This window comes from Myotis lucifugus, unplaced genomic scaffold (genome assembly GCF_000147115.1).
Source record: "Myotis lucifugus unplaced genomic scaffold, Myoluc2.0 scaffold_18, whole genome shotgun sequence".
Taxonomy (NCBI): Eukaryota; Metazoa; Chordata; class Mammalia; order Chiroptera; family Vespertilionidae; genus Myotis; species Myotis lucifugus.
In genome coordinates, this window is record NW_005871066.1 from 2,795,488 (window position 1) to 2,867,291 (window position 71,804).

At 45.1% G+C, this 71,804-nt stretch overlaps 1 protein-coding gene and 1 long non-coding RNA gene across 2 annotated transcripts; both read left to right on the forward strand.

The window, feature by feature from the left end:
* The first annotated feature begins 3,187 nt into the window (after positions 1-3,187).
* On the forward strand, positions 3,188-5,148 carry LOC106696501. The gene is made up of 2 exons (XR_001347454.2): positions 3,188-4,119; positions 4,875-5,148. It is a non-coding gene; the product is annotated as an uncharacterized LOC106696501 (long non-coding RNA).
* Positions 5,149-11,963: 6,815 nt separating this feature from the next.
* On the forward strand, positions 11,964-52,457 carry DPY19L1 (dpy-19 like C-mannosyltransferase 1; the record flags this gene model as incomplete). The annotated part of the gene is made up of 21 exons (XM_023751005.1): positions 11,964-11,992; positions 12,569-12,656; positions 14,762-14,899; positions 17,799-17,919; positions 18,523-18,616; positions 22,621-22,678; positions 25,988-26,079; positions 27,523-27,622; positions 29,098-29,175; positions 29,667-29,753; positions 31,764-31,823; positions 32,351-32,431; positions 36,382-36,483; positions 38,091-38,162; positions 39,965-40,014; positions 43,272-43,296; positions 44,150-44,269; positions 44,427-44,601; positions 45,769-45,868; positions 46,822-46,947; positions 51,995-52,457. Coding segments are annotated over 21 exons (1,953 nt in total), but the record flags the coding sequence as incomplete, so codon positions are not given.
* Between the last annotated feature and the right edge of the window lie 19,347 nt (positions 52,458-71,804).

Consider the following 71,804-nt stretch of genomic DNA (forward strand, 5'->3'; position numbering starts at 1 on the left):
TGTTTAACTACCGGTGATGTATCTCTTATTAACCTTTCCAGTTCCCTTAGGGAAGCAAAAGGATTTGGAGCTCAATATAGGCCGGGAAATGGAACCCAGCAAATCAACTTCCCCTGAGAGCACAGCCGCCACTAGAAGCCACTCAAATCCTAAGAACCCAGACTCATCACTGTGTGTGTGTGTGTGTGTGTGTGTGTGTGTGTGTCCGCGCGCACGCTAGTGATGGCTCAGAAAGATTGTTACAGTTTCGGGGTACTTTGTTTCCTGTTGTGGAGTCAAGCCTAGAAAACCCAGACTCTCAGTACTGTTCAGTCCCCGTCTTGTCAGTAGGCAGGCTGGAGAAAGCTTGGGGTGTGCAGCCGGGGTGAGTTCACCTGGGGGAGGCAGCATGGTACAGCGGATGAGGCCGCCTCCAGGTTCCGTGCCCAGTGGTGAAGTTTGGTTTGAGTTTCAAGTCATCTCCTTTGTGAACCTTTCCTTCTCTCTTCTCCATCCCCTCCCTACTTCACGGGAATGTCCCGAGGAGCAGAACTGAAGGGTGTCCCCAAAAACGTACAGTATACACATTTTCGCAGCTGCTAGCTCAATTTTGAAAATGAAATATATTTTAATAAACGCTGCCTTTAAAATGATTCCAAGTGTGTGTATACATTTTGGGGACACCCTATCGATGGAAAGGCACTTTGGGTCTAAACCATTTCACAAGTTTTAGTCGCTGTTATGAAGGCAGGTGGGTGCTGCCTGCCTTCTGGTGGCAGAATGAAGTTGCATTTTTCGTGAATGGCCAGTGTACACATTCACAACTTTATACTGGAGTAGGGGATGGCGGTGCTTCTTCAAGGAGGTGCAGTAACAAGTCAGAAAGAATACCCATTGCCATTTTCTCTGGTGCCTGTTTTCTTGTCATTGCATTTTCTTGGAATCTTGTTATGTTGGGTAGCTGTGTTTGGATTTAGCGATGCCCATACCTAAATACAGTGTTGTGTTAATATAGCAGTGGGCCATTCTATCTGACTCACCCCTTTGGCGATTGGAAGGAGGCCCAGTGAAGGAACTGTCTCATGTTCCTGGGTTTCCGTTGGCCACTGACCTCCAGATGTATGGACTTGGGTGACTAGACTAAGGTCTAGAGACTTCTGTCCTTGCTAACCATCTGCAAAGGCCACAGGACACCTTGAGAGATGGTTCTGGAGAATGATAGGACCTGGATGTTCGTTTCTTTCTCTGGCCCTTTACTCTCGATCGTGCACAGACGAGCAGCGTACAGACATTTTGAAAACGGCCTCATTTCCTCTCTTCTGTCCCCCTGCAGAGTGAGTGAGAGTTGGGCTGACCCTGCACAGTCTTTAGTGTGGGACTGTGATATGACAAAAATGGCTTCATTTATGTTTAGGAAGAAATTTTAAAACTTGAGTTTCCTTGATAAAACTACGAATTTTTAAGAGTTAGACTTGGGGGTCCCTAAGTCAGTTTCTCTCATCTCCTTCGTAAGTGTAAGTGCTAGCTACCAAGGGGACCTTTCCACAGTAGGGCAGTGTTAAACATTGTTTAAAAATTCGTTGTAATAAACACGTCTTCCGCATTTGGGGCCATGACTTAGGATTTATTTAACACTAACAGTTGCAAAGAAGGTTCTTGAAATGTTCTTTAGGCGTCTCAACCCAGTAGCTTCCTGTATCAGCCAGGGAGGCCGTGCTGCAGTCAGGAAAACCATGGCAGTGTTCCTCAGACTTCTCTGACCACAACCCACAGTGAGCAATAGGGTTACGTTAAAATCTGCTCACATCCTGAAAGTGCAACCCAATGCTGTATGCTTCTCTGTCTCCTCCTGTATGTCCTGGCAGGACATCTGATACAGGACTGTTTTCAGAAGCCTGAGCAGGCGTGAGGAGTCCACAAAGGGCCTGAAGCCCCGGGCACTGTGCACAGTGGGAAGGTGCTGCCCCTTCTGGGCTTGAAGGGAAGGGGCGCTGTCAGCAGCTGCACCCCAGGAGGCCTGTGCCGGGAGCAGGACCCCCCGGAGAAGAGTGGCTCCGGACGCTCTGCTGGTGCCTCTCACTGCTGACCCCCTGGAAACCCTGACAAGGGGCCCAGTGAGGGGTGTGTGGTCAGCCTCCTGGGGCTGGAGCGAGGCAGAGGAGAGGAGAACTCGCATGTGGAGAGGCACATGAGACGAAGCACACGTGCATGTATTCAGTGTCATGTAAGAACACGTGCCCACGTGTGGAGCACACTCTGATTTCCTACCTGCCCTTTTGGAAATGCTGTTTATAGGCCATTAAGCTGTTTCCTGTCTTGCTGTGCTGACCTGTAGTTTGCAGACACTGCCTTCGAAGAGCTGCGTTCTGCCTCTACCTGTTTCAAACCAGGTAGGGGCCTGGGCGCAGCGTCCAGCTTCTCTGAGTCTCAGTTTGTCCACGTGAAGGTGGAGCTCTGGACGGGACTAGGGTCCTCAGCCTTAGCTGTCCCCTGGAACTTCAAAGCCCAGGGGCCTTGGCCCGTGCAGTCAGCACCTGGGGCCGGGGTGGAGGGGGGAGCATCGGTGGCTTTAAAGTCTGCTGTCCCATTTCTCTTAGAAGCAGGCTGCCTGGCCTCCTGAGCTGACTTCCTAGCAGGAATCCACTGGAACGGAGTGAACCTCCTCCCGCTTCTCAATGGGGACGCAGTCCAGGTTCTGGAAGTTTCTCCCAGTCTCAGTTGTTTTCCTGACACGGGCTCTGAGTTGCCATTTATCATCTGATATGGCTTATCTGAATTAGGGTTCGAAGAAGAGTGACAAAGTTCTTGTCCCCACACCCCTTATCACAGCGGGAAGACAAGAGGCCAACCGAGAGGGCTCTGTGCTCCAGGAAATAGGGGAGGGTGCTTTCCTTTGCGGAAATGAAGAGTGTGCCTGTTAAATGTGAAACAAAGCTTGTCTGTGGTGAAAGACCAAAATGTAAGATGCCATTTACTAATCAAACATCATAAAAAACGTAACCTACCCGGCCAGCGTGGCTCAGTGGTTGAGCATCGATTCCCTGTCAGGGCACGTGCCCGGGTTGCGGGCTCGATCCCCAGGGTGGGGCGTGCAGGAGGCAGCCGATCACTGATTCTCTGTCATCATTGATGTTTCTCTCTCTCTCCCTCATCCTTCCTCTCTGAAATCAATAAAAATACATATTTTAAAAAAGTAACCTGAGTGTGGGAAAGATAGCCGGTGGTGAAACTGCTGTTTCATCGCCTTCTGTGTGTCCTCCTCGCCTCTGTCCTATCCCCAGTGGAAGAGAAGGTGCAAGGCGGGCAGAGGAAGAGAGAGTGGGGTGCAGCGGGCAGCATGCGCCACTGTGGGCAGCTTAGCATGTGGGAGAGGAGAGGGTGGTGGGCACCAACATGAGATGGGCACAAACCAGATCTCCCTCAGGAACCTGGGTTTTTATTCCTAGGGTGCTGGAAGCCATGGGGTGGGGGTTGGCGAGGGCCGGGTTGGATAGAAAAGATCCAGCATTCTGTCTTCTCTTGGGCGTGTTACCCTGGAGGCGTTGGTGCATCCGAGTGGGAATGTCACGCAGGCGATGGGACGTCAGAGAAGAGGTCGGAGTGGAGACAGCCACAGGGTCATTGGCGGTGGGTGGGATTCAGCGCATGGAGCCATCACAGCACCTTTCCTGACACGGGCTGCTGTGTGCCAGCATCGTTCTGCGGGTCTGAGAGAACTCACTTCACTGCTCCCTCAGCCCTCACCGTGACACTGTGGCTGATCTACCAGGTGGGGGATTGAGGCCCACAGGTGTTAAGGTGCCCAAGATCACCCCTAGAACGTGGGAGGGCAGTGATTTGAACCCAGGTGATGTGCCTCCAGGCTTCATGCTCTAACCACGAGGCTGTGTTTCACCCTTTGCAGGCGAGTATAGTGAGGGAAGAGAGGTAGCCCAACACTTAGTGCTCGATAGCGTTACTTTTCTTGTTTCTCCCTTCTTCAGGGAAAGAGGACTCCACATAGAGAAGCGGAGTAAGACGTGGGGAGAGCATATCGGGCGGCATGGGGCCCAGAAGAACTGAGGGACTGAGGCTCAGGAGCCACCGCTGAACTGGGGGGCTCGCCTTCGAAGGCGGAGGCGTGGCTGAGCGCGGTGCTGAGTGTGTGTTAATAAGGAGATGTCGGACCTGTATATTTCCCAGTGAAAGCGTGGGAATTCAGGATTTAAAGAGTTTTTTTTCAATGCTTAAAGCCATTGTTTTTTTCTTTATAAAATAGACTTCTGGTTAACTCTAAAGAATGTTCACACTCCCTTAAACATATTAAGAGATACAATTAGAAGGGTTCTGAACCTGACATTCATGAGTACTCAAATAAATAGCATATGTGATGAGTTTAGTGTAAATCTGATGCTATGTTACCAATTTGTGATTGATTTGTGGTCGTGCTGTGGCATCAATAGTAAGAGCAGGTACAATTTTATTGTACACATATGCATATTTGGATGTTGCTAAAATTTAAACAGTAGCCGTTTTTGTAAGTTCTACACACTGAGCTGTTTGGCTGTATTAATTTCTCTTAAAGGTTATGTAAATGTGCTCTAGCCAGTTTGGCTCAGTGGATAGAGCATCAGCCTGCGGGCTGAAGGATTTTGGGTTTGATTCCCAAGGTGGTCAAGGGCACATACCTCGGTTGCAGGCTCCCTCGATATTTCTCTCTGTGTTAACCTCTCTCTTCCACTCTCTCTAAAAACCAATAGAAAAATATCCTTGGGTGAGGATTAAAAAAAAAAGAAGTTTATGTAAATGAGATGCATTATCATAGGGACCACAGCCTGTGTGTTGCTGGTTTTCTTTCCTTACCATTCTAATGATTACCAGTCATCAAAGTTAGTGAAAATTCCATCTATTTCTAGGTCAAGACCATTATGTGGATGTTTAATTCCAGAAAAGGCGGTCTCGTTTCATAGGAAAGATCCATTCTGCGTGGATGACCTTTCGTAACTCGAGAATCATTGAATAGGAATAAATGTAAAAAGTGGAAGAAATAATGTTCAGAGTGCATAGATCTACAACTATTGGAACTGTTTTTTGTGTTTGTTTTTTTTGCTTTAATATACTTTATTTTCTCAGCATTTTCACTGTGTTTTTTTTGAATGCATATAAATTAATAGTTCACATGTCTTCATGTTTGTCTGTCATGTGTTCTCTTGTTCAATTTTCTTGCCAAAGTTACCGATGGTCAGGTGTGTTCTTCAGCACTGTCACTACACATAATCCGTGTTCAGATGGCATTTTGTCATTTTAATTTATAGCAGCAAATGTTAACTTAGCGTAGTCACCAGGATCCAGCGCGGGAGCTCCAGGGTGACTCACTGTACTGAGCAAGGACGCAGGTGGCTTCATCAGTCGCACCCGCTGTATCTGAAACACAGGTATAAGTCACTTGACTAATTACTTTTGAAAACTTGCCATCATGACAATGTTTCTAATTTGAGAAGATTGTTATAATTGAGAAGAGTGAGGCTTTTTTCATATTCTTATAGCAACTCAGGTTTGCCTTCATGTCACTGCCCTGCGCTGTTTTCTCCTGTTGACTTCCTGGCACTCACACCGCTTTTCGTAAGGCCACCGTCCAGTGCGGAATCGGGAAACCTCGGGTGTGTCCCTACATTTAATACTGATCATGAAGTACTTACGGAACTGGCATAGTGCTCCTGTTTTCCACCGTGTCTAACATTTTTTAAGACCTTCTTCTCATTCTTTTCTCATCTTTGATCTCCGTGGAGATTTCATAAAGGTTACCTCCTGCGGTCTCCCAGGGGAGGAACTGATGTCGGCCAGGGAGCGGCCGGCATCGCTAGTGAGCTGGCTGGTGAGGCTGGGGTGAAGTCCAAGGCTCGGCACATCTGTCAGGTTGTAGGTGTCAGATCTGCAGTCTGAGGACCGTCATCAATACGTGAATGGGAAGATGACCTCACGTGTTCCAAACCTGACAACTCTTTTAGGAAGAGCACTGCTTTGCTGGCTGCTGCTCATATGAATATTTAAAAAATGTGAAAACGTACTTTATGTCTGTCTTTGTTTACATGCCTAGCTATATTGTCTTAGGTGTGGTGACACGCGCTTCCTATGCTCCCAGTTAAACCTTCGTCCTGATTCTTCAGTTCCTTCTAAGGACTTTGCTCCTGCACATCAGTGCATCCTTTGGCGACTGGACTCGGGCACTCCCGGCCGGGGCGCTCCAGGCCCCTCCGGTTGAGGAGCTCTGCCGAACCCCCTCCTGGTGCTCATGGCTGTCTGAGAGCTGGACACATTGTGTGTAGAGTGGGCAAAGGTAGGCTCACAGTCGTAAACAAATAAATAATACAATAATACACAATCCCATAAGAATAAACTCTCGCTTATGTGCAACTGTAAACCTACTTTTGCCTACCCCTGCATATAGTGAGTGGGACTCAATAAATATCCTCTCATTATTGTCATTGCCATTTATGTTCTGTCCCATCACTGTCAGTGATGGGAATTCTTTTGTCATGTTGGACAGCTTTTTTATAGCTGTCTTCTTTTCTGCCTACTCGCCATAAATCCCACCTACGTTGTAATCATATCATGAGAGCTACCCCCAGTCCCACTTTGTAAACCTGCCCTGACAAGGTCATTACTGACCTGCCTGCTCCGATCCCGCACAGTTCACGGGCTGCGCCATTTCCCCGAGTGCCTGTTGTGTTCTCTCGTTATTTATGTGCCCAAACCTTATCTCGGAGATTGGATCTCTCAGGGCGCAGGTATTGGCTGGTGTTTCTTTAATGGTCTTCTCGGTTCCTGGGAAGATGTGCTGTGCAACTAGTCGTCATTTAGATATTTGCTGACTTTAAAACCCACACACATCTCGGTGCTGGAGAGGAGGAGGGAGCTGAGCGTGTGGTGTGCGTGATGGCTTCCTCTTTCCCAGCCCGGGGCCTAGAGAATGTCTCCACTTGATAGTTTACTGCACAGAAACTGGGCTTTGTTTCGTCTAGACACTATACTAGTAGATAGAGATATTTATTTCCGTACACTCTATGGTTTTATAACACACTGTTCTTTCTGTAATGGGCATGCTCCGGGCAGTTTAGAAAGCTTAGATATTGTCTTTAGGTGTTCAGGTTCTTAATGAATTGAGCACATGCTATAATTTCTCTTACATGGTGACAGTCACTTAACATTCTAAGCCAGTGAGGTGCCAGGCACCGTGCCAGGAGATGGAGATAGTAAGGTGAATTCACCGGGAGCTCAGCCTCAAGGCGTTGCTTCCAGCAGAGGAAGCTGCTGGGGGTGACTAGCTACCAGGGCTGTGGAAGGTACAGCTGGGGCGGAGGGCAGGCTCCCCCAAATGCCATTTAGCTTTGGAGGATGGAGGAGGCGTTTTCAGGCGGGAGCAAAGGCATAGCGTCCTGAAAGCACTTGGTATTTTAGGGGGTTGTTGCCCAGTGCCCCGGCGGGAAGGCTGCGGGGAGGGATTAAGTGGAAATCGGCCAGTCAGGTGGGCTCCGGTGTGAGCTATGGAGGTCCTGGGGCTTTTCTAACAAGGGATGAGTTGCTAGGTCTGTACACATAGAACTTGACTGTGTTCTCCATGAGTTGACCTGGGACAGGGATGCTCTTTACTGGTGACTCAGCTTCTGGAAATAAACATTTATTTTATTTATTGTTGACATTACAGATGTCCCCCATCCCCCCCCCCCCCCCACCGCGAATGGATGCTTGAGAACAATCAGAAGTTGTTAGTCATAGCAGGAAGGGTTTGTGTGTGGAATTGTCAAGGCTGACTTGAAAACCTTGTCTAATAGATTAAAGGGACGTCCTTAACTTCTTTTTGTCATTTGAGGGTTAGGGAGGCTAAAATTCTTTAGAGTATTTTAAGCATGGATTAACCTCAATTTAGGAATAAGTTGTATTTTTAAAATTCACAAGTCTTTTGGACTTAGAATGCATTTCTTCATATAACATTGTCACTAGGTGAGGTCCTCCTATGCCCACAGATGGGAAAGGAGGCAGCTCTGTCCGGCTTGGAGTCAGAAGTCCTGGGTCCCCTAGTGCTTGCCCCTGCCAGCTGTGTGCCTCGGAGAAACCCCCTTGTGCCCGTTGTCCTTCCTCTCCAGGTTGCTGTGAGAATCAGGAGAGCCGGGGAAGGTGCTGTGTCGCTTAAAGCACATGCTAGTTACAGAGTCACGTGTCGGGGAGAATGACTGTCCCGGGTGGAAATGTGTGGGTCAGGAAGGCATGTCACTGGCTGCAGGTGAGCACAGGGCCCCGGAGACGCAGCCCACCCTGGCTCCAAATGTTGCTCTCACTCCTTGAGGAGGAGGAGGAGAGAACGGACTTCAGCTGCAGAGGACTCGGCTGAGGAATCTTAAAAAGGCAGATCGTGCCCGGCCAGCATGGCTCAGTGGTCGAGCATTGACCTGTGAACCGGGAGGTCACAGTTCAATTCCTGGTCAGGGCACATGCCCAGGTCGCAGGCTCGATCCCTAGTGTGGGATGTGCCTATGCAGGAGGCAGCTGATCAGTGATTCCCTCTCATCATTGACGTTTCTATCTCCCTCTCCTCTTTCAAATCAGTAAAATATATTTTTTGAAATGCAGATTGCAGGGCTCTACTTCCTGGTCACCTGGTTGGGGTGGGGTGCCTGGAGAGGACCCAGGAGAGGTGAGAGCTAGGGAGCATGGTGGGCAGAGCTCTTGAGGATGGTCAGAATGCAGGGAAGAACCCCGCCCCATTTCTTCCTGGGTTCCTGCCCTCCTTACCGCTGTTAATGTTGTGGCCAGGCAGTGGGGCGGGGCAGGCACTGGACTTGCCTGTGTGGAGCCATCAGAGGGCAAGAACAAAGGCCTGAACTGCCTTGGGGGCGGCGGCGGGCTGGAAGGAGGGGCATCAGGGGGAGCAAGAGCTGCTTTAGGACTACAGGAGCCCCGTCCGACGAGCACAGGCCTGGTCCCTGCTCCTGGTACCCCAGCTCCATTCCTGGTACCCCAACTCCGGGCTGCCAAAGCACAGGAAAGCAGGGGGCACCATTTATGGGCTGGGCTGAGCTGTGAGCCTCATTTTGCGCCATGCAGTCTCGGCAATGTTGGCTGTGATTCTGCGATTTGGTGGGCTGTCTCTCTGGGGTGGTGGCGGGGCCTGTGTCCCACTTGGGGGAAGCTGAGTGTTGCTTTGTGAGCACCAGGCCCTCGGTGCCATTTCTCTATAAATGACCAGTGCGTGTCATGGCAGCTCCTGTGTCGAGCATCTCCCCCCTGGTGGTCAGTGCACATCATAACAACTGGTGGGACTGTTGGACACTTAGCATATTAGCCTTTTATATATATAGATAGCTTCTATAAAACATACTGCCTATATCTACAGATGAACTGCAGCTTTTCCCTTTTATCTTTAATATTTAAAAAAAGATGGGGGGAATAAGATACTTGAGAGTAAGGAGGCCTTGGCCTTTGTCTCTCCCACACTCTAGTCCCCTCAGGGCATGGCTATGAGGTCACAGTCCCTGCCTGCAACTTCCCTTTCTCTGTTTACTTGCTTTCTTTCCTTGGGCAAGTTACTCAAGTTTTCTGGGCCTCAATTTTTCATCTGTAAACTGGGGCAACATTTGTCCCTACCACATAGGATAGCTGTGAGGATTTATTGAGGTAGTTCGAGTAAAGCACTAAAAGTTTCTGGCCTGTAATAAGAATTCAAATATTAGCTACTTTATCATGCTTACTACTACCTGAAAATGGACAAAGGAATTCACAATGTTGAGCACATTATTAATTGACCCAGAGACTGTGAAAGAGTGCCATTCAGATGCCAAGAACTCCAAGAATTGTTTACTCCAGTGCTGTAGGAATTGAAGGAAAGGTATTACAGAAGGTACCAAAGGCCACTTTGTACCTTCCACCCTTCTCCTGAGAAAGTAGAGGGATGATGGCCTTGAGAAATCCTGTTCATCACCCGGGAATTGTGGAGGTCAAGGCCAACTTAAAGGTATAGCGTGAAATCAATGCTGTTAGTCAGCAAAACACAGGATGCCCTCTTTTAGAGAATCGCTTAGTATTCTACAAGTTTATTATTGTCAAATGGGAAGAAGAAACTAACAGTCAAAATATAAAATAGGAGCACCGTTATTATTTTCAAATAATATTGTTTAAAATGGAGAATTGAAGATGACAAACCAAAAAGTCTCTACGAATTAATTGTTTAGTAAAAAATCCACAAATACATGTATTACAAAATACACTTGAAAAATAAATACATTAACAATATCTAGTATATATAATGAAAACATAATTTTGTGAATATTAGCAGAAAAAAACGTTAAATTCCCAGGCAGACTTAATAAGAAATATGAATTGACTGTATTAAATATGTATTAACTCCACTGATAGGATTTTTGTCAAGGGCACTTGAAAAGCAAGATGAATAATGGAGGGCATATATCATGTGTATGGATGTGAACATATGGAATTATAATGTAAACGTGTGGATTCTTCCCAAATTAATTTATAAATGGAATCCCAATTATACTCTCAAAGGGATTATCAAAGTATGACAAGTCTTCAGTACGATAAAGGTGGCTTTACATTCTGTGAGAGAAGAGTGATTTATTCAGAACATTATGGTTAGATCATTGAGAACGTAAAGCCCACATTGTATTATGGTGGGGTGAAGTCTTGAATGAAAAGGAAGCGGATGGTGTTTGTCCACAAGAAAAAAAATCAAAATTTCCAAAGGTCAAAGTATCATATACAAACAAATGTCAAGTGACAAGCCTCATTCAATATTTGCAGGTTCATTGATCTAGAGAGTAACCCTTCGCCTATCTCCTAGGCAAAGTGTATTATTTTAAAGATATAAACACTTCTTTAAGAATAAGGCAAAGACCTGAGCTATTTTCATTGTCCGGCTCCTTAGTAATTATTTAATCAGAAGCCTGCAGTAAGGTGAACCTTGAGATATAAAAGAACTGAATGGTATTTTCTAGATTCATCTTAATAGGTTCTTTGTACTTGGACAGAAAGCAAACTATTGATTCTGTTAAACAACAACAATTCAAATGGGTAAATTTTGAAGATCTAATCGGCTTTATTGAATGATTCATGAATTGGGCAGCCTCCCATCCAGCAAGTAGAAAGGAGCTCGGCTGGGCCGTGGAAAGGAAAGGTTTTTAAAGGCAGGGGTGGGATGTGGGGGTGTGGGGTGGGATGCGGGGTGGTGGCGTTATTAGCCAAGAGTGCATTGTTTCAGCCAGGGTTGCCCTCCTGAGGGGTCGGGGAAGGGCCTTCCTGCAGCGAGTGACTCCAGGTTGACTGGTTCCAGGCTGCGTTCCTGCACAAGCCGACACTGCAGCTACGTTTGGCATTAAGTCATGGTTTGCTGCTGCGGGCTCAGCTCCACTTTGGTCTGTTTGTTCACAATTCTCATATACTGATTTTATTATTGGCCTGTGTTCTCGCTCTTACCTTTTCTTTACTCCCTTTCCCTCTCCATCTCTCCTTTCTTTATTTCATTTTAAGTTTGTTTAAAAATAGTAACATGTATCATAAAAATTCAGGTATTACAGCAATATGTAAAAGTTCCAGCTCCCTGTTTTTATCCGCCGCCCGCCCCCTTCCTGAAGTCAGCATCTTTCTTCCAGGTCACCCCTCGCCATTGGCTGTTCCTCTCACGGTGCTGTTTGTGGATGTTTCCCTCAGAGGCCACCTTGTACAGTTTTGGGCAAATAATAGGCCTTCATATATTTTGTCGAAAGAGCGAGTGAAAATTGTAGACATATGCTTAATTTGCTTTAATTCCTTTGCAATTCAACCAACTGGTATTTTAAGCAGAGTCCTGGGGCTTCTTTTGAAGAGACAATATTCTTCTCCCAGCCCCTCCAATTCCAACACTTATGCATCCCTACCCGTGCATATCTTTGTAATGGTTTCCGTTAAGTTGAAAACATTTCTTTATGTTAACATAATAATCTAATATTTTTTCCCTTCCAGCTGCCGTTGCCGCCGTACTGCACTGGTAAGATTGTTTTTCTCCTGTGGTCCTCTGTATGCAGACCGTTATAACTTACCTTCGCTATCTTCCTTCGCTGTAAGGGGATCATTTCAGTATGACCAGGGTGAATATATATAATCACATGCAACACAGGAATCTGAAAAAGTAGTTTAATTGATAAATCAGGTCAGAGTAATAGAATTTTTTAATAGATTCATTATTGAAGAGGTTATATTTGAGACTCTATTTCGCTTAACAGTATAGTGTTCATGTTGTGAAGATTAATTTTTTTAATCTGGATAGAGAGAAATATGAATTTCATTAATCAGACATTTCTGAAATGGTAATTCAATGACATTTATAGTCTACAAATTTTATTGAACTTGGCTTAAAGTATTTTCTGTTTCATTTTAACTTTAAAATCTAACTTGAATGTGTTTTCTTATAGAGAGAAATTTTAGTACAGACGTAAGACATACTGAGCAGAAAAACAAATATGGGTCCCATTGTATTTGCATGTTGTTATGAAATTATCTGCAGATTATTAGATAATTATTAGTAAGTTTCAGCATTGTTGCTCTGTCGCTCTTGTTTTTGCAGGAGCCACATAACACACCTCTTTGAAAATGATCGTCATTTTTCTCACCTCTCAACGTTGGAAAGGGAGATGGCTTTTCGCACTGAAATGGTTAGTTTTCATGTGGTATTTGATTGTAGTATTTTAGAAATCTAAAAATGTTAAGCTTTTTCTTACGGAGATCTTCAACGATGTTCCAGAGTAGAAAAAGTGGACATCTTCCATCTCATCCCCCAGGTTAACACCCAGGACACAGCCATTTCTCGTTTCATCCACACCTCACACACCCCCTCTCCTCAAAGCAGACGTCAGTCTTACATCATTTCACCTGTAAACACTCTCATGTATCTTCTGGAAAGGACTTTTTTGTTGATGACAGTCCCTTTATCACACTTGAAAACAGTGAACAGCAATTTTTAATAACATCGAGTGTCAATCCCTGTGTAAGTGTCTCGATTGACTTTTTTTTTTACAGTTAGTGTGTTGGTATGTTTGAATCAGGATCCAAACATTGCATTTAGTTGATGTATCTCTTATTTCTCTCTTAAGCCTTTCAATCTATAAGTTCCTCTTTCATTTTTGTTTTCCTTGCTATTTATGTTTTGAAGAAGCCTGGCCATTTGTCCTATAGAATTACCCTCAGTAATTCATGTATTTAATATGTTCCACTGTCCCAGATGTCCTGGAAATTGATAGATAAGAGTCTCAATAGCTGAAGGTTTGATTTTTGGGGGGAGGGGCAGGGATACTTCAGAAGTGGGGCTATGCACTGACTGTACCATGTGAAGAGACATGTGTAACTGGTTGTCTCACTTTCTGTGATGTTGAGATGGATCAATGGCTTTAGGTATTGTCATAGCTGGCCCTCACCCTAGATCAGTTATTTCATTAGGATTTCCAGATGATGACTATCTATTCTATTACCTTTTCTGCATTATTGACTGTAACTCTTCTATAAAGGACTTTCCCATAATACTTATTTGGTTTCTCTGGGGTGTACCTCATACAGGTAAGGCGGGGTCCTTCTTGATTCTTTCTAGATACCACTTTTCAGAAAAATTAGTAGGTTCTCTTGCATCTTCTCATTATGATCTGATGGGTTGAACGTTGTATAAACTTACCCGTCTGTAGGTGCTGAGAGCCTTGCAGTTGGCTCTCTGTCCCCTTGACAGGACCTCACCAGTGTCCTGTAGCTTCCTTACTTTCTGGTCCTGTAGACATTTTATCTCCTGGCCTGGAGTTGTCCAGTTTTTCAAGGAGCCCTGATTCCTTTCAGTGGCAAATGGTATTTAGAGACCACAGTTTTGGTGCTAGATATGCTCATTGCTGCTATTTTATGTTAGATTGGCCTTTTAAATAAATTAGAATTAGGAAACAGTCTTTTTAAGAGAAAATAAATCGTGAATTTATCTTCATATTTTTAAATTCAAATTTAGTATTTCATGGTTTTTACTTATTTTATATTAAATTTGTATCTTTTCTGTTAGCCTGAGAATGTTGGTTTGAAATTACTTACTTTTGAAGAATAATAGTGCCAAAGGTATTGTTAAAAATGTGATTAAAATATGATAGCTGGAAACAAGTTAGGACTTTCTTGCATTTCAATATGACTTAAGGATACATAGTAGGGATGCACAGTAAAATTGCTGTATCTTAAAGTTATTGGAAATCATCTCCCAACTTGATAGTTAATTTCTTTCTTTAAAATTTTTTTGACATGTAGGTATTTAAATTTGTAATTTTATGATTAGTAAGATATTTACATGATTCCAAAATCAAACTTACAGAACAAGAATTCAAATAAGCTGTTAGGAGAAACATTTTTGGCCAGGTAAGAATTTGTGGCTCATGGTAAATTTTAAGTTCCATAGCAAACCACTCACCCTATTCATAAGATAGCCTCCTCCAACACTTACATTATATGGGCTTTCTTAAATGAGGTATGCTGAGCTATATTATTTTTTTTTTAATGTAGAAACTATTTTTGAAGCTCTTTTGAACCCATTTGTTTTAGTTAAGACAGTTATACTAAAATCTGTAGGTTTTTGCAACCTAAGAATTTATCAGTGGTTAGAAAACTGTGAAGTTGATTGTAGCTATTACTTACTTGATTGCTTTGTTTTTGAAACACAGTGTACTTTACGCTTTTTTAAAGCTAATAAGAGGTACAGTAATTATGTGCTTTTTATTATAACTGTAATATGTGCTTATTTCAGGGATTGTATTATTCCTACTTCAAGACTATTGTGGAAGCACCCTCGTTTTTGAACGGAGTGTGGATGATTATGAATGATAAGCTGACTGAATACCCCCTTGTTATTAATACATTAAAAAGGTTCAATCTTTACCCTGAGGTAAGTTAGTTTTTTCATTGTGATTGTCTTACTTTAAAAAAGAGTGTTATTTGTATTAAATGCTAATTCTAAATCACAGATATGATTCAAAATAAAATTTATTCTATTTTTAAAAAGAATGTATCTCTTCTTGGAAAGGAATGTGAAGAGCATCATTAGTTTGAAGGGTGTTAACAGATGCAGTGGGGACTGTTCTGACTGCGTGGCTTAGGAAATGTGCAGATTGTCTGGGAGGTGTGCTTGAGGGGAGTGTAACAGGGCAGCACCATTCATGTCACATGTCACTGGCCACAGTGCTTCTTCCTTCTCTGGGACGCTTCCTTTAACGGCAGGTATATTCTTCCGGTGGCCCACCCTCCAGGCGAGGGAGGAAGGCAGTGACATCAGTAACTGGTTTTGGCCTCCCCTTTACCATCCCTGCTTTCAGGTGACACATCCCTGAGCGTCCTCCAGGGCCCAGCGGAGCCGTGCCTTCCTCAGTGCCGGCCTGTGACCTGATGGGTGGTGCTCCAGTTGTGCCCACTTCCCCTGGGTCCCTTTTTAGCACACCGGCTGCCAGCAGCATGGGCGCTATAATGGGCCTGATGCCAGCGCCGGAGGCCTCGGTCTCTGCAGGGCCCCGAGCCCTGGCTGGCTCAGTACCAGTACCGAGCGGGGCTCCCGCTCGTCTCCCAGTGAGTGAGAGGAGTTGAACTTGCAGGTCAGGGAGTTAGCCCGGCTGATGGATGGGCAGACAGGCCGGTAAACCGCCCCGGCTCAGTGCTCTCCTGCTTCCCAAGGCCTTTCTATAACCATATGCACATTTGCTTCTGCAGAAAGAGGATCCAAGAAAGATGGGATCACATGGCACGTGTTTTTAAAATAAATGTCTTTTGTCTTTTAAGACTATTTATAACCATTTCCCATGTCATCTTCTCTTCCATAGCATCCTTTTTAATGGCTGTGTGCACAATGTACCATTGTTTATTTAGTTCATCTTTTATGAAAATTCTGCTTGTTTTCAACTGTTTAAAATACCCTAACACTGCAGTAAGCATTTTGAACTCAGTCTTTGCACATATCCTTATTTTTTACACTGTAACCTGTTGATGTGGAGCTGTTGAGTTTAACAGAATACATATTTGAATGGTTGTACATGTCGCCAAAGTGCTTGCCAGGTAGGTTACAGCAGCTGAAATTCCCCTGGCAGTGTTTTTGAGAATTCTTGTTTACTGAGTCCTTGCTACTGTGAATAATCCTTTGCTCTCTCTCTGTGTGTGTATGAATTTACAGGAAAAAAAATGCATTTACACCTTAAAAAGTGCATTTTCATGCCCTTTGTCTAAATTGCCATTGGAATTTTATAAGAGCTCATTCATTATGTGGAGAACGTTAATACTATGTTATATGGATACAACATTTTCCCCAGCTTTTTGTTAGCCTTTAGCTTTGTGCATGATGTGTATGTATTATATCTGTGAATTGTTTTAATTATTATTTTCTTTTATTCATATATTAAAAAAATCTTTTTAATTGTGACAATTATGTTTTTAAGATTTACATTTTTAGTTTATCTGGAGTTTGTTTCAGTGTCGTGTGGGGTAGAGTCTAATGTTTTTCCACAGTGGTCGTCTGTGTGACCTACCACTTAGATGTGTGCTCCATCTTCTCCCCACATTCATTATACACAACATTATTGTACGTTTATCCTTCTGTTTTTGTTTTTATTTTTTACATATATCTTTATTGGTTTCAGAGAGGAAGGGAGAGGGAAAGAGAGAGAGAAACATCAATGATGAGAGAGAATCATTGGTCGGCTGCCCCCTGCACGCCCTCTACTAGGGATCGAGCCTGCAACCCAGGCATGTGCCCTTGACCAGAATCGAACCCGGGACCCTTCAGTCCGCAGGCTGATGCTCTATCCACTGAGTCAAACCAGCTAGGGCACTTGCTTCTGTTTGGACTTTGTATTTAATATGGCCTTCGGTTGCGGTCCTGAGGCAGACTTTGAGATTGAGATTTCCTGCGGGACGTGTGTGGAAGGGATGCCCTTAGGGTCAGTGCCAGGAGGTGGAAGAAGGAAGCAGGATTAGGCAGGAGGAGGAGTTGGGCTGTGATGCAGTCGCTATAAAGACAGCAGCCAATCCCATGGGAGCCCTGGAGCTGGGAGGGCTCTGCACAGTTGTCCTACCTGGAGGCAAGGGCTCTGGGACTAGTCAGTCAAAGGCTGTAGTTGTCCTTGGGCAGTGAGGGTGACCGTTAGTGAATTTACGCATTAGCAGAGGGTAGTTCCCAGAGAGGGACTCAGCTGAGAGCTGCCAGCTACCATCCTCCCAGCTGCTGGGGCGGGAGGGCCACAGGCCTGGAGGTCTGGGTGGCAGTCCACCACCCACATGGGGTGCTTTGATCTGTTGGCTATTCTTGTGCCAGGATCACACTATTTTAATTGTAAGAAATACTTTTATGTGTGTTAGGACAGTCTCTTCAGTTCTCTCCTTTTTGTAATTCTTCTAGATAAAAGTTCCTGACAGATACTTGAAATTTGTTTAGTGTTGTTTTATGTGTATGAATTAATTTGAGGGAGAATTCACATCTCAAAAAATTAGATCTATTCAGGAAGACATCTCTCTGATTGTTCAACTCTACTATGTTCCTCAGTAGTTCTATAGCTCTTGACCATATAAATCTTGCATGTTTCTGGTTATATTTTATTCTTGCTGGTGGGTGAGTGTTTGGGACTGACCAGCGAGGAGTCTGTGTTGGGGAGTGTCAGACTCATCTTAGTAGACTTCAGAGATGCCCAGTAGATGGTACCGGAAGGGAAAATTGGACAATGATCAAGTATCTTAAAACTATTCCAGTAATGAAACTTTAGAGGCTAATATCTTTCCTCATAATGTCTCTATTTTTTAAAAATTAGGTCATCTTAGCCAGCTGGTACCGAATTTATACCAAAATAATGGACTTCATTGGCATTCAGACCAAGATCTGCTGGACGGTCACCAGAGGGGAAGGACTCAGTCCCATCGAGAGCTGTGAAGGCAAGTTTCTCTCTGCGACCTTGTCCAGTAGGTTGTTGCAGCCCAATAGACTTACCCAAACGTACGGTCTGAACAACCACCATTTTATTCTGCTTACGGATGTGAGGAGTCAGGATATGGGTGGGGGTGCAGGGCTGGTCCGTTTCCCTGATGTGAGAGGCCTCAGCTAGTCCCCAATGGCTGGGAAGACTGGTGTCACCTGGGGGGGCTGCTACACTTTCCTTCTGGCTCCTGGGCCGCGGTGACTGCGAGGCTGGGCTCAGCTGGGGCGCCTGCATGTTCCCTTGCCAGGCAGCTGGGCTTTTGTATAGCGTGCACCTCAGGGTGGCCACTTGGGACCTCGCCTCAGCAGTCACATAGTGTGGCTTCTGCGTTCTCTGTTGAAGTAGTCACAAGCCCAGGCAGACCCGAAAGCTGGGGGGAGACCCCGTACTCCCACACGAGGAGTGTCTGTCCACGGCTGTTCCCCTTCCATCTGAGGTCCGCAGTAATGGTGTGTGTATGGATGGAAACCAAGGCAACCATTTTCAAAATAAGCATGTTTACTATAAACTGCCAGATGCATGAAGTAATTTCTAGAGCATATGTTTTGTTCATTTAAAGGATTGGGAGATCCTGCTTGCTTTTATGTTGCTGTCATTTTTCTTTTAAATGGACTGATGATGGCATTATTCTTCATTTATGGCACATACTTAAGGTAAGACTGTTCATTGGGAATATTTTAGTTTGTGTTTTAATAATGTTTACTAGAATAATCTAAACAGTGAGAGTAGCATTAAAATGTGATTCAGTTTTATAAAAATGCCATTTCTGATATATCTGCTTATAGATATAAAATTACTTCCCATTTGGATGATTTCACCATTGTCATGGCCAGCCAAACTGAAAATCATTAGAGGTTTAAATACAACCTGGTGGGCTTATGCGATACATTTTAGGTATTCGTAAGCATTTGAGCATAAGCAATATGTGTTATTTACATAAAATGTAATGGGAAGGACCACTCATTACCAGGTGATGTCAGTGGCTCTTCCTTTTCTAATGTTAAACTAGGAATATATTCTGTGCAGGTATTTACCATCCGACCTGATTTACTAGTAATTGAGCAGCATTCCTGCCCTAACCAGTTTGGCTCAGTGGATAGAGCGTCGGCCTGCGGACTCAAGGGTCCCAGGTTCGATTCCAGTCAAGGGCATGTACCTTGGTTGCGGGCACATACCCAGTAGGGAGTGTGCAGGAGGCAGCTGATCGATGTTTCTAACTCTCTATCCCTCTCCCTTCTTCTCTGTAAAAAATCATTAAAATATATATTTTTTAAAATTGAGCAGCATTCCTAAAACTGAAAGATTGAGCATTTTCTAAGGGTTTTTCTATTTATCGCTCTCTTTTTTGACCAATCTCCACGCTATTTACTTATTGAACTATTTTACCATGAGAGTATCCTTAGAACATTCTTTTTTCCTGCTTGCTGATTCTTCGTATGACAGAAGTATGAGCATAGTATACGTGTGCTTTTCAGTTTGAGTTCATGGGTTTGAATCCGCTATTCTCCCATTGTCTGCTTTACTTTGCAAGTGTGGCTTTTCATGTTAGTGCCTCTGTTGAGTTCTTAGCTCAGTGTTTGAGGATACAGCAGCTACTCAAAAATTTTTATCAAATGCGGTAGCAGGTAGATCAGTTGAGAATATATTTGCATATAGATTGAAGATACTTTGATGCTAAGATTTCTGACTTAAGTCTCAGAACGTCTTTTTAATGATTTAATTGGGAGAGACTGAAATGAAAATACATGATTTAAATGTGTGAAAAATTTTGTTTTTGAAACGAGACAACTTAACCCAGAGTTAAGTTGACCAGGAGGACAGGCTGACTCGCGGGGAGCAAAGCCAGCGTGCCGTGTGTCCTGGGAGCAAGGAGGGGAGGCTGGGCGTTTGGTGCTCTTGCCGAGCACTGCCCATCTGTCTTACGGATGGCTTTATTACATTTGGGAGATTAGATTTTAAGTAAGAGAAGTTAAAATATGGAAATGACATTATTGCTGAGTCGCTAATCTATAGCCATGCTCTTTTTTCATTGCAAGAAGGATTTCTGTGCATTTATTAAAGTCATCATTCAGTATAATTTCCTTAAGTGCCTGTTATAACCGTTGCTTCAAAGGCTGAAGGTACAGTACCCACTGCAGAGTGTCCTTAGCTGTCCATTGTCCTAGGCTGTTGTGATTAAGGCTGGAGGGCAGCTTTATGGAAGCTCTGAGTCAGGTGGAACCTGTTAACATTGAGTTTTTATGTAATTTGAGTAAATGATGTGGGAAGCAAGAGTTACTGCCAGTTCTTTGGTTTGCCTTTACATTATTATCTATATCTATATCTCTATCTCTATCTCTATCTCTATATCTATATCTATATCTATATCTATATCTATATCTATATCTATATCTATATCTATATCTATATCATCTATATCTATATCTATAGCAACAAAGGTCTTTCAGGGCTGTACCATGGGGTTGAAGTGTTTATCAGCTTAACTGAAGTGGAAGTTATATATAGAAGAATGTTTCAGAAGGGATTGGGTAGGAAGGAGACCTAGTGAGTTAGGAGACACCGTCTTCTATGTGAGAATAGAATAAGGTAATGTTTGCAAGACACTAGAAGAATGCCTGCCCTCAGAACACATTTTTTAATTGAATGAAGTGAATAAATAAACTGAGCTCAGGGTTGCCATATATCAAAGGCACAGTAAGAATATATATCTATCACATAAACTTCATTGGCATTCTAGTTCCGGAAATATTTTTTCACTAGACTCACCTGAAGCTTTCCCTCTGTAGATTCCACTCTTTCCTTAGAGCTAGGTGTTCACTGAAGAAATGCACGTATAGCACTTGTGTACCCAGCTCTAGCCGAAGCTCTTCACTGTCATAAACTCATTCATCCTTAGGGTTAGCCTGTGAGGTCGGTTAACCATTTTATAGATGGGGAAACTGAGGCACAAGGACATAAGTAACTCCGAGGTCACGTGGCTGGTCAGGTGCAGATGGATCGCTTTGGATCCATGTCACCGAAATGTGTAGGAAAAAAGAAAATTATCAAGTTATTAAGCGTCAGAACTGAAGCATCTACATTCTTACCCCCTCATTTTATATCTAATGCACTCGAGGCTCAGAAGGTGAGTGAGACGTGTGAGCAAAAGTGGTAGATGTTTAGCAAGCTTAGAGTGCTTTACAATTTGCACCACAGCAGCTTTTGCATTTTCTGACAGTTGGTGGTCATATTGCAAAAGAAACTTTTTTAACCACTAGGGAATGCTGAAATATCAACTGATCAACCGTAATGGGGGAAAATCAGTTTTAAGTGTTCTAGTTAGACATCTTTTCTATGTAGCAAAATAAAAGGACCCCTGTGGTATTCTCTAAGGACAGAAGGGAGAGAGGAGGTGCTGGGGCACGTTGTGGAATGATTGGGAGTCACGTCGTGTCGTAGTGCTGGTAACGCAGCATTTCTTGTAGGTAGGCAGGGCGAAAAGTGCACCCGGAAACCCGCCTCCCTGGCCAGCGAAGCAGAGCTGTCTGCACTCATGGGAGGTGCTGCACCATAACCTGCATTATAGTGGAACACTAAAGGATTTCGAGGTGGGGAAGACAGGAAATGCAGAAGAATCATAGGAAAATATTGACATCTCACTACACAAAATGAACTACATAAAATTCAGGTTTCTGGTAGAATACACCATAAATTATACCAAGAGACTTTGTCACACAAATGATAAAAGAAAATGATTTCCCTAATCTTTAATGAGGGAAGCAGACCATCCAATAGAAAAAGGACAAGACTGTGAACAGGCGACTCACAGAAGAGAAAATGCACCTTGTCAAGCAAAACCAAACAAAAGCCAGCCCCACTGCGATGAAGCTGTGTGATAGGCAGGAAGCACAGCTCACAGCACCAGCGAGGGAGCGCTCCCACCGTGTGATGGCCAAGTGGGGCAGGCCCGGGCCCATCAATCTGTGTTACAGAGAAGGGGGAGGGATGGTATGGCGTTTTCTGGAAAGTTCACATTCTTTGACTTGGCCGGCTCACAGTTAGGTCTATCCTTTAGAACAGTGGTTCTCAACCTTGGCTGCACATTAGAATCACCTGGGAATCTTTTTAAAATTCTGATTTCTGGGCCTCATCCTCCGGAAATTCTGTTTCTTTGTTATGGGGTGGGGCCACAACATTAGTAACAAAGACACAGAATTTCTGGAGGATGAGACCCAGAAATCAGGATTTTAAAAAGATTCCCAGGTGATTCTAATGTGCAGCCAAGGTTGAGAACCACTGCTATAGAATGAAAGCACCAGCATTTACGTATAAGGGTGTTTATTTGAACTTTTTAAAATTATTACAGCAAGGAATTGAAAAATATCTATCTGTCCAGTAACAAAAGGGCGGGACAAATTGCATTCATTTATACTGTGTGATAGTTGACATCTGTTCAGAAGAGTGCCTTGGGTTACATGTATTGATTAGGAATGATCTTCATGATAAATTAATTAGAAAAGGAACCAATTCCAGAGGCATGTTAATAGTATGATCACGTTAAACTATGTTGGTAATGGGTCAGAGAAGGATCTGGAAGGATGGACGCACACATGTGATTGCAGGGTGGGCTGGGCCTGGCCTGGGTTCTGTGACCTGAGCACGTTTTCTCCTCTTGCAGCGGCAGCCGGTTGGGAGGCCTGGTCACGGTGCTCTGCTTCTTCTTCAATCACGGAGAGGTAGGCGGTCTCCAGGATATTTTCAAAATCCTTGGGGCATTTTACTTCCAGAAATACAAAGTTTATTCTATGATAGTCGAATATTTTTAAAATTTTAGGAAATTTTACTTATTGAAATGCAGGTTTCTTTTTAAAATTTAATGTCTTTACAATTTACAATAGCATTCTTTAAATGTTTGACCTTATTTTGATTCAAATTTTAAACACTAGCATTTATTGTAAGTTAGCTTTTCATCATCATGGTCGCTTTTATGTGCTACATCTGTTAGTGGTGAAGAAATCATGGGTCTCTATCGATGCTTTATATAACTTCAAACTGAAAGCTCACGGTGTAGCTGTTTCCGACATAGCCAGCCGTGGACATAGTTAACTTCCTGGTGTGGGGATAACTTATAGGAGCTATATCACACACTTCTGTTTTAATGTATTTATAATAAGCTTTGATAGACTTTAAGTATCCTTCGTGTTTTATCTTAGTTATAAATTTTCACATGCCCAAGGGCTTTCTTAGGAGACAGCTTTGTAGAAAGCATGGACTCTGGATCCTGCCCACAGGTGTTCAGATCCTGGCTCTGCCATTTGGTGGCTGTGGCCTGGACACATCATATCCTCTCACTTGCCTGCGTTTCCTCTTCGTACCTGGGCATAATGGTGTTCCCCATTCATGGGATTATCGGGGGCATTAAATGAATCATATGTGTACAGTGCCTACGACCATCTTTGACACATGGTAACTGCTCTATAATTGTTAGTCTGTATTATTATTAGTAACTTAGTTTAGATTAAAGTGTAACGTAAATTCAGGGTACCAGTGAAATCCTTTCACTAGCTCAGAGTTGTAATTGAATTCCTAGTAATGTACCTCTGACCAGTTTTCTTTCATGTTAAGTTTTGTGTGAAGGAAAGAGAGAGGTCAGCTTGCTTTTTGAGTTTATACACTAGTGGCTGCAGTCTTTGAAAATGCATCTTCGAAAGCTCAACCAGGAGTCACTCTGAACTTCACAGTGCTGTCAAGGTTGAACTTATAAAATATTGAGTGGGTTACTAATGGATATTGAATTAACGCATGGTTAGTATTTAGAATCACAGAGATTTAAAGCTGGAGTGATCTTATGGGGTAGAGCATTTGACTGATGATTACAATACAAACATCCATTAATTGGTTTGGTCTGTGTTTTGAGCAAAAACCAGGAATTATTTGGTTCTTTTTGACGGTGGATGCTGCTCAGTGTCATAGGATGGGCCATGGAACATAAAGCACAGCTTCTGTGCGCATGACCAGGAAACAGGAAGCGACTGCCAGCCACGGAGCACTGAGAGTTCACGTAGATGCTGCAGGCAGGGATCACGGAAACCCATACAATGTTATTAACAGTGTCACCCAAGAGATTCAATACAATGGGAACATGCGAAACCAAGTTTTGAAGAGTGCTGCCTGTCAGGCTGAAAGGCCTGCTGGTCACCTCAGTGTTAGGGGTTAATTCCGGACCTTCTGTTCTTCATATAATTTTGATACTCAAGAGACCATGAGCATCATTCCTTACAAGGTCTTTCTGGTTTTGAACGATGCAGTCCGACTGTTCAGTTCATCTTTCAGGTGGATAGATTTTTCATTTTTCAGCTACTTGCTATATTTATTTAGCTATGCTTAGCTATCACTTTCTTCTTAGGAAAAGGTGACTCAATGTGATTAGAATTGTGGTTTTACTAAAATGGTCAAGGAAATCATTGTACTCACACCAGTAAGTGTAGCTTAGAGTAGAAAAGGACCATTTTGAGTAATGACATATATTAAAATTGAGAGCGTACATTGAAGTTTTGGGTAAAATACTGGTGAGAACTCAAGGAACTGAGGACTATTTTATTATAATTTTATTTCTCAGGTTGTGAGATTTCTCAGACCCTTTTTTTCTGACTTCTAAATACTTTGCCTAAAGTGTAGGATTGCTGTGTGGGGAGGGGTGTCTACTCCAGCCGTGCCTGTCCCTGCAGTTAGTGAACTTCCCACAGGGTCACGTGCTCTGCCCCCTGGGATTGCTGGGGGCCTGCTAATCGGTGCCCTTCTTTTCTAGCAGAGCTATTTTAATCATGGAAGCGAGTGGTTTATGTGCCAGAAAATAGTTGTGAATTGTTCCTGGCTTTTAAGTTCTATTTCCATTATTTAGTTTGCTTTGAACTTGAGTCTAAGATAGTATATGACATACTTTTAAAAATAATCTTTCTCTCAGATGGTTTTTACAAGGGAAAATTTTTGCCTGCAGAAAAGAACTATAAAATGTATAATGTGAAAGGATTAACCCAATTATTTAAAACAGAAATTTAAATCCGAAACATGAAAACTCAATAAAGGATCATTGCTGAGAGTAATGATCGATAATATTGAAGTTATACATTTCATAATAAAATTACGCAGATGACTTCTAGGTTTTTCCAGTGTTGATCCTGTCCCTGTTCAGAGCTACTGCTAAGATGCAAGCTCCCACCTGCTTTAGATGCTTCCTCATGTGCGATACATGTATGCGGCATGCTTGACCCTTAGCATGATGCGCTTGAACAGCATTGAGATCAGTGTATAAAAAATAAATAAATATTTTTGCCCAATTTTGACTGTTAGGAATTTATTACATGTGAAATAGGTTTGTTTTGTTTTTTTCGTGATGAGATTTAAAAACTTACTCGCAATCATGACGGATGTTGTTTTATAAACCATGTTCACAGATGTAAAGATATGCACACATGAAAAGGAAAATCTTTTAAACCAAAGTAATTCAAAGTAAAGGGATTGCTTTAGAGGCATATCTAATTACCTTTTTTGTTACCTGTAACATTTTTCTGACCTGCATTAGTTTCTTAAATATTTTTAACTGAACTGAGATGAAAATATTAATATAGATGTACTATTTCTGATTACTTATTGACATAGTTATTTATATAAGATTTGGAAAGAAATTCTCAGAACACTTTGAAAATAGTCTCATAGTCCTTAGAATATTCTTGTATGGCAGATAAGCAGTAAATGATAACATTCCGATGTACATTAAAATGAAGCACTGAAAGGTGAAGTGTTTGGCTCTTTGTTGTTGACACTTCACGATGTTAATATTTCACGGGATCTGTGCTGTGTGTCTCCTGCTCACTAACATTTCCCACGTCCCAGTTTTGCTGTTGGTGGAAAGTTGGTAGCATGTCTGACAACGCACTATTTAAATTACGTGTGAACAAACCTCTCTGTGCGTAGAAACAGCAGCTCTCACCCGCTATGTCTCCACAAGTGTAGCCAGCACGCCTCACGCTGTGCATTCTCTCTAGTGCACCCGCGTGATGTGGACGCCGCCGCTCCGCGAGAGCTTCTCCTACCCGTTCCTCGTGCTTCAGATGTTGCTCGTGACTCACATTCTCAGGTAACTGACTGTTTTTCTTCTGCATTGAGTAACTGCAGCTAGAATTTTTAATCTTTCATAATAAAAACAACCAATATAACATAACTAAGAGGATGCCGATGCTAGGTGGAGTTCAAAGGTAGTGGGAAAATGCTTTCATCTTCTGACTATTCTCTACAAACAGAAGAACCACATGTCACCTTGTGACCTGCTACACCCAGACATGAGTGAACACAGACAACGTAAACCAGTTTCATGGAATGGAACCCTTGTTATGTAGGACGCCATCACATCTATTCTTTCCCCTCTACTCCATTATTGCTGGTTCTTACCTAATAAGTCAATTTGGTAACTGAGGAGTGGTCACCTGGATCCTTCAGTGCTCGTTTGGGGGCAGGCTGGAAAGAAAGAGTTGGACAGCAGAGCACAGAGGCAGGTCCTCTGGGGAAGGGGTGCTTGGGGCATAAGAAAGATGGGCAGGGCACCTCCTGTCCTAAGGGTTCCTCATTCTGTCAGGGGCACACCTTGTGGCCTCAGGATGCTAACATGGACACTTCACTTTGTGAGGATGTTAGGTGTGTTGGAGCTTTGCATTGGCTCACCGTTTCAGGAGGAAAGTAGTTCTTAAAACTAACCTACAAGATAAAAACACTTCACGCTCCTAAAAATCCTAAATTACAAGTAGGACCAAAGTGAGGCATGGACAGGTGGCTTCTGAGCGACCCCGCCTTTGGGTCCTCTTCTCTTGTCCGTGTCCTACCTGAGCAGGGCCTGCTTTTCTCCCACGTCCTCCCCAGTGTCTCTCCCTCCCCCCCGCCAGCTGCTCAGCCTGAGTCCCTGCAGGACTTGCCTGCAGACTCCCGAGCACTGAATGTGCTGCTCCTGTGCTCTTTCAGGGCCCCCGGTCTCTCCGAATGGGTCTACTGAGGGCATTACACGTCTTTGATTAAGAATTTGCCAAACATTGCCCTAATCGGTTTGGCTCAGTGGATAGAGCATCAGCCTGCAGACTCAAGAGTCCCAGGTTCGATTCCGGTCAAGGGCATGTACCTTGGTTGCGGGCACATCCCCAGTAGGGAGTGTGCAAGAGGCAGCTGATTGATGTTTCTCTCTCATCGATGTTTCTAACTCTCTATCCCTCTCCCTTTCTCTCTGTAAAAAATCAATAAAAATATATTTAAAAAAAAAAAGAATTTGCCAAACATAGTTAGGAAAAGTTCAGTGGTTATGCCGACCCAGCTGCCTCCCGCTCCGGCCGGCTTTGTTTTTATAGTAATAATGGGTATTTACTTCTCAAAGAAGGTTGTTGTAATTGAGTGTCAGGAGGCATAATTTCTAACCCACTGGCTCACTTTGCCCACTTTATGCTAGAACCAGATCGTGTTTAGAGATTCTAATTTGCAGCAGTTGGGAGCCACGCTTGAATGCTTGTTAAACTCACTGATCCTTATTCATCCTCTCAAGGGCCACGAAACTCTATCGAGGAAGCTTGATTGCTCTGTGCATCTCCAATGTGTTCTTCATGCTCCCGTGGCAGTTCGCTCAGTTCGTACTTCTGACTCAGGTAAGTGCTTAGTTCTCTAAACTGACTTGAGCGTGGCGTGTTTAATCATGCGCACTCATTGTATACAATTGTAGAACTGAGACTTATACGATTCTAAGTCTAGGATGTTTTTTGTTAATCCTTTTAAACCAAGTTCAGAGTAGGGGACTACGTAAGATTTACTAATAATGGGTGTTAATTATTTATCACTAGTGAAATGCATTGATTGAACTCACATTTGTAGGAATGCCTATCACTGTTATTTATTATTTGTTAGTGTTTAAAGAGGACAGGGGCTCTAACTTTAGGTATTTCTCTTAGGTGAATGCATTTCTTTATGAATAGTTGTGCATTCTTACACCTGGAGTAGATAAACATAGGATAACATAGGGTGGGTAGCTGAACAGTTTGTGCTTTATGGAACTCCCCTTCGACCTGTGATCTGTGTATCACGTCTTTCCATGCGCTCGTCTCCCTTTCCTTCAAACAGAGGTCTGTAGAACAAGGTCAGGTTCGCTTGTAGAGCGGGTCCCCCACCCTCCCACCCCCTCTTCTCCACTGTCACTGGGTCGTGTGAGTCACTCAGGCAGCACAGTGTTCCAGGGGACAAACCTGGTGAAGGGAACCTTGGTTTTCTTGCTAATAGGCAATTTGTTGTAGATTCTTTGGAGATAAACCACTTGATGAATGGAACTTACGTCATGTGTTTAAGTATTTGGCTGTTTGCAGTCTTTTACCCTGTTTGCCTAGTGGGAGGAGCATGGAATTCCATTTGAATTCCTTTCTCCAGGAAGGAGGGTGGAGAGGCATCATTTGAATAATAGCTGTACTTTCCTGGAGGTGCGCTTTCCCTGCTCAGTCAGTTCCTCGAAATACCCCGGTATCTCAGAGTTCTTGGTAACTACATACAGTTTTCCTCAAAACTATAAAGAAAGTTAAAATACCTTTGTAGTGAAAGTACTTCTTATTTGAAATTTGATAAATTTGATAACTAACACTTGAATATTTATGAAAGAAAACATTAATAGAGATATTTGTAAAGCATGACTAACAAACAGAACTTAATGTGTTATACACACATGCATTACATAATTATTTTTTGAGTTTAATGTAACTTCTTTAATTATGTACTAATCATAGTGTTTTAATTAAATTTTAATATTTTTTGATTGGGCAAGGCACTTTGTAATTTTACCTGTTGACAATAGAGTAACTCTGACATCAGAGTATTGTTTTGGTTAACCCACAGAGTAGATCATGTAAATGGTTAATTGAGAAAGCTGTGTATGGAAAAGAAAAATCAACCAATGTTTGCTATATTAATATATTCACCATATTCAATAATAAATTGATAGGTAAGAGGGAAAGTAAAGAACTTGCTTTCAAAATAAATAAAAATCAATTTGAAACAACAATAAAAATGATCCTTTTTTATTCTTACAGCTATTCATTGTATATATAATTTTTATTTTTAACTTAATTTTTTTCAATTTCAGATTGCATCATTATTCACAGTATATGTTGTGGGATACATTGATATATGCAAATTACGGAAGATCATTTATATACATATGGTAATGGTTTTTAAATGTTTTTTTCCCCTTGAGTTTGACCTCAAAACAAACTCCTGATTAGTATTTGATTTGTTTATGTTAAAACTGGTCGTTCCATGATTCTATAACTAAAACAAGTGTCTTTCAGAAACGGTGACATAATTAACAGGCCTGTTTTAAATAGGCCACCCAGCAGTTTTAAGTTAGGTCATATTTTCTGATTTGAGGCTGTGCCTGACTTGCATGTTATCTGTAAGAGGGATAATTCATTAAAGAGAAACACAGAACGTCATTATCCGGGGCCTTCTGTTGAAATGACGAGGGTGTGCATTTGCTGAGCTCTGCCTGTCCGGTGACCTTTCTGGTTTCGAGGTGTGGCCTAGGGCCTGGGCTGTGTTCCCTTTTGAGCAGTTTGAATTTTGTCTATCGTGGGCATGTGCAATTTCCAGGATAATAATAAAACTTTATTTTGTTCTTTGTGCATTAATTATATTTTTCTTGGATTTTTCCAGATTTCTCTTGCACTTTGTTTTGTTTTGATGTTTGGAAACTCAATGTTATTAACTTCTTATTATGCTTCCTCTTTGGTGATTATTTGGGTAAGTGTTCTTTAAGTACATGCTGTTTTGAAATGAATGGTTTATCCATTTCTTTATCACCGGCTTGGGATTTGTGAGGGATTTTCTGTAAGAAGCATCTCAGTGAAGCACCTAGTGCATAGAACACCCACGTATTCACTTCCAGGACAGGAGAGAAGCACAGCAGAGGTTGCTATTGGAAAGCATGGCACTTGCTTCATTGTCTAATGTGCCCTTTTTCCTTCCTCATCTCTTCTGTCACCTGAGCGTTGGTCCCAGGGTGAATTTCTTCTTTATCCTGTCATCCTCTCCCCTTTTTGGTTTTTATCCGATTCCTGCTTCCCTCTCTGACCCCCTTTCCTGCCTGTGGCTTCTCCCAGCAGTCTCTCCTCCTTGTTCCACGGGATCAGAGGCTCGACGCCTTGGGTGTTAGGGTTTTCCCGTGTTGATTTGCATGAAATAGTCAGGTAGTTTAAATCAGTGGTAATTCAGTTAGAGTTGCTAGATCACCACAGGGTTAGATGATCAGGACACCATGGTAGGGAATTGGAGCAAACGGAAAGGCCACCTACCTCCCCTGCCACTTTGGTCAGATGGCTTTCTAAATATAAATTTTCCTGAATGCAAGGACTTCAGAGGGGGTTATGCCTTTTTTTATCAATGGGTTTCCCCCATACAGAGTTTTGTAACCCTAAGAAGGAAGAAATTGTTCCTCTGTGTAGTCTAGGTAGGTTTCTGGAAGACCAGCACATATTGTCCTGTCTTAAATGAAACGTGTTCTACTTCTTGAATAATCATTTAAGGTGCAGGGCATTCTGGCTTTCTGGATTTCTAGGACCCATTAGCACATTGGAACCTCCTATCTCTTTGTCTCATTTTACAAGTAACATTTATTTAAGATCTTATTCCCCAAGGTCTGCTTCTCTCCAATCTGGACCAACACCCTTTCAGGTTGTGTGGCCTGAGGATACGTAGTCACAGAAAGTAGCAGTTAGCATGAGGTGATGCTGTGTTTCCAACAAGGATAAAAAACCTCATTAGCTGAGTTGTTGTGCTGAGATTAAAGATAGTTCTTATGGTTAGTGAATTGTGTGTGTAATTGGGAAATGTGAAAACGTGCTCAGTTCTCTATTTTACATGTGTGCATGGGCGAGTCCTGCTGTCACTCAGGCTGAGTACATGACTCTTGACACTTGTGCCCAGGGAAGCAGTTGAACGGAAGATGCATGCCAGTCACATCTCCCCTAAGCACAAGTGCAGGGAACTTCTCTTCGTTCAGTTGAGCACTGCAGTGTGTTGGGTCTCCTACTGGGTGCTCGACATTGAGGGGTGCCGTAGGTATGAATGATGCGTATTTATGTATAGATGTTTCACATTTTTGTTGTATAAAAACACGTAATGCTAACAGTTACAGAATATAGCATGTTTTTGCATATTTAACCATAAACAAACATTTGCCTATTTTTATTTATAGTTATCACTTTGAAACGTGAATCTTAACACATTTTGTGTTTGCAGATATTCTGAAACTTGTTTGCAGATATTCTGAAACTTCTGAAAAGATTTAATTTGGGTTCATGTGTTTATGTTTTGATCTCTAACCATATTTTTGCCAAGTTTGAAGTAGATTTGGATCACGATAGGGTATTATATTTTTGGAGTCTATCATGGACTTGGACGTGTTTATCCTAAGAGCTAATAATATTTAACTTAAGAAAAATCTTATGACTGTAAGGCATCTGTCTGAAATTCTGAATTTGTTTTATACTTCTTGATTCTTAGGTGAGTCAGAGATATAAAATCATTCATAAAAATTAATACATGGTGATTCTTTACAAAGTCGCTAACTGACCTAATCTACTTTGGTTAAAATGGGCTAGTTCTTGAAGTCAGTGAGCTTGTGGTGATGTTATGTGGAACATTGACAGTGTGCTGGATTTTAGAGTCTTGCGAGTCTTATTATTTAGAAGTATTTTCTGGCACTTGGATTTATACGTATTAACTGTATGCTATCTTATTTTCTCCATGTAGGGTGTGCTGGCAATGAAACCACATTTTCTCAAAATAAATGTATCTGAACTTAGTTTATGGGTAAGAATCAATCTATTTCAATACATATATTTTCCCTCTCTAAAATATGCCATAGGTTTTATGTTTTACTTTTAACGAAATGATCTATGCAATCCAGGCAATCTAACAGTTTTATTACACATTAGGGCTCAATTTCAGGTATCAAATTGCCCTCTCATGACCCAATTTAAGATTTATATTTGATAGGTAGTTAAAGAATTCCAGTTTTATTTATTGTCCATGTTTTTTCCTGAGGCATGGTGCATGTGTAGGAAACTGTTAGTAGAGGGGGACTTTAACTACAATTGCTGTGTATATCTTCTGTATAGTATATTACTTTTTATAATAAGTTATATGTCTATATTTTTAGTGATAGCCCCTGGATTTTAGAGGAACATTAATTTAATGTGCATTTTTTTTAACATTTTCTCTTGGATGCGGTTATTTATTTAGCATGTGATAAAAGCACTTTTTCTTCCTGGGCTGTCTCTGAAATGGCTATGCAAAGCATCAGCTAGTTTTTGTTTTGTTGTGCTTTTCTTTTGAAGGTCATCCAAGGATGTTTTTGGTTATTTGGAACTGTCATACTCAAGTATTTGACATCTAAAATCTTTGGCATTGCAGATGATGTAAGTGCATTTTCGCTTAAACTTGAAAGACTTGAAAAGAATCAAACAGGCTAAAAACAAATTATTTGGGTTATTAAAATACCACTATTTAAACCAGATTCCAAGATGAAGTCTATTCATCTTTATTTTACCTATTTATTATAGTAGAAGGTAAATATGACTATGTGTAGTCTGTATTCTTTACAATTAATTTCTTGATAGAATTGTTATATTGGTCTTTCCATATCACAAAGATGATAATTTTTTAAATTTATCTTTATTGTTGAGAATATTGCAGATGCCCCCATCGCCCCCTCTATTAATCCCCTCCTCCCATCTTCCGCCCAAATGATAAAATGTTAAGGTGCGCAAGTTCTAGAGACCTAAGCGCGTGTTCTGAGGTCCGTGAGTCCTGGTTTCTCCCTGGTCTCCCTGTAACCCCCTCTTGTCACAATCAAGGTGCTGTCTTCACCTGTTGGTCATATTATATAGTCTTTTCTTTCTTCCCCTCGGTTTTCTGGTCAGTTCTTGTGAAAAGTTTATTTATGAGCCTTTATATGTAATTGATTCCAAGTTAGTTTTATTGAGTTTTGTTGTTCTGCTTTGGTTTGGGTTTTGGGTTGGGAGGGAAAATAAAAGGAGAATTTTGCTTTATAACATGAATTAAGGACCCTTCGTAGCATAATTTTGCTTTGGCTGTTTTACTGTGCTATTTAGTAAGCATGTTAATTAAATTTAAAAAGAATAAACACAAGAACCAACATGGAAAGAGTAAAAGTAAACCACATGTTTTCTGTAATTTATTTTACTAGCAATTGGCTGTCCTTTGTCCTGCGCTAGCGGATTGATGCCATGGTTCGGGAACTGGGCTCTGAAGTCCTGGGACCTCTGTGGACGCGTCCCTGGGGCCCATCACTTTTCGGTCCCCTTGCCCGACCCCTTTCACTGGGCAGTTTAGCTTTCATCTCCTATACGTTGCACATGGATACAGGTTCCTATGAACAAGGGAAGTTTCTGCTGAAAAAAGATTGAAAACAATTAGGCTACTAATGGGTGGTCTAGAACCTCTGGAAAGATTTCTAAAAGTATAACCCTGTAGTCTAAATGTGTTCACGCATTCAGTGTGTACCTGCTGAGTGGCTGGCAGGAGAGTGCACCCTAGAGACACAAAACTGATAAGACATGGAATGGTGGGGGAGAGGAGCAAGTCCACGCGGCCACGACACAGTGTGGCTGCAGGAGTGCTGCCCGCTGCAGGGAGACACAGTGTGGCTGCAGGAGTAGTGCCCGCTGCAGGGAGACACAGTGTGGCTGCAGGAGTGCTACCCGCTGCAGGAGACACAGTGTGGCTGCACCAGCACTGAGGCACAGCGGGTCAGGGAGGCTCCTAGCAGCCAGCTAGGAGGTGGGAGCAGAAGGTGATTGAGTTACCACGATGTGGACAGGGAGCAGGGAGAAAAGTGAGAGAGCCCAAGTCCTAGGTTTGTGGAATTTGTCGCCTCACTGGGGAAGACAGATGAGTTAGGTGTTGATTCAGGCTGAAGTTTTGCATATATGTGAAATGGGCTTTTCTGTTTTATTTAAATTACTATTTGGATTTGGATTGATATTATGTATTCATATTTTCAAGCACCACCTGTTTGGCTTTATTGTGTTTCCCTTTGTCACCGATTCTGTCATCCTCCTCCTTGCTGCTGTGGGCTTGTTCTGTAGCTTTTTCTGGTGCTTGAGGGAAAGTGTGTGGCTCCTTTGTTTTCAGCCTCTCTTATTTTAATAAATACATTAAAGCTATAAATTTCCATACAAGCAGGACTTTTTGTGTGTCTCTTACAATGAACTATTTTATGATTCTCTTTTTAACCTTGAGGTTAAGTTTTATGTTATTTAATTTCTAGCCAAAAGGATTTTTAAAGCCCTTTATAGTTATCATTTTCCGATTTTATTGTATTTGTGATTAAAAACATACAATTAGTACTATATGACTGAAATTTATTACAGCATAGCATGTGAACTTTTTTGAAAACATTTTACTTTTGTTCAAGGATAACACGCATTCTCTCTTTGTGAAGTTTGTATTTTATGTTTGTGTGCTTATTAGTAGTATTATTCAGATTTTATATTAACATTCGTCTGCCTTTTCTATTTTAGTCGTAAATATTTAACATCTCTATTGAACACTGTCCGCTTACCTATTTCCTCTACAGTTTTTAGGTTGTTTTCTTTTAAATATATATATATATATTTTTTTTAAATATATTTTATTGATATTTTACAGAGAGGAAGGGAGAGGGATAGAGAGTTAGAAACATTGATGAGAGAGAAACATCGATCAGCTGCCTCTTGCACACTCCCCACTGGGTATGTGCCCGCAACCAAGGTACATGCCCTTGACCGGAATTGAACCCGGGACCCTTCAGTCCGCAGGCCGACGCTCTATCCACTGAGCCAAACCGGTCAGGCTAAATATATTTTTATTGATGTCAGAGAGGAAGGGAGAGGGAGAGAGAGAGAGAGAGAGAGAAACATCAATGATGAGAGAGCATTATTGATTGGCTGCGTCCTGCAGACCCCCGACTGGGGATCAAGCCTGCAACCTGGGGTGCATATGCCCTGACCGGGCATCGAACTGTGACCTCCTGATTCATAGGTTGATGCTCAACCATTGAGCCACACCAGCCAGGTGGTTGTTTTCTTTTATACAAACTGAATCTATACAGTTAAATGTAAAGATGCTCATGATTGGTATGATCGTGCTTTGCTGTTCATTTTGTCAGTGTATGATACTAGCCGTTCTCTTCCATATCATCTTGCTTGAATTCAGTTTTGTGAGACATCATAGTCGCTGACCTTGGCGTCTTTGGTTCAGTCTCTGGTGTATCTTGTTCTCTTCTATTTTCAGCCTTCCTGCAGACTTTGGTTTTAAGTATGTCTTGCATAGACAATATAATATTGGATTATTTTCCCCTTAAACCCAATTTGAGCAGCTGTTCTTTAATTAGTGAAGTAAGCTCTTTATTTATATGGCAGACAATTATCATTACAGTTGGGCCTATTTCTTGCATTTTATTTGAGATTTCCCAACTATTTTTCTTACTCTTTAGATTTTCTCTCCTTTTCATTGGACACAGTTTTCTTAGGCTGTGTTAGGTGCTATTTGTTCTCCTATTGATTTCTTAAAGCCATTGGCACACATTTCTTCTCCAGCAAAAGAAAGTGCTTTGAAATTGTTGCGCGTGCCCCCACCACCCTTCAGTTCCTCCTCACCCTGACCCCTGTCATCTGGATACCACTTGGGATTTTAGTTAGGCTTTGTTTTAGATGTCATTTTCCCCCTTTTCTTCATTATCCCTTTTTAAGACAATAAGGAATTGGCAGTTTGGCAAATGTCTCATTTAAGTGAAAATAATCTACCTTTCTCACATGGCTTTGTGGGGAGGTGAGGTGAGGTGAGGTGAGTGAGCACTTGGTCACATAAAGGTTACACAGGTGTCCGAAAAGTGCATCTGTTCCCAGCCTGCCCGTCTCCTGCTTCTTGCAGAAAGTCTCCAGTCCCTTTTCAGAAACCTGAGTTGATGTGTCCTTTCCTTTACTGTGTCGCACGCTGTCCTTTGATGGGTGACAGGGTGTCTGTGTGTCACCAGGCCCCTGTCCCGTGGGCTCGGCACAGGCAGTGGTGTGCAGTGTAGGGCATCAGGGTTAGCTCACTGAGCAGGGAAAACCCGGGGTAAAAGGCTTTGGTTTGCTGATGATTGACTGTGGAAGCCAGGGTGCTGTTGGAGCTTCCTTGTCAGTGAAAGAAGAAGGAACTGGAAGTTGGAGGCATAGTGCTTTGTTGTTTAACAAAAGCTCACTGTATGGGAACAGGAAGCTCTATCGTGTAGTGAAAACTACTTTTAGGTACTTTTAAGAATAAAATGAATTATTACAATCAATGGCCTAATCTAATGGTATCTCGTTTTATTCCTTACTAGGCCCATATTGGCAACTTACTAACATCAAAATTCTTCAGCTACAAGGATTTCGATACTTTACTGTATACGTGTGCAGCGGAGTTTGACTTCATGGAGAAGGAGGTAAGATAGGGTTTCTAGTCTGCCCTTTGGTTGTGTTTCACTCGTTTTTCAGAAAGGGTGTTCCTGTGATTTATACTCTGCCCGCTGTGCTGTCGTCTGGGTTTGAAGGAAAAGGACAACCTGGCAGCTTAGAGGCAGCTGTCCCAGTGACATTGGTACGGCTCCCTGGACTCTGGGTCCTCTCTCACTTAACAGTGCAGAACCCTGCACTCAGGCGGCGGCCTGAGGAGTAAACACAGAGGCCTTCCTTCCAGCGGCTCTTCCAGGCAAAGCACTCGTCCAGGGAGCTCAGGCTCCTACACTGTACTGCCCTCGCTTTGTGGTGTGTGTGTGGGTGATCGCGTTACTTTGAAATACGATTTATACAAGTTCTCATCCCACATCAGTTTTCTGTTAAACCTGCACTCCGATGTTTAGAAGGAAACCAGAGAGTGGTGTAGTGGAGTGAGAGACAAGCCTGCAGTGTCGCCTAATGTTCCCGAACAGATGACTCCCTTCTTGGTACCATAGCTACTGGGCATGAGCAGCATGCTGCAGAGAGACAATGTGCACAGCAAAGCACTTTGCTATCTTAATGGTATTTTATAGAAAATAGAATTTGCAGTACTTTGTGAGCTGGTTTGGTTCAACAAACATACATATATTTGTGTCTTTTTATACCACCCAGGTGGGCCTGATTTATGATATTTTATTATCTATGAAACGTGTTTCTTTTTTTAAGTAGTATAGAATTGTCTTGTGAGGGAAAGTGTTGGTGACAAGCAAATCAATTGCGATTTAGACATTTCAAGTTCAGGATTGTTTAAGACTGTGACCTCAAATTATTGAAAGGTGTATAGGATTGCAATGTGCCAGGCTTTGTTAGTGAAGTTTTTTCAGTAGTTTTTAAAATCTGTTATAAAGGAAATGCCAAAATGTTTTATTCTTTTTGTAAATATTGGTCAGTGTGTGTGTGTTTGTGTATGTGTGTGTGTGAGAGAGACAGAGAGAGATGGGATCATGGTTAAGGTTTTATTTCTTAAAATATATTTTTGTCGATTTCAGAAAGAGGAAGGGAGAGGGAGAGAGATAGAAACATCAATGATGAGAGAGAATCATTGATCTGCTGCCTCCTGCACACCCCCTACTGGGGATCAAGCCCGAAACCTGGGCCTGTGCCCTAACCTGGAATCGAACTGTGACCTCCAGGTTCATACATAGGTCCATGCTCAACCACTGAGCCACGCCAGCCAGGCCTGGCTAAGGTTCCCCCACAAAATGCACAGGGAAAGCCCGGGCCGTTTGAAGGAGTCGTGCTGACTGCAGGTGACCGTTAGGCGGCCCTGTAGTTAGGGCAGTTGGTGCAGAGGGTGAACAGTCATCTCTCTCATCACATTTTACACGTTCACATGTGAGGACTGGATCTGTTAGTGTTTTCAGTTCAACACTTTGGGGAAATTTGTTTCTATGGAAACGCGTCTTCATTTGTATAATGGGAGTCCGTGGTTAGATTGGGCCCTGGCTGGGTGCATGCTCATGTTTCCCTTCACTTAGTTCATTATTTGAAATGAAATTTTGTCTGTTCAAAATAACACCTTCTTCTAACAAAGCCTCCCTGTGAATTTCAGACTCCACTGAGGTACACGAAGACACTGCTGCTTCCAGTGGTCCTTGTGGTGTTCGCTGCGATCGTCAGGAAGGTATGTCCGCCACTAGGAGCTCTTTCTCAGGGTAAAGCCTTTCCAGTTCCTACCGGGAGGTGAGTGTGCTGGGCTGCATGTTAATCCAGCACAACAGTCACTAATAGCCTTGGACGAACATTTATAACCCTTAAAACACCCCTCTGTCTGCCAGCTGGAAATAGACCCGGGGAAAGGGTGGCTCAGGTTTGATAGTCATGTATTTGAAAGACAAGATCAAAGAGACCTTATTGACCCAGATACAATGGTTCCGCCAGTGTAAATTATTGCTGACTTGCTTTAACTCTTATGTAGTAGCTTCCTAAAATCTTTAACACATGCCTTTGTAAGCCATCTGCGCAGTGTTCACTAACTCCTGGATTGGATTTATTATTAATCAAAAGGAAAAATAGAATATTACCAATATATTATTAAACTCAATAAAATGGTTAGACTCCCAACTTGGCTTTGATATTGAAACTCTAAGCCCAGATACAGATCAGGGCAGGGAAGTTGCAGTCTTTAGCAAAGAGCGGGTGTGATGGTCTCTCTTTTTTCTTTAAGAGTTGGTGGAGGGAACAGTAGGCATTTTAAGAGAATGAATTGAGATTAATTTGTAATAGAATAATAGGTGATAGATTCTGATCTGTAGCTAGCGGTGTCTGTTTTAACACAATGCTGCATATTTGTAGAATATTCTGCACTATAATTGTCGATCACATGATGTACTGTACTTCCCCCAAACATACCACGTGTGTTATTTCAGCTGGTTAATTGACAGCCCCGTGGGGTACGCAGACATTATTGTCCCCATTTGGACAGATGTGGAATCGGAAGGTCAGAGAGGTTGCTCCAGCCTCACCTCATGTCCACGGGAAAGCTAGGGGCAGCGGGGATGGGACCGCGCACCTTCCTCCCCAGCTGCGTGTGCGGGACCCCGCTTGGAGCCTCAGCCCAGTCCACATCCAATCAGTTCGCGGCCAGTCAGTGCTGCTGTCTGCCAGGCTCTGCTTCCTTTGCCTCTTGCGCACTTTATGTGGGTCCGCACCCAGAAGGAAGTAAAAAATACTAGATGTCGGCAACCCAGGAGGCAGGGAAAGACACCATGTGGGTGGCTGCAGGTGACGAAGCCAGGTTGGGCTAAGGAAGTGGGGATGTTTGATTGAAGAAGGAAGATTCCACTGGAAAGGGGATCAGTATTTCACATATTTAAAAGCCTGCCACTTGGAAATAAGATTACATTCATTTGGCTCCTTAGAATTATGGCTAATTCCAGGAGGCAGGACCTTGGACCAGAATTGATCCAAAGTAATTAGGAAAGTGCTATAGACTCAGGCAGCAGCCGGTGGCTCTTCAAGAGCTGGGTGAACCCCATTTAGTGGCATAGAGGACATGGTGCCGGGGATGGTGTTTCAGGCCGCACGGCCGCCCAGTGACTGCTCAGTATGAAAAGGCAATTCTCAGTCACATGTGTCTGTGTGAGGAGGAGGCCTGGGGGGTAGAAGCCACTGAGTGTGGATCGGGAGCCAGAGGACCGGTTTGAAGGCCCAGCAAAAGGCTCCACCACCTTCCGGGAAGTCGCTTCATCCATCCGAGTGAGCTGGTTGCTCGTTTACAGAATGAGGACAGTGAGATCTGCCAGGTTGTCGGGTGTTGATATGCTCCAGAACTCTACAGATGCAAGATTGTGTCGTCGTAATGATTACTTTCTGAGTTTTCTCTTCATACTTTTAAGTAAAAGTTTGAAAGTTCAGAAGACACTTTAGTTAAAATTCTGCTTTTCCCCAAACAGCTATTCTAAAGTGTTTAAAATCTTTTTGCAGATCATTAGTGACATGTGGGGTGTCTTAACTAAACCACAGACTCATCTAAGGTAAATATACTATTAATAATGTTGCTACTGCCTCCATTTATTATAAAGTAGATACTTACACTGTGTTAACTGCATAGTTCCGTGTTGTATACCCGACATTTGCTAATCGTCGTTTCCCTGGTTGTCATTCCTTCTTTGTTTTTCTCGTTATTTCTTACCTGTGCAGAGCCCAGCACATCCCTATCCACACGCCAGGCCCTGCCCGATCCAGCCCAGGCTGACACGACCTGCACATGGTCTGTGCCTGAGGGACACAGTGTTGTGCTTCGGTTTAGCAGGGAAACTATGATTCTGTCGATGGTTTCAGGACCAGAGAAGAGCAGGGAAATTTAAAACTGGATCCATACCGCACTTTCTATGCAAAATAAATTTCGAATGGAACAAAGATTCAGGGGGAAAAAATGAAACTTCAGAATTAACCGAGAGATTACATTTCTAATTTTAGGATTAGAGAGGCCTTGTTAAGTCTGACATAAAAACCTGTAAGCTAGAAGAAAAGATGACAAGGTTGTCCAGATACATACTTGGGTTTGGTAAGATATTATAAGCATTGTTCAAAGAAAAAGACGAGTTGGGGGAAGTATTTGTAATATAAGAACAAGGGACTAAGGGCCATCCTATATAATAAAAGCCCAGCGACCAAACGGCAGAACGACTGGTCGACCAGGCGTTATGACGTGCACTGACCACCAGGGGACAGATGCTCAGTGCAGGAGCTGCCCCCTGGTGGTCAGTGCACTCCCACAGTGGGAGTGCCGCTCGACTGACCGAGATGAGCAGTGCTCCCACAGTGGGCAGTCCCCACAGGCCACACCCCCTACCAGTGCACACATGCCGTGCACAGGGCCTCTAGTCTTATATAAAGAATTTCAGTAAATAAGAAAAATGATAACCCAGTACTGGCAACTGAGATAAGAACGAATTCTCCTTTCCCTTTCTGCCCCTGAGCAGGCAGTGGTTCCCTGCCTCTGCGGTTTGGCAGTGGTCCTGCCCAGCCCATACCTGCCCTCCCCGGCCCCATAGCCTGGCTCTTTTGTATGGCCAACGCCTTTAATCCTTACATAATGCCACCTCCTCAGGAAGCCCTCCCTGACCATCATTCCTGAGTAGATTCCTCTCTCTTGCTTGTTATTCTTCACCATCACCCCTTTCTGATTCTCTCGGCGTGCGTCACCATTTGTGCTTAAATACTGTACCTCTGCAAGTTTGACGGCTGTGCTCCAGCCAGCACTTCTCTCCATGCCAGCGCATCCTCTCCGTGCTCACAGCAACGCAGAGATAATGCACAGAGATTCGCGTGGTGGGGGTGTTGGGTGAACCATGGGAACAACCCCAGTGTCCACAAGTAAGGGATTGGCTTAATTAGGACCCAGGCATAGATGGGTGCTGGCTGTCTTCATGGACATATTTCCATCACACTTCATTGAATACAAAGTTACAAAACCGTATATAGGATGGTTCTACTTTTGTTTAAAATAGGAAGATTGTGTACACTCATTTGTGCATAGGAAGGATCTGGAAGGATGAAACTAATGACTGAGGGCATGGACTGGAGGGCGGAGTAAAGGAAGTTTCAATTCGACGTCCACACTTTTGTCGGAGTTTTGGGGCGGGGATAGAGATGGTGAAGTTTATGTGTTTGTATTTTCTTTTTTAACTTGAACACACACAGTCTTATTCTCTCACCTGCGAGTTTCTACCAACCAGAGAGAAATGGTCGCATGTACCCCGAGACAGTCCTCGTTCTCATTTAGAAACGGCTGTAGAAACGGCCGTGGCCGTGGCTGCGGCTGTGGCCGTGTTTATTCCCGGAGCCTTTGGCGGGGGTGGGGGGTGGGGGGTGGGGGGGGCGGGGGAGGGAGGGCAGGAAAGGCTTCTTGTATAAATGCCAACATTTCTCTCCATTGGAGACGGTGTTTTTCCCGAAGAGCTTGAAGGTTTGTACAGATGACAAGACACGAAGCCACAGCTGTGAGGCAGCTCTGGAGGAGAAGGGCGGGCCTGTCCAGACGCAGAGCGGCCCTGGGAGAACCGCTGGCTGCGGAAGTAACTGCAGAGCCCACGGGGCTAGCGGGGTCACCGGAGCAGGGCAGGGCTTTGAGGGCTGGCGCACTGACACTTCATTGGGCATGAGTGCCCGAGTCGGACGCCAGTGTAGAAGGGGAGCGGGCGGGAGAGACGATTGAATATGGGATGTGAGTACCGGACCCCCTTCCTTTGCTTTCCCTCTCCTTCCCCTTCTGTGTAAGCTGCATGGGGGCAAAGGGCATTTCCCACCTTGTTCCCCACGCCACGTCCAGGGTCATCCGTGCTCAGTGACATGGAGCGTGTGGATGGATCTGCACCCTGTCCTCCTGAAGGGTTCGTTTCGTAGGGGAGAGAAGATAGTCAATAAACCCATGACAGTGTGTCTTGTATGAGGCGGTAAAACAGATGATGTGGGAGTGATCGAGGACGGGGACCGAATGGGGGGGCAGGGCGCCTCTGGGTGGCAGGAGCAGCATGAGTTGTGTGACTAGAGCTTGGTGATCAAGAGGGGATGTGACCCAAGGATGAGGAGTGGGGCCCAGCTTAGGAAGACGCTGGGCAGCGTGTTAGTGATTTGAGTTTCTTCGTTACCGGAGGACCCAGTGGAGGGTCTGGGCAGGGTGTGGCGTGCCCGGATTCCCATGTTCAAGGTTGCTCTCAGGACTGTGAAGGCATCTGTAGGGCGGGCTCAGGGTGGGGTCGGAGGAGGATGTGTGAGCCTCCATGCACACATCCTCCTCGGGAAGTTCAAGCTGTCAAAGCTAAAGATGGGATTTTGAGGCTATTTGTATTCCAGAGATGCTGCTGAAAAAATCTTCTATGTGGCTTCCTAAATGGTCTCCGTAGCAGCTACAGTTCAGGGGGAGCTGAGGGAGCATGGGGGAGGGAGGCAGGGTTTGGTACCGAAGGCCTCGGAGCTCCTCTCAGTCCGCTCTGCTGGGACGGCCGCAGTGAGGGCTGGCTCCCCGCGTGTCCCGTCGGCCTGATAAACGTCCATGGCGTCAAGTCTACGGCACGAGCAGCATTGCCATTTCTTTCCCAAGAAACTGTCTTAAAGGGCTGCAGCCCCGGCTTGGGTTTATCACTGTTAGTTATTTTGCTTTACATAGATGCGCCCTGAGGGACTGTTATAGGAGCTGTAAAACTCACATTTGTAAGATAAAGATGCAAACAATTGAAGGAAGTGCTTCCACCGTGATTTAATAGTAGTGTTTCTTTTCCCGTTGCAGAAACCACCAGTGTGAGCACGGAGAGGTAAAGGCTTAATGTTTGTGTATATTTGGACTTTGTTCCTAGTCCCACCTTCTGAGTTTATTAGTGATGTCACTGCTCATCTGTAGACGAGGCCTGCGTGTGTTTGCTGAGAATGCGACAAGCGGGACCGGTCACTGTTAAGTAGGAAACTCACTTGGTCCCCTGTGAGACCCCACGGTGGCGGCGTTCGTTTCTGGAGCCATTCAGAGGCACGCGGATTGGGGTTGCTGTCCCCTCGCTCCCCTTGCCCGGGCTTCGGAGCTGTGACTGCTGCTCCTCCCGGCTCCTGGTGATTCAGCCTGGGTTTTCCCCTTCTTACTCTTCTTTTTAAATTGAGATATAATTGACACATAACATTATATTATAGTTTGAGCTACAACACATGATTCGAATGAACATACATTGCGAAATGATCACAACATGTCTGGTTAACTTCCGCCACCCCACTCAGTTACAAGAATTACCCTTTTTTCCTTCTGATGAGGCCTCTACGATCTGCTCTCTTAGCACAAGCCTGGCGCCTGCAGCTAGTGACGCTGCAGTGCACGTTCCCACCCGGTTCTGATGGCTGGGCCAGGGCAGAGCGCTGGGAGCTTGAACCGCAGCTGTTTCTGGTTGCCGCTCCCGCCGGGACCTGGTAGCAAGAGGTAGATTCAGAAACGTGCCTCCGTGACGGAATTTGAGCCCCCATACAAAGGGGAGAAGTTGGACAGTGAATGTGAAGGCTTGTTTATTTCAGAAATGAAAGTGCTGTTACTAAGAAGCAGTACCCTTTTCTGTGTGTCCACCGTTTTGACGCTATAGTCTCAAACGTCACAGACAGTAGGAGTGAACCTGTCTCCTTTCCTTCCAGCTGGTGTACCATGCACTGCAGCTGGTCGCGTACACAGCCCTCGGTATTTTAATCATGAGACTGAAACTCTTTCTGACACCACACATGTGTGTCATGGCTTCGCTAATCTGCTCGAGACAGGTAAGGCACTGTTTCTGGAACTTTTCCGTGGGGTAACCCATGCTTTATCGGGGCCTCGCAGAGACTGTGTTGTTCTCTGGGAAGAGCGTGTGTGTGTTGGAAACATGCTGCTTCCTACTGACAGTTAACTGCCCATGTGTCTTTGACTTGGTTTCAGCTCTTTGGATGGCTCTTTTGCAAAGTACACCCGGGTGCTGTTGTCTTTGCTCTGTTAGCAGCAATGTCGATACAAGGTTCCGCAAATCTGCAAACCCAGTGGAATATTGTAGGGGAATTCAGCAATTTGCCACAAGAAGAACTTATAGAATGGATCAAATATAGTACCAAACCAGGTAAAAGGAAAAGTAGTGTTTTTCCCAAATTTTACATGCACTGCAAAACCCTGAACCCGAGTAACTGCCAATAGCTGTACTCTTTCTTTCTAGTCAGTGCTGCTCATGGATTATCCAGAAGGGAGATGTCAATCTTTTTTTTTTTTTTTAATATTTTTATTGATTTCAGAGAGGAAGGGAGGAGAGGGAGATAAAAACATCGATGATGCGAGAACCATTGATCGGCTGCCTCCTGCGTGCCTCGTGCTGGAAATTGAGCCCACAACCCTAGCATATGCCCTGACCAGGAATGGAACAATGACTTCCTGGTTCATAGGCCAACTCTCAACCACTGAGCCACACGGGCCGGGCAAGGTGTCAATCTTGCTTAAGTGGTTTGCAAAGGAAATACGAGGCTTATTTTTTAGTAATTAATTTTGCTATTTTCCATACATTCCAGCTTTTTTAAAGTTTTACATGCCACAATTTAAAATAATTTTTATGCTTGTTTTCTTCATGAATTTTTATTTTTATTTATTTATTTATTTATTTATTAAATATATTTTATTGATTTTTTACAGAGAGGAAGGGAGAGAGGTAGAGAGTTAGAAACATCGATGAGAGAGAAACATCGATCAGCCGCCTCCTGCACATCTCCTACTGGGGATGTGCCCGCAACCCAGGTACATGCCCTTGACCGGAATCGAACCTGGGACCTTTCAGTCCGCAGGCCGACGCTCTATCCACTGAGCCAAACCGGTTTCGGCATGAATTTTTAATCTTAGCCAAATTCCTTCTTGAAATGAACTCATGGGATCTTTATGTTTAAAGAGGGAGATTTTGTTGTCATCCGAGTATCAAATGACTGACTATGAAATCATCTTCAGAATTTTTTGGTTCTATAAAAGTTTCTTAGTCAGTTTGTTACTTCTTTCCTAGAATCAGGAAAGATTCCCAAGATGTTTACAATAAACAAAACACAAAAACCCTCGATATGAGATGATGAGGCTCTGTCTCCCGAGGAGAAGGCCTCACGGAGCTGGGTGTCGGCTGCTACTTTCTCAGCCGTCCGACTCCACCCTGGCTCTGCCCTGGTGGTTAAGTGACCGCCTCTCTGGGCCGCAGCTCCTCCAGCTGGGCTCCGCGTCTTTGAGTTGAGTGTCCTCCTAAGTGGCTCCTGCTTTGCAGACGCGGTGTTTGCGGGCGCCATGCCCACGATGGCGAGTGTGAAACTCTCGGCACTTCGGCCCATTGTCAACCATCCACATTATGAAGATGCAGGACTGAGGTACACAGTTCTCGCCCTGAAAACACATTTTCATACTCAGAGTGCGGGGGCCAGCAGAATAAGGTTTCAGGGAGGACGTGGTAAGCTGGGACTTACAGAGGTGGGAGGAATGCTGGTTAGATGCTGCGTTACTTGCAAACGTGAGGCTCCATAGGGCAGTGCAGTCCACCCTTTGGGCTCATCATCTCACCAGGCGCTGAGGAAGTCCCCGCGTGTCAGCCCAGTCGGGTCGCGAATCCCAAACATTAGGTTATTACTCGTCCTCCTCGGCTCCCGGAGACTCCTTAGCCTATAGCTTCTATGAAGGTTTTCTCATGGCCCATTTTGATGGAATTCCATTCAAAAAGGCTTTTATTCTGGTTTTCACCAGTATAACCTGTTAAAATGATTTTGTGTTTTGTTTTTTCTTCAAAACATAAAGTATGCTCTCTTTGAAAAGGAAATAGACTCTATTTCCGTGCATTTCCTAGGGTAGGTCAAGTTATTCCTTTCCTAAGGGACTGGGTGAATCCTAGTAATAACAGTGGGATATACATTTTATAAATAAAAAGCTTTTCATGATTAAAAAAAAATTATTCCTGGCAAGCTCATTTCCAAAGCAGTATGTTGAATAATTTTAGCTTTTACAAACCTAGGGACGAATTGGAGAGCTGCTGCCTGCTGACTGTCGGGGTCAGGGCTGGGCTGGTACAGCGCGAAGGAGCCCATCTTGTGCTTGTGTAGCGCATCCCACCCCCTCTTACTTATGAGAGTGACGCGTTAGAACAAAACCAAGCAAACAGCCAGAAAGCCCAAGTGTGGGAACCCCTCTCCCAGGTCCGGTGCCCCCTCCTCCCCTTTCCTTCCAACCTCCCTCCCGATGCCCTGAGTGGGCTCCTGGCCCAGCCTCCCTGGCGCCTTCTCCCAGCCCCTTTTAATCTCACAATCTTCTGCCCGATTATTTTTCTTTAAAGAGCCAGAACGAAAATAGTGTACTCGATGTATAGCCGGAAAGCAGCTGAAGAAGTGAAGCGAGAGCTGGTCAAGTTACAAGTGAATTACTACATCCTGGAAGAGTCGTGGTGCGTGAGGAGATCCAAGTGAGTACATGTTTGATGACCACGCGCCATGAACGTCAGGTCAGGCTCCTGGGCAAGCGCTTCATTAAGTCGTGCGGGAGATACAGCATTTAGCAAAGTGTAAGGGGAAATATTTGTAAGGTAATGGTTTGAATTGGAGTTTTTTCCTTCTGTCATTACAGATATCTGTTTCTTTATAATGATTGGCCCGTGTACACTTCCTTAAAGGCAGTATACAGGCGCTGATTGATAATTTCCCGAATTATTAATATTTGCCTGTGATGTTTCTTAAATCTTTTATTTCACATTGGATGTATTTTCTCAAAAGACTTGCAGAGTCTGAGACCACATGGAGAGTCTGGTTGTGATGACGTGGGGAGGCGCTGAGCGTCAGGGCCTCCTTTGTCCTCACCATCCCTGCCACCCTGCAGCTTAGACAAAACCTCTCTGCTGTTTCACGTCGTATTTGAGTGGGAAAATGGCTGACTGTACTCTGACCCATATGCTCTTGGGTTTATCGTTTTAAAACATGCCTGTTTTCAAGAGCCGCTCACTAAGGGTGTAGCAGGAAGAGTTAGTAAGACCCTCAGAGCTACTGTGAGCTCCACGGTGGACTGTTAGCTGCACTGAGTGGCTGGACAGCCGATGACAGCAACTTGCTGCTGAAACACCAAAGCATGGGAGCGTCTCACCAGAAACCTGGGATTTTTATGGGATGCTGCTCATTCTCACTGCTCTCTAGCTGAACAGAAGCCGTCAGGAGATTGCTGTGTCGGTGGCTTGGTCCTACTTACTCACCATGTATTTCCGTGGCACACAAGGGTGTTAAGACACACTAATTATATATGGACTCAGGAGGGAAAACAATTCTGGGACACGGTTGGTCAGCATTGCCCACCAGGAAACTCGAACAGTTGTTGATTGTTGAACGGTTTTTCTGTGAATATGTCCCAAGTGACTTGACTTGAATCAGGATTTATGGAAAATGTTATTGTTCTTAGAGTCATGTTTTAGAAAATGCTTGAAGTCTGTTTGAACATAGGAATCTATATGAAATTCGTATACTCATCTTAACTATGTTGAGTACATTTAGGACAAAAAACTCTTAACTTTTCTCATACTTTTATGAGGACTTTGTAATAACTGGATAGGGCTGACATCTGCCATCAGAAGTACTCCTTTTATTGATTTCAGAGAGGAAGGGAGAGGGAGAGAGAGAGAGAGAGAGAGAGAGAAACAACAGTGATGAGAGAGAATCTTTGATCTGCATGCCCCACACTGGGCATTGAGCCCGTAACCCAGGCATGTACCCTGACTGGGAATCCTGGTTCATAGGTCGATGCTCAACCACTGAGCCACACCGGGCAGCACTCCATTTTTTGACGGCGATTTCCACCGTGCTGCGGTCTGCTTTGTGCCTTGGCCTCACTCCCAAGGCTCTGCCAGCCTGAGACAGCTGTAGGTTCCTGGGACAGAAATGTCATGTTTCATGCTCCTCCCCCCACCCAAGCTAATGACGAGCCTTGGTTCAAGAGTCTTCGTGTTCCCCTGGACCCTTGCAGAATAGTGTGGTTCGGTGCTGAGGTGCTGTGGGAGCGCCCGGGATGTGCGTGGGTGTAGTAGTTCACGTGCTAATAGCAGAGCACTGCTTTCTGTACATGACGGGGGAGAAGACAACTTTAGGAATTTATTCATGCAGTTAATCTGCACCCTAAACATCAGCAGTGAATCACCCATCTAGACAGAGCTTGTTGCCAGCACCAAGACTCAGGTGGATGGTGGGGGTGCTGGAGTCCCATGGGGACCTTGACTTGCCCTTGTGTTTGTTCAGCAGAAGTGGGGAGGCAGGAAGCGAAGGAAGTGACTTTCTCTAACCTGTTATCCCCACTCCATTACTAAAACAACACTCGATCTGCTGCAAGATTGCAGCCAGACTGATGCTAAATCTCAGGGCTTAGTCCTTGAAACAAAATGCACACTGTGCTTTCCGTTCTGATAGGGAAGCAAACAGGCGCTCAGAGAGGAGGCGGGGGAGAAAGACTGATTTCGAGGCCTGCCGTGGCCATGGGATGGACGGAGTTTCTTGGCAGATTTTCCACCCGCATTGGGCTCTTCCTTCTCCCCCACCTGGGCCCTCGCTCCCAGCTCAGCCATGCCTGCCCGAGACACCTGCGTGCCACGGGGACAGAGCAACCTGTCAGAACAGAGGAGCGAATGAGGAACTCACATACGAGAAGAAAGGACAGGGACTAATACTTATCTAGTGTTTGGTTCATGCCCAGCACTTGGGTGAGCCCTAAATTATATGATCTCATTTACAAGTGGCTTAATTGTGTGCCTTAATTATTCCTCATTACTTGACACTCTGTGTTCCAATAACACGTATGAAAATCACTCAAATGCGAGTTATAGATGAGCTTTTAATTAACTACTCTCAGTTCTCTGCTTTCTTTCTCATTAGTCCCAATAATACAGTTGACATGAAATTAAAATACATGAATTCAGAAGAAAATTATTCAGGTTTTCACTGATGCTGTTTGAAGATGTAGCCGGCTGGCCTGGGGAGACTTTGGGAACTTGATAGGGACTCAAGGATGTTACACTTGGGCAGACAGTCTCCCAAAGGCAGCTCTGCCTTCTTTTCTCCTGCAAGCAGGGGAGCTCAGGAGCTGGGAGTTTCTGCTTGCTGTGTAGTTCACTCTCTGCTGCCATTGGCCTGCAGTGTGGTAACAGCCTGGCCTCAGCTCCTGGGAGAAAACGAGAAGGTACACAAGCCGAGCCCTGTCATGTGTGTGCTCAGTGTCGGTAGAATCCACTGTCAGCCATGGTGTGCAAAAATGTGCACCAAACACTCTGCACACGAACACTCATTGGGGAAACCTCCCGTGGAGATGCTTTGACGGAGGCAACGTGAAAGTTGTGTAGCCCTTCGTCAGGGTGATAGTGCTGCTTCTAGAAGCTTAGCTTGCAGAAGGATAGAGGCACAGAAATGTTTATGCAGGCACCGCTTTATTATGGTAACATGGGAAACAGTTAAACATCCACCCGTAAGAGAGTGGTTACGTAATGCACAGGAGTCCCAGCGACAATTAAAAAGAGTAAAGCAGGTCTTTATGTAATGAGATGGAAAAGGGCCACATTTTATTGGCAGTGAAGAGTCCCAGAACAATCTCATTTGTGTAAAAGCAGCCGGGGGGCATCAGCCCACGTAAATGCCCGTGCCTCCGTGTGCCTGTGTCTGAACCAGAAGAAAAAGGTCTGGCAGAGTGTGTGCTGGGCTCTTTGCAGAAGTCACCTCTGAGGATGGCCCGGGAGGGGATGCTGACTTCCATGTTTTATTTTGATAGGTCTGTTCTGACACTTTCTGGATGATTGATTACCTCTAAGTAAAGATGCTATGAAGAGAGAAAGGATTGCATTCCGCCACTGTGCCCGCCTCCTGGTGGAGAGTAGGGAGTGGGGTTGCCATTGGGAATAAAGGGACTTGCTGGGAATGGCTTTTTCTCTTAGAAAAAAGTGAAGCAACTATGACAAAACATGAGCAGTTGTCAACGCTCTATAATTTCTCCTGGTACTTTCTGTCGTTTTTATTTTTTAAAATTCTCAAAGCGAATAGAAGGTTGTGAACTTGCATTCACCTTTTCTGTTTTATGAATGGGGCCAGCGTTTTGTAAGCACGTCCCACATGTGACTTGCCCTGCGATCCTCTGGACTAGGCTCAGTTTGGCAGAGAAGTGGTTGCGCTTCCATTCCGTGTCCCCTAGGAGTGCACATCCCTCTGTTCTGTCATCCGTGAAGCTAAGTCCCTTCACGTGATTGAAGCATGTCCCACTCTCTCTAGTTTAAGGAGACAGCTTTCCTTTATTAGTAATGAGAAATCTATAGAGTGGTACGTAGAGGCCATTTGTTCATCCTCTTTCTCAACAGCGTTTCACCAGATATCTTTTACATCCAGTTTTTATTCCTTGCTGAATCAATGATTACTTTAGTGATTATAAATATTAGGCAATATAGATTGGAAAGCAATGTGTCACTTACTGAACAGTGGGTATGTGAGGATGGATTTGATAAGCAATAATTGGACCAAGAGCTACTGGGCTTTCTGTATGGAAAAATTTAAAATCAAATCTCTACCTCACACCATACAGGAAATTAATTACAGATGCGTTCTAGGTCTAAATGTACACAGCAAACTTAAAACTTTTATGGGAGAATACACAATGTATGTGTTCACGATAGTGTGGTATGGAAGAATTCTTTAAACAAGACAAAAGTCATAAGCTCTAAAAGAAAAGACTGATATTTTGGAGTATAATATAAAAATCTTCAATATACAAAAGCCAAAAAAAAAAAAAGGAAATTGTGAACCATAACAAAAGCCAACAATTTTAGATTTAAAATAAATGTTCGAGTTATCTCGAAGATCTTAATCTTATTTGGGCAAATATCACATAATACCAATTTTACTTATACTGTTCTTTAAAAAAAAATATGTCATTTTCAAGATTGAATTATGGGTTCAGTTAAGATGTGAGTTTAACACTACTGCATTTTCTTGAAGTTGGCTCATTCTGGAATACAGTTTATGGAAAGTTGCATAAATATGAACTAAGTATACTTGCCAATTAAAATTTGTAAAATTAATATAATAGATTACCTCTTCCTACATGCTGGGTACCATGCCAGATACAGTGTCTGTATTAATCCTTATACACAGCCAAGCCAGGGGTATTTCCCATTTTAGAAATGTGGGGGTGAGGCTGAGCGAACTGTCCAAATGCACATTTTGGTAAGTAGCTGAGGCAGAGGGTAACCAAGCTCTTTCCCCATCACTGCATTCACATACTTTGTAGGTCTGTTTCTTTAGCGTTAGCTTTGCTGTGTTCCTCCTTGTTCTAAGGAGGACTTAGGGCGGCTCACACAAGTGTAAATTACTCTGATTGGATTTTTTAAACTCAGTTAGTTGACGTGGAGCAGGTGAAAGGAGGGAGGGCAGGATAGACAGTGTGTGCCCTGCTTCACCTGCGCCTTCTGACACCCCTTGGTTCCCTGTGTGTGAATCTTCCAGGCCCGGCTGCAGCATGCCCGAGATTTGGGATGTGGAGGACCCCGCCAACGCTGGGAAGCCGCCCTTATGTAACCTCCTGGTGAAGGACTCCGAGCCGCACTTCACCACCGTGTTCCAGAACAGTGTTTACAAAGTCTTAGAAGTGATAGAAGAATGACCGCGGCCTACAGAGAAGGGCATCACTCATGGTTTTAACGTTTTGCTAATAACTCATGCCTTGTTTTTAAGCAGATCCCAAAAACTTTTATAGCTAACTGTTTTCAAATAGGACAGTGTTTTATTTGGTCGATTCGAATGTCATTCTGATTGTAAAAGTATGTATACCACTATGAATTGGGTACTATTCAATGCACCCCTTAAAATTTGCTATGCAAATGAGTATATGCTTGTATTTGACTTAAACATTTGTGCTAAAAGGAGCAGAGCTACCTGTCTACAAAATAAATAGGTGATGACAAAGATGATATGAAAATATGGTCAATTCTGAACTCCGTGGGGGCTGATTTCACAGTTTATGGACCATTAATGCCCTTGCTTTTGCATCTGCCTCTTGCTCTTGTCTTTGGGACATGCCAGTGATCATTGGCTCCTCAGCCCTGCTGGTCCCTGTCATAAGGGTAGACAGGGCTGCCAGGGGTGGTTGCTGGGTGGAATTACCTGTTTACTTCCCTTCTCCGTGTGCTTTCATTCTTTGTTGCTCTTGTTAACAAGCATTTCCTGCCCATTAATAATCCAGACACTAAGACCGAATGGCCAGGTCCATTGCTGTGCCAGCCAACAGTGTGGTGTTAGCGTTTCTTCTCCCTCCTCCCTCTCCCCCAGCCCAACATTCTTTGTCAAATCAGTGGTATTTACTCAGTTAGTTCCTTATCAAGTACTTATTCTTGGTTTAAAAATATTTAATGGCGAGTGTATATTTTCTCATTTTTAGTATTATTCAAATGTGTATATTTTAATACCTTTAAACCACTTTTAAAATTTTTCATGTTTAATTGTAGTTTTAAGAAAAACTATTTTGAACAACCTCAAATGTAATACATCCAGAAACTAATGTATATTTCTGTAGACATAATTTACAGTGGAACAATAGACTGTAGTGTGTGGTAGCTTTTCTGTTACTATTAAGATCTACTACAACATGACTAATTTTTCTGTCAGAAAGTAAATGAATAATAATATTGAATGGAGTTTTTATATTTTACTTTTAAAATTGCCTGTCTTTAATAAGACAAAGCCTTAAGCCTTACCATTTTGGTTCTAAAAACCATTTCAGTGTGAGGAATGAATATATTCAGCTTTCCTCTTTATATTTTTCTTCCTATTTATTTTTATTTTAAAAATTTCCAAACCTCCTTTGAGTTCCTCCTATGAATTTTTGTTTTCTAGAAGTTGTGTGAAATGAGATTTTTCAGAACAGTGAATCCTTGTAGCTCTGAGAAACGGTTTTAAGATTTTAAATTCTAAGCAAACCGTGCCTCTGGCGGACTACACACTGAATCATGCAGCGTCCTCTAACCACAGGCAGGTGAGCCTCACTGGAGCGCCCTGAGCCCCGAGTCTCGGCGGGGGTGTCGGTGCCCACCTGGGAGCCATGCATTGCTCTCGTCTCGGAGCCACGCATCGCTCTAGTCTCTGCCTCCTCACAGACCAAGGACCAGCCGGGTCAGCTTAGAGCAGACCTGAGTGTGCAGCCCAGGCCTGAGTCCCGGGAACGTCCTTCCAGCCCCCCCCGCCTGCCCCCCCCCATTCTGTCCCTGTCTTTAGGTGCTTGTCCCCCACCCCTTTACCACCTGCTGAGTGACTTACTTCTTGGGAAGTAGCCAGGGGAGTTGTGGCTGAGGAGTGGAATTGGTCCAGAAAAATGGGAAGAGGGACCTGAGCCCCGAGGATGGGCGTGTGGGGCGGCGGAGGGAAGCGCCTCCTCCGTCTGCAGCCGTTTCCCACCCACGTGTGGCTCTTCTGTATATTCAGCGGGTACAAGACTTTTAAGAAACGGTACTTTTAAAGTTATTCTCTGTTCCTCCCCCCTCCAGTGACTTCCTTCCTAATAAGTTCCCATGTTATGATTGGACATTAAATACAGTGGCCACTGCTTCCTGTGCTGGGGGAGGGGAAAGTGGTCACGTTGGTGTCATTCCAGGTCACGTGTATCAGTATTTGTAACACGGCTCCCAGCAAGCTCTGGTTCTGCTTTTCGGCCAACGGTGTGGGCAGGCCTCGGGCTGCGCGGCCCGCTCAGTCTCCGTTACCGTCACGGTCATGGTCATGTCCGGGGGCAGCCGCTGCTGCAGATTCTAAATCTCTTTTTATGGCAACACAGCGTAGTAGTAGGTTTCATAAATGTGACAAAACAGTATTGAAGTTCAGTATTTTACACATTTTTTAGCATTTAAAGATATTTTTGCTTTAGTGTGAGGAAGGTAAGGATGGGCAAGGAGGCGATAAAGACAGCTATGCTCTGACGGGAGCAAACGAAGCCGGGGCAGTATTTCTAGAAGATAAGCCCCTGGTAGCGCTTGGCAGAAGCAGTGCAGGTTAGAGTGAGGCGGGGTGAGGAGAAGAGGGGAGGGTGCGTCAGGACACAGTGATGCGACAGAGGAGCATTGTATTTTTATGACTTTTATGCCGGTTGTTTACATGTACTATGTATGTTAAATAAAAAAGATCATGAAAATACGAGGAGTACTTTGTTGTCTATTGTTATTTTCGCTTCCTCCCTGAACGGGGGTGTCCAGCCTCCTGGTGCCGTTGGATAAGCGAGGGCGGGGCCGGCAGAGCAGAGCTGCTTCGTCCTGGGAGGGGCGCGGGGCTTGCCCACGCTCTTGTACCTGTGGCATCACACACTGCGATGGCTTATCATTTTCATCAAGGGACACAGTCGTTCTTTAAAGCCTTATTTTGGGGATAATTCCAGAGCCGCTGAAAGCTTTTGCTCGTACATTAAACCACAGTGTGGGCGCGTGACATTCCTCAGTAGCAGCGCCATGTTTCTGCTTGATGTGAGCATCAGCTGTACTCGTCTGCCTGGAGGAAAGACAGGCGAGGTAGTTCACGCCTCTGTAATTATTTCTTTGCACGGTGACACCTGACATCTCGGGGTGAAGTTATAATACAGTGGCTCTCTGATGTTGTGTGTGGAGTTCGCATCCCTGGAGGCTTGTTGAACCCAGATTGCTGCCGCCCCCTGCAGAGGTTCCGATTCAACGGGCCTACGATGGGGCTGCTGTGGCCTGACTGTGTCTCCCCCAAATTCATAGGTTGAAATAATCCTAACCCCTAAGGTGATTGCATTAGGAGGTGGGGCCTTTGGAAGGGGATTAGAGTATGAGGATGGAGCCCACATGAAAGGGAACGCTCCCTTGCCCCTTCCACTGTGTGGTCACAGCTGCAAGGTGCCGTCTGTGCACCAGGAACCAGGCTCTCACCGGACACGGACTCAGCCAGCGCCTGGGTCTCGGATTCCCAGCCTCCAGGACTGCAGGCAATGGATTTCTGTTTGTAAGGTATCCAGTCTGTGGCATTTCGATGTAGTCGCTCCAGGGGCCTAAGACGGATGTAGCCCCAGCATGTGCATTTCTAACCTGTTCCAGGTAATGCTGATACTGTTCATCCAGGGACCATGTTTGAGAACCACACGCTAATGAATGGGAAAGACTGGAAGACTTGCCTCTAGGGGGCGCCCTGTTCCTGACAGCACTTACCCCACCCACCAGGACAGAGGGTCGCAATCATGGGAACTGGATTTTGTGGAGTCCCTTGTGGCTAAAGGGCTTTGCTCCAATGGAACTTGCAAGGAGCAAAGAACAGATCTGGTCATTTTTAACCAGAGCATCAGTACAGCTTATTTGCACTGTATTTACTGAATAGAGAGTTCTGGACCATAAACATTTTAAAACAAGACTGGGTCCAGGTCCCTCTATGCCAGCAGTTCTCAACGTGTGGGTCGCGACCCCTTTGGCGGTCGAACGACCCTTTCACAGGGGTCGCCTAAGACCATCCTGCATATCAGATATTTACATGATGATTCATAACAGTAGCAACATTACAGTTATGAAGTAGCAACGAAAATAATTTTATGGATTGGTCACAACATGAGGAACTGTATTTAAAGGGCCAGAAGGTTGAGAACCACTGCTATGAGATTAGCAGGATCTCAAAGGGTAAGAGATCCTTTTTTACTGCTGCATAGTATTCGCTGGTGTAAATCAAGCCTGTCAAACAAAGGCTAACACAGACCAAACAAACGAGGCCCGCAGGCGGTGGGTTTGACATGCGTGGTGTAGACGGACCGCAGTATTTCTTTCACTTTAGAGATGGAACAAGAGAGAAACCGTTTGAAACTGGACTTCCTTTTGTAAACTTAGTTTGCCTAGAAGGAAGTAGATAATTTAGTGACCTGTGTGGATTTTAAAACTTCATTTTTCACTTTTCTGCTTTTGTTTGATCCCAGAAACCCTCTGTCTTCTTTCTCCCTCTGTTAGAGGGCGGGTAAGGGTCAGCTCTGGGTCTCAGATCACCTGTTTCTTGTCTGACCCCTTCCCCTTCCCCCAACCAAAAGGTCCTCATTGAACTCAGTGAAGTTGTTCCTGACGCAAAAACAGCTGAGCTGCTTTCAAACTTCATTATATGCTCCCGTTGTCTTTATCTCACAGCTCTGTGTCAGTACAAACACATTTTTACAATTGAAGTCGACAAGGACATTAGGGTATGCGCTTCCCTTTCAGCCTTCCTCCGGGGAGGAGATCTAAACATTCTGAGTGAGTGGGAGACTGGACGGCTTTCCCTTAAGATTCCGCGTCGCTGTGGTATAATGAAAAGGTAGGTTTGTCTTTTTTTGCAAAGATATTGGGTTGGTATTGATATTGGCTCTGTTTTCAAAGCCATGTTTTCTGTGCTCAATGGGCTGTGACCTCAAATTCTAATTAAATAAGCAGCGTGTTCTCAGAATGACTTTCACATGAGTGGCAGTGCGCTGAGTATTCTGTTGAAGCAAGCGTGTTCCTTTTAACTCGGCATGATACGGTTTCACTGTTTATGTACCTGCACATTTTTTCTGTATGCAAATTTAATATCTTGAAAGAAGGTGGAATGTAGCAAAATCAGGCTCATTGAGTTGTTACGCTGATTGCCCTTAACGCTTTAGTACTTACCCATTTCTAAAATACAGAAATGAAAGTAAGAAATGGCCGATTCTAAGTAGATTTGGCATCTGTCCATCAAAACTGATTTAAAACAACAACAACAACAGAGTAGCCTGAAGGCCAGATCCTCAGCTCAGCTTTCTGACCAGCCCAGGTCTCTGGTTCTGCCCCCTGGGCATCTGCTTATTGAGCAGAGTCCAGACTCAGAGGCCTGCCTCTTGCCCTAGAGCGCCCTCCTTCCAGGAAGAGCGATTGGCAGCCCTGCCAGCCCTTCACATCTGAGATGCGCTTGGCTTTTTCTAGCAAAGGTCATTCTTAATCTTGTCTGCACATTGGAAGTTGTTGGGGAGTTTGGAAAATACTGAAGCCTTTTCCCATCCTGAGAGTTTGGGATTTAGTCGGTCTGGGCTGTGGCTTCTGAAATTGCCCAGGTGACATCTTGGGACCTGGCCTCTCTGCTCATTTTCAATAGCCACCCTTTCCACGCCTCCACCCAATCAAGCGAGAGATGTAAGCGCCCCTCTCCCCAACACTCTCTCTTCTACTAGTACTGATGGACTAGGTCTGCTTTATTTGTATTAATCATGGAGCCCAGTGTTGAGTAGACTCTAAGGAAGTAGCCCTGTGCCCAGTTGGAGATATCTGCCCAGGGAGGGGGGCACGGTGGAGTGGCAGGATGGGTGCCACTTACTTGCAAACCCTGATTAAAGTGTCAAGAAGAAATGGAAATATAGCTGCGAAAACAATAACAAACAGAAATTAATCACTTTGAACATTTAATCTTGGTGCGGAGAATTACGTTTCTTCTCTGTGGGTCTGCTTTTCTCTCTTGTCTGGAATATGCTTTCTTGAGCAGCTTTCACTTCAAGTTACAACTCAATGTCACCTCCTCTGTGAAGCCTTCCCTGACTTCCTACCCCTTGGCTGAGTGAACTGCCCCCACTGCCCGTGCTCCTATCAGCCCTTCATTTCACACAGTTAACAGGGCTTTCTCTGCTGCATTGTGCCCTCACAGACTGGATCTGTGCCTGTTCTGTTCCAAACCTACAATACCACCTAGCAGTTCCAGCAAGTAGTAATGCTTCATGATTTTTGTAAAATCAGTCTTTCTGCAGCAATGCAGTAAATCCCAGGAGCACTCGATTTCTCTTTTAATGAGAAGAAATGGAGATTATGTGCTCCAGCCGTGGTGTTGAAATAACCAGGAAGTGCAGGACATCTGTTGAGATGAACATATATAGGAGAACAATGTCCTTAATAAGCAGCTAACAAAAGTTAAGCTCAGATCCTGCCTAGGTACCTTGGTACATTTCAAACATGGCTAGTAACCAAATAACTATTGGAAATCACCACGGTGAAGACAGGCGTCTGTCTAGAGCAGTGGTTCTCAACCTTCCTAATGCCGCGCCCCTTTAATACAGTTCCTCATGTTGTGGTGACCCCCAGCCATAAAATTATTTTCGTTGCTACTTCATAACTGTAATTTTGCTACTGTTAGGAATCGTCATGTAAATATCTGATATGCAGGATGTATTTTCATTGTTATAAATTGAACATAATTAAAGCATAGTGATTCATCACAAAAACAGTATGTAATTATATATGTGTTCTCCGATGGTCTTAGGCGACCCCTGTGAAAGGGTCCTTTGACCCCCAAAGGGGTCGCGACCCACAGGTTGAGAACCGCTGGTCTAGAGGGAGGACTCTCATTGGCCTGGTTAGAGTTGTGTGGCCCAGGGAACTGTGATGGCCAGTCCTGGACCCATCCTCGGCCGACCAGGAAGCAGGGAACTAGGGGTAAGAATCTGGTTAAAGTCTGGGAGAGGGGCATTCCCAAAGGATGGGAGAGACTGGCGTGTTGCTAGATGAGGCTGTCAGACACAGGATGGCAGCGGTCATGCAATTAAATCGTCAGCACGGAGACAACTGCATTGGAATCCTGAATCCATCCTTCACAAGCTTTGTGAGATGAAATGTGTTTCTTAATTTGCGAATCCGTTTTCTTATCTTTCAAAAGGATACGCCTCCTAGGGTGGTAATTAAAAACGAGAGAAGTAGACCTGCACAAACACAGCAGGAGATTTTAACATACCTCCCGTGGAAACCAATAGCATAAGCAGGCAAGCAATCAGTAAGGATATGTGTGATTTGAGTAATAAGATAAGCAGCCCTGAGTTAATGGTCATGTACAGAACACCCAACCCTGAATTAAGGGTCACATGTAGGAAAGCTGCACCGAACAACGAAGAAGACTCATTCTATCCTAGCATGTAGGGCATTTCCGAGAGCTGACAATAGAGCATGAACCCCAGGAAGGCATGGTTTTGGCTGTTGTGAATGCCGGGAACATGGGGGTGCAGAAGCGCCCGGAGACCCTGATTTCAGGGCTTTTGTCTAACCTCATCTAGGTTATCCACTTGCAGGGGGCTTCCCATTCATAATCAGACATGTCTGCGAGCTTATTTTCCCCACCCGGGGATCGGGACTCGCTCTGAAGTGAATTCTCCATCAAACTTAAATAGCAAACAGCTTTACAAAAACAGCGTCTCCCTCCCTTTCCCCTTCCTGAATCCTAGTGCCCAGGCAGATGAGCCAATGAGCATGGATCTGAGCACTAACCATGTCTAATGCTGACAACCTCTGAGGGGTGTGTGTGTATGTGTGTGTGTGTGTGTGTGTGTGTGTGTGTGTGTGTTCCCAGGTGTCTCTCCATCCCCTCCGGAATAATTTCTTGCTGTTCCCCATGGCTCCTCATTGTGAATAGGAATAATTCATCCAAACATAAGGAGAGAAAAAAGGCTTTGGGACCAGGAGGGAGAAAACCAGTCCCCTGTCAAAATAGTCTGTCTCCACATCTGTCCCCTTCACTCAGCCTTTGCTTCAGGCGGCGGGCCGGCCGGGCTGGGCGGGGTCTCTGCTCAGCACAGCGTCTGTCTCTCCAGGCAGAGCCAGGGCTCCTTCGGAGCTGAACGGGAAAGTGACTAAGTGATGACAGAGGAATGACTGCCAATTCCCAGTAGCATCGCCACCTCTATGCACAGCATTGTCTTTTCCGGTGGCATTTTCACAATGCGCTTTCTCTCCCTGCCCAGGCTCGTGTGTGATCTGCAGGTCTGGTGCCTGTCCAAATGCCCAGGCGTCCATGGGTTCCGAGGGTCTTGGAGTTTTAGCCTAGAACAGCCGTGGGCAAACTACAGCCCGCGGGCCGGATCCGGCCCGTTTGAAATGAATAAAACTAAAAAAAAAAAAAGACCGTTCCCTTTTACGTAATGATGTTTACTTTGAGTTTATATTAGTTCACACAAACACTCCATCCATGCTTTTGTTCCGGCCCTCCGGTCCAGTTTAAGAACCCATTGTGGCCCTCGAGTCAAAAAGTTTGCCCACCCCTGGCCTAGAACAAACCTTGCGAGTGAAAGGCAGAGTTGTAGGCTGTGAGATGGGTCTGGTAAGGACAGAAAATTCCTAAGGAAGTTTCAAGAATTCCAAGGTTTCTGGGTGAAAGCTCAGGAAAGAACACCGGACTTGTTCCCCAAGACCTAAGTGTTAGTCTCCGCTCTGGCTCACACGCTGTGTGATCTTGGGCAAATGACTTGATTTCTCTGGATTCTCATTCAGCACAACACAGGATAACATTCACAATGGTTAGCATCTAACCAAACATTATCAGATAGGCAAAAAAATGACCCATACTGAGAAGAAAATGGACAATAAAAACTGGGCAGGTAGGGAGTAGCGTGTGGGGCTCTGAGAGAATGGGGCTGTGGGTCAAGCTGTGGGGGAAGCAGAAGCTGTGGGGAGCCATGAGAGGTGGGAAGCGGCAATTGCTGAGAGAGAGAATAAGGCAGAGAAACAGCTGGGGAGGCCTAAGTCCTCGAGCCTCTCCCGGGTGCTCAGGTGGCCTGGCAGCTGGAGCCTGTTCCCCCCACCAGCATGGAGTCGGCCCCAAACCACTGAGCCACAGACCGCACTGCAGAGGGGCCCGGCCTCGGGCCTCAGCAGGACCCTCCCTGCTGCTGGGCAGTTCTTTTATTTGCTCCCCCACTATCCTCTGCACCTCCATTCTCCCAACCCCACCCCATCTTTCTCAATACGACCTTCAGTTCTTTAAAATGAATGAATGAACTGAAGATTCCTTGAAGGATATCCCTCGGCTTCCTGAGCAAATGTTTTCCTTCCTTTCCTTCCATCTATTTTGAAGCTTAGCCATAGATATTCTGTTGGCTCTGGGGCTCTGTGTATTTTAATAATTTATTTTGCTTTGATCTTTTACTTTTAATCATATTTTCTGCAGATCCTGATTCTTTTTCATGTTTTTATCATTATTTCAGTGTGTGTGTGTGAGTGTGTGTGTATGTGTGTGAGTGTGTGTGTATGTGTGTGTGTGAGTGTATGTATGTGAGTGTATGTGTGTGTGTGTGGCAGTGTGTGTGTGAGTGTGTGTATGTGTGTGTGTGGGTATGTGTGTGAATGTGTGTGTGCGTGTGTATGTGTGTGTGTAGTGTGAGTGTGTGTATGTGTGTGTATGTGTGTGTGAGTGTGTGTGAGTGTGTGTGTATGAGTGTGTGTGTGTGTGAGTGTGTGTGTGTAGTGTGTGTGTAGTGTGTGTGTGTGTGAGTGTGTGTGTGAGTGTGTGAGTGTGTGTGTGAGTGTGTGTGTGTGAGTGAGTGTGTGGCAGTGCTGTGGACTAGGACTAGAGACCTACCTAAGAAGCTTTACTCATTAGGAACTAGGTAACTGCTCTCGATCAGGTGAAACGGCATCCCTGGGTCCTATTTGCCTCACGTGAAACACGAGGTACTGACCAGCATGCCGGTTCTTCCAGCCTCACTGGCTCGCTAATCAGGTGGAGACTGAGGCTCTGAGGAGACAGAGGCAGCACGGGCCCTGCAGTGCGAGGAGCACCAAACGGGAGGCTGCGTTTGCTTTGGAATGTTCCTCGGGAATCAGTGGAAGGCATCTTTCCCCTCTGCATTCCCTTCCCGAGGCTGCAGCAACAAATCCCCGGACTCAGCGCCTTCAGGCAGCAGGAGTTGATTCTCTCAGGTGCTGGAGGCCCAGTCTGAAGTCGGTTTCAGTGGGTGGAGGTCCAGGTGCGGGTACACCTGGGCTCTCTGTGGGGAGAAATGTTAGGGAATGTTCGGTGTCTGGGTGTCCTCCGAGCTGTTGGAAGGGGCGCGGGCCCAGGGCCACGGCAGCGTGGGTGATATCAGGGGAGCCGGGAAGGCCCGGGGCTGAGTTTCTACCCGGCATTCTCCTGTGGGCACCTCCCAGCCGGCCTCCTGGAGCCGCGAGAGAACTCTGGGAAAAAAAAAGATCTATGGAAACGGCGAGGACCTGTGGCCGCCATGCAGTGATTTGACCCAGAGCCTGCCCACACCTGTTTTTCACCTTCTAACTCAGGGGAGGGGAATGTCCGGCCCTCAGGCCATGTAAGGCCCACGAAATCATTTGGTCTGGCCCTGCCCAGGCACTAGGGGCGAGTTAATTAAATGTCTGACCAAATACAGCAGATTTGTAAGTTGGTAATGTTGTATGGCCCGTGAATGAATGATGTCATAAATACCCAAATGGCCCTGGGCAGAGAGAAGGCTCCCACCCCTGTTCTGACTGCTAGTCCCCAGATCCACAGGCCTCTTTTGTTAGGTGTAGGCATCTCAGATGATTTCTTTCACCCCCTTCCACTCTTTCCTGAGGGCTGGGCCTTACTGGGCGCTTCCTCACAGCCTCACACAAGCCCCTCAGGAGGTCAGCTCTGACCCTAGCGGGGCGGGGGGGGGGGGGGGGGAGCGAGTCTCTCAGCCCTTGTTAGTAGAAACGTGGTCCCGGAGCAGCAACACTGGCCTCGCCTTGGAGCTTTCCAGAAATGCAGCATCTCCGGCTGAGTCCGGCCGGCATCCCCAGCCCAGGTGATGCTGATGCTCGCTGCAGTGTGAACGCCCGTCTGGGGAGGGTTCCCACCGGCAGGGCTTCCCGGTGCCGGCACTCAGGGCCTGACTCGGGTGGAGAGCAGAGGCCGCTGCAGCAGGCAAGCCACTGAGAGGCTCGGGCAGGGACCCTGGCCTGCAGCCCCATCACCCCGTCCTCCACCCCACTGGCCTGGAGACCCCCGAGGTTAAGGTAAGAGATCAAGCCCCAGCGCTTCCTGGGGCCTCCAGCTGCGCCAACTCCTGCTCTTGGCAGGCCCGGCTGCTATTGTTGGGGAAGAATGAGGACTATGGGGACAGTGGGGACAGTGGCACTGCCCATGCTGACTGCAAGGACCAGGCCCCATCTGACCTTAGGATCCCGGGGAAAGGAGCACAGTGGCTCTTTATTCGGGCGGGGGGGAGGGGGGGCGCGGATGTTGTAGGATTTCAATGGCAGGAGCCCGCGGATAGGCCAGGGGCTGAGTGAGAGACAGAATGCTAGGCTTTGTGTGCACACATCCACTCTGGCCCAGACAGTCCTGCCGCCACAGCCACTGTCCACACGGCCCCGGCTGCCCCGCCACCTTCCTCAGAAATGCTGTGGGCCTCCGGCACGCCCCGTCCCATCTTCTCTCCTCAAGGAAAAGGAGGGGAAGCTCCAGCAGACTCCGCAGGGCCTGGGAGGGCCGCTGGGGACAGGGAGGTGAAGGGGCAAAGGACAGGTGGGACTGAAGGTGACAGTGAGGCTGAGTTAGGTCAGAGACCACAGCGGATCAAGAAGGGATGAGGTGCCGGGCTTTGAGGCGAGGAGAGAAGGAAGAGGGCAGGGGAGGGCAGAAAAATGTCGCCCCTGGCCCACCCCTGAGATGGGATGTCAGGAAGGCCGATTCAAACCCCTCCCCCCTTAGGACACGTGGCTTAGGCATGCTGCCTGCCCTGCCAGAGTCTCATCCTCCTGACAGTTCTGAGTCTCAGATTCTGACATTTGCCTAGGGGGGCACGTGACAATGAATTAAATGAAACACAGCACAAGAAAGTACCTGGTGCAACACGCGGCACACGAAAACACGACTTCCAGTTCAGAAAGACGTGGCCTTCTGTTACCTGTCGCCTAACACACCCCTTTCCCAGCCCTGAGAGCCTCGCCCCCCAAGAGGGGTTCCTGGTGTGATTCCCAGAGCAGTAAGGGGAGGGGCGAGGAGAGGCTGTGGCAGTTGGAGGGTTACTGCAATCACCCCGGCAGCACCTCATGAATTATGGTCTGAGCCAAGGTGGGGAGGAAATGGAGAGAAGGCAGCGAAGCTAAACAGGATCTGATGTCACCCAATCTGCATCTTAGAATCATCACTGTGAATGCATGAATGGGCCTGTGTTTTCTGCCTTGAGTTATTTTATTGTTGCACTTGAATTGCTTTATTGTCCAGTCCCTGTGTCCCTGATTTTGCCTTCACCTGGTAATGAAGGTCACTTTCTCCCCAGGGTTCCAGAGGGTGTCCCTCAGGGGCAGTTCCGCCTGCTACCACATTGTCAGGTTTGTGTCGGGAGGAAGGAAGGAGGGAGCATTGTCCTCCCATGGCCATAATACAGTGGTTCTCAACCTTCCTAATGCCGCGACCCTTTAATACAGTTCCTCATGTTGTGGTGACCCCCAATTTCATTGTTACAAATTGAACATAATGAAAGCATAGTGATTAATCACAAAAACAATATGTAATTATATATGTGTTTTCTGATGGTCTTAGGCGACCCCTGTGAAAGGGTCGTTCGACCCCCAAAGGGGACGCGACCCACAGGTTGAGAACCGCTGGTCATAATAGGCCTCATTTCCTCAGAACCCCGACCCTAAATGCTAAGCAGAGTGAGCTCATTGGGAGACGCTGGTCTCAGCCCCAGGTGGAGCCACAGCTTCCCACGAGCAGGCTTGATGTTGTGACTGACACACAAGGTGGAAGTGGAGCCTTCCTCAGACAGGCTCAGGGATGCCCGCAGGCGGGGCGAGGGGAAGGGAGTGACTGTGAGGGCAGACAGACGTGGAAAAAAGTGAGCAACTGTCCGGACCCAGGATACCTCTGTGGGTGGTCCTCCACTGTGTTCTCTCCCCCTCGTCTCTCCCTCTTCCCATTTGCATTTCTCTGCACAGCTGCACCATGGTTCTTTCTCTGTCTGTCAACTTCCTCTGTTAGTCATGGGTCCTGCTGTCTCATGGGCTTGAGATCCATTGGGACCTCTCCTGTTGGAATTCTGTGCCATGAACTTCGGGTTTCTATTCCCGCTAACTCTTGGCTATAGTTTTCTGACCAATGTGTGGATAAGCCCCCATCGGTTGGAGGGTTGACCGTGGTCTCATCTGCTTTGGCCAGGAGGTGCTAGACCACATGGACCCCAACCTTGGCCAAAGCATTAAGAGTCGTGCCGGACAGTGCCCCTCAGAAGGGACTGTGGGCGTGGCAGGCACACTAATGCGGGCCCACCCAGCTTTGTTCTTGCTCTGGTGAGGTTCTGAGCTTTTCTCTGTCCACTTCAAGTAAAGGCAAGAAAAGGAAGGTGTTCTTCTTGGCAGACAGACTCTGGGAGAGGCTGGGGATACACATGTCCCTCAGAAGCAGCCTACAGATTCATAAGCAAATGCCACTCTTCTTTAGAAACAAAACAGAACATGCCAAGAATCTCCTGAGAATGAGCCTTCGTGATCCCTGGAATCCAGAGCAGGTGGGGAGGAGGTCAAGAAGAGTTGCTGCTCCTTTAACTTTTGCCCACTTTTACCCAAAGAGGGCTATTCAGCTGGGATCCACAGGCTAGCCACAAAAGAGAGGCAAGGGTTGCTCCCTCTGTCTGGCACCCATTGAGGAAGCGAGGAGGGGTGTGTCTTGGGTAAGAGCCAATACATCTTGATGGGGAACAAAGGAAAGATGTTAGAGAGCAAACAAGGGCTGCACAAGGAGAAAACACATTTTTGGTGGTGAGATATTTCCTTCCAGGTGGAGGTGTGATCACCTAGTCCAGTGATGGCGAACCTATGACACGCGTGTCAGAGGTGACACGCGAACTCATTTTTTTGGTTGATTTTTCTTTGTTAATTGGCATTTAAATATATAAAATAAATATCAAAAATATACATCTTTGTTTTACTATGGTTGCAAATATCAAAAAAGTCTATATGTGACACGGCACCAGAGTTAAGTTAGGGTTTTTCAAAATGCTGACACGCCGAGCTCAAAAGGTTCGCCATCACTGAGTCCTAGTCTCTGGAAAGAGGCTCCCTCACTCCTACAGGGTGGGGCTTCATCTGTTTGGTTTGAAGGTGGGAAGACTGTTTGGAGCATGCTCAACTCAGCCTCACCCTCTCTTGGGCCTGAGCTGTCCACCGGGTGAAGAACTTTTCTGTTTTTCATTGTCTCACTGGAGCAGCTAACTCCCTGCCACAGGAACACCTGTCCTGGGATGGTGCTTCCAAGAACTCGATGGGCAGGCTACCTGCTGCAGAAGCAATTTCCAGAAAATTAGTAGCCTCACCTGTTTCTAAACCTTCAGAGTCCTCCCCATTCAGTTTGCAGATGGGCTGGCAGGGGGGAAGGGTGTCATGAGGAACACTCATAAGAAGTTGTTATGGATCGTGCTAGGAGGGGGCACAGAACGTATCTCACAATCCATAGGCCAAAACTATGTGACCAGAGTCAACTGTCAGAGAGGCTGAGAAATACATAGAGCAGCTGTGCCAGGGGAAGAGGTGAATTCAGATATTGGTGAGTAGCAGGGGTCCTAATTCCAGAGCTCATTGTTAGTAAGCTCTCTTGCCTACAAGTACAAGCCACATTTATTAGTAATAAGGGTGTTATTTCTCTCTTCTGTCATTCTTTGTTTTATTTTGTAACTAGGGGCCCAGTGCACAAATTCATGCACCTTGAAAGGAATTGTGGGCCTCGAGGCTGTGGTGGGCACAGGGGTGGGTCTCGGCCCATCCTCTGTGCCCCTGCCCGGTCCCTCCCACCGTGGCCTTCGGTCCCCTTTCTGCTGACAGTAAGGAGTGATTGGGGCCAGCACCATCAGCAGTGTGAGTGGTGGCTGCTGCCCCGGTTGCCCCTCAGAAGCAGGGGGAGGTGGAGAAGACCTGAGGGGCAATTGGGGCCAGCAGCCACTGCTCGCACATGCTGACAGTGCCGAGCGATCAGGGCTGGTGCCGGGCACCAGCAGCAGGTGCGAGCACTGGGCAGAACTGTGGCATGTGAGAGCAAAGAATTTTCAGTAACTACCAGATGCTCACCCCAATAACAGCAACTAGTGCTCCGCCTTGGTTTGGCGCCCCCCACTCACCTGCTCCACCATCCCACTGTGGCCGACGCCCACCATGTTCTGCATGTGCCCCCTGGTGGTCAGCACACATCATAGCGACCAGTTGTTCAGTTGTTTGGTTGTTCTGCCATTCGGTCTATTTGCATATTAGGGTTTTATATATATAGATCTGCTCAAAGCTCTCATGGGAAAGAGAAAGGCTATTTTGGACTCCTCAACTCCAACAATTGATGCATGGCCTTGGAACAGCGAGAAGTAAAACATAGGAGTTGAATAACAAATTGGGAAGAGATTTGGACTCCAATTTTCTTTGAACTCTAAATCACAAGGGAAAAACAATACAATTTTGGACTTTAAATCCTTTGGACGTGAATAATCTTTGGACTTTAACTTAATTGTTGACTTTAATCATCAAACTTAATTTCTTCCCAGAAAATTAATGATGAGAAGGGGTTTATATTCAAATTTGGAACATTTTGTAATTGGTATTTTATTGCTGGAGTATCTTAACATCATTTAATTCTACTGTAGAACATATAATGGTCTATATTTAGAGTGGCCATATAATTTATTGTCCAAACTAGGATAGTTTGAGAGAGAAAGGAGGCCCTATTAATAATGCTGGGACAACAGACATAAACCTGGTCTATTTTGGGTGAATTGGAATGTATGGTTGTCTAGCTTTATTGGGAAATGTGGAAGGACATAATTAGAAAAAATAAATGGAATAAATGAATTTCCAGTAATGAATGTAATTAATGAAAAATTTCTGACCCACATAAAAGCCCTTCGGGCATCAATTCTAATTTGTCTACCAGTGGTCCCAGGTGGATCCACAAAGAAGCTGTACCAGTAAGGGGCCATCCAGTCAGGGAAAGAGGAACCATAGTAGGTATTTCAGACAGAGGGGACTCAATGAATGCAGGGAATTGGGTACAATTCAGTACAGGTGTTGGAGGGCTGAGAGAGCAAGAAGGAAGAGTAGCATACAGATTAATGACAACAGGAAGCTATTAGCATTGATATGACTGGGGGAGAGGGGGCAAATGGAAAGAGGTGGAGTTATCCCAGGAGTTCAGAGGAAAGCCCCAGGGTGGATGCTGGGATTCCCAGGGCAGGCTCCATTCAATTGAAGAGAGGTGAGGCCCTGCCGCTGCTTGTAACTCTGAGTAGATGGCAAGGCTGGTGCTTGGAGAATAGGAAGGAAGCCCCCCATACTCTTCAAGTTGTGTCTGTCCTTCCAATCTCCTGCTTGTCTCCCTTTGGCAGACCCTACCCAGTAGAAACCAACAGTCAAGGAGTCTGGGGGATGTGGTTGGCAGAGTTCCCAGCCCCAGTGTCAAGAGTGGAGTCTAAGGGTGGGCTCTGAGCTGGAAACAGTGGGGACTTGAAGGACCTAGATGCAGTGGGTGGCATTGGGGGAGTGCCTGGTGAAGGAGGAGTGTAAGATCTTGATAGAACTGCTCTCCTCCTCCGAGGACCACTCTGCTGACCACAAGCACCAATGGGTTGAGAACAAACAATGGGGGAGTCATGGTGGGTGATTCTTCTCCATTCCTGATGTTTCTTTCCATGTGAAGATGTCCATGCCCAACTTCTATTTGTGTCATGAGTTTGGGGAGCATAAACCGGGCATGCAGATCAAGGCCTTTCCCTTCCCGGGGGGGTTGGGGGGGAAGGCTGCCTGCAGGAAGCTGATGTTCTCCTCTGCCCCTCTGAAAACTAACATTTATTGGCATTCGTCTATATTCCAGGCATTGTGTTGGTCCTGGAGCTACAACCATGAACAAAACAGACAGAGGTCCTTGTCTGATGAGATATATGAGCAATAAATAAATAACACAACCAATAAATATATACCATATTGGAAGATGATAAATGCTAGTGCTGAGGGGATTGGGACTGCTGGGTTGCTAGCTGCAGGGCTGAGCAGTGTGGTCTGGTCTGGGAGCCTCACTTAGCAAGTGCATTGGAGCAAATGAGGGGCGCTACTCAGAACTTAGCAGACCCCTTTGCTTACCTCCATCCAGTTGCCCTGGGTCCAGCGGAGGTGAATGTTGATCGTTCTGTTCATCAGTCCGGTCACTGGACATGCCCAAGTGGCTTGTCTGAGTAGGACCATGGGCTCTGGTCCCGATGGAGGCAGGTGTCATTCCAGGGTCACCTGAAGAGGGGCTGTCTTGGAGCAAAGCCTCAATCAGAATTGTCTGTAGTTGGTGCCGAACCAGCTTTGCAAACAGGTGCAAAGGGTGCCTTAGCCTGCCCACCTTGTCCTGCCTGAGCTTGCATCCAAGAGGACAGTGTTCCAGCAATGGCCAATGCTATTGGCAAACAAATGAGCAGTTTTGCCTTAAGGCGGCAGCCCTGTGGCCCCGAACCTGGTGGGTGGAGGGCTGTGACTTTGAGAGGGGGAGTCTGTGAGGTCAAAGCTATTTTCACAGCAGCATGAGGATTTATTTGCCTTTTTCTTTTTCATTCTCTCATATGTACGGTGGAATTTTCCAGAGGTTACATGCTCAACAGATTGACTGCAGAATCAGATTAAAATACTCCTTTTCTTCTAACTACGTATTTGCATGAAGCCTGATTTTCTTTATATATTTCCATCAAAACAACATATTGCAACAGATTGCATGCAGAAGACAGGAAAATCCAGCTGTCTGTGAAGCTGAACTTAAAGAGGTTTGCAAAAAAGTTCAAACCGTTTCTCTTCTTGCCAGATTATTTTTAGAGAAGTAGAGTTATTTTCCATGGAGAAGATATTTATGTTAATATGCAATGAGTTCATTGTTGTGATTCATAAATAACTTCATAAATATTACACATTTTTCCAGTTTTTATTTTAATGTAGTAAATATCAATGGATATGATCCACATTAACAAACAGAAAAGGTCCTGAGACCGAAAGGTTTAAGCAAGGCTGCTCTCGAGGGCTTTGACATCATGTCACCTCCACATGTTGTTACAGGCGCCAAACACCTGCTCGGGGCATCCTTCCTTGTTCCCAGACATCACAGACACACGTGGCCAGATTTCCCCACCTGGCTCTCTCTTGGGTACCTACAGACATGCGGAACTACTTTAGATTAAAGTCTATTTTAATGGAGAAAGAGGTGCATTTAATCCAGAGTGGGAAGAAGATGAAATTAGAGTTGTCCTGGGTGTACCTGACAGATATCTGGACAGCTGCAAGGCGGCCAAGCGGGCTCTTAGGAGAACACATTTGTCCTCAGGTTGGACCCAGGACACCTGGGTGGAAGTGAGCATAGGGAGCCTGCCCATCGCTGGCCCTGAGAAATTTGGGCTTTAACCACCGGCATGCTGCTGGTCACTGGCTCTGACACACGAGCCCATGGGAGAGCTGCCTCAGAATCACCTGAGTGGCTTATATACGTACAGGTTTCCATGCTCTGCTCAGAACCCAACTAGTCACGTCTCTGGGGCTGGGGAGCTAGAAATTTTAAAAAACTCCTTGGGTGATCTGCAGTGCAGCCAGGTTTGAGACTGTTCGGTCAACCTGCTTGAAATCTGTCAGGTAGTTACGGGGATGTGTGAGTTGCATGCTGTTGGCCTGAAGTATTTCTCCCAGCTGCCTACCGCAGCCCCAAAGTCCCTACCTTTGGTGATTAGTTCTTTGGGGTGTAGGCAGCACCATCTCCAGTGTTCCCTACTTACATGTAGACCTTCTCCCAAAGATTGCTGTGTTTAGGTGGGTTCTGGAAGTGACATCTTAGCAGGTGTATTATATTCTTGCTCCACCCTGAGTCATGAGGAAGGGCAGAAAGGATGGGGACAAGGATGGGGAGAGCTTTTGGAAGGATATGAAAGTGGGGGGCCGGTAGCAGAACTTAAGGACCCCAGGTCTCCTAGACAAGCAAGAGAACAGGACGATATTGATTTCTGCTGACCTGACTCTCAAGGCAAGGAGTCAGCCAAGATGTGTCTGCAGATTTTGAAAAATGTTGGCATCACTATCCCTGGAGCTGAATGCTAACGATGTAGAGGCGGGACCCAGGGGACCTGTCAGCCATCACTGCTGTTTCGTGTTTGTAACTGAGACCCCGCTCATGACCTTACTGTTTCCAGTCTGGCTCCCTTTTCTACACTCCTTCCAGAGTAATCGTTCCAAAAGGCTTTAGAAAAAGTTATAGAAACACTTTTCATTGTGACATAGAACACATTCATCAAATGCACAAAACATAAGTATATAGAGATTAACAAGAAATTAGAGAACACCCTTGAAACTGCCACCCAGAGCAAGGACTACAACCTGCATGCCCCCTGCCAAACCGCTCTCTTCCTCCGCACAGAGGACCCCGATCCTGGAGGCATAAAGAGGAATTTCATTGCTGTGATTTAGAATTTTATCACCTATGTGTGCATCCCCCAACACAACCGTTTAATTTGGGCTGATTTTGAAGTTATATAAATGAAGCCATATAGTATCTTTTGATATCTATCTTCTTTTAC